At 37.0% G+C, this 72,089-nt stretch overlaps 2 long non-coding RNA genes across 2 annotated transcripts; one reads left to right on the top strand and one right to left on the bottom strand.

The window, feature by feature from the left end:
• The first annotated feature begins 19,838 nt into the window (after positions 1-19,838).
• LOC128312672 (uncharacterized) lies at positions 19,839-44,275 on the top strand. Its single transcript, XR_008292254.1, has 3 exons — positions 19,839-19,997; positions 32,243-32,295; positions 40,319-44,275. It is a non-coding gene; the product is annotated as an uncharacterized LOC128312672 (long non-coding RNA).
• On the bottom strand, positions 21,478-41,075 carry LOC128312674 (uncharacterized). The gene is made up of 3 exons (XR_008292256.1): positions 40,546-41,075; positions 28,284-28,330; positions 21,478-26,935 (listed from the first exon to the last, which is right to left on the bottom strand). It is a non-coding gene; the product is annotated as an uncharacterized LOC128312674 (long non-coding RNA).
• Positions 44,276-72,089: the final 27,814 nt, after the last annotated feature.

Below are 72,089 nucleotides of genomic sequence, written 5' to 3'. Positions count from 1 at the left end.
TGCTCATTGGTCATTTATAAGGTTGTGTGTGGTATCTAAAACCTTAAGAGAACACCTAAGGGACATCCTTAATTAAAATAGATACTCATTGTCGTTTTGATCCCTACTGTTTATTATACTTTACTATAGTTTTCTGTATACTTTTTATTGTTATAATTTATACAATGAAACACAGGTACACTTTGCTTTAAAATTAATTTTATTAACATGATATCATAAAACAAAGTACACCCATTTTAGTAGCACATTTATTGAGTCTTAACAAATATATACATCGTTTAATATGCCTCCCCCCAACACGCAACTACTCAAAGCCAAGAAAGAGAATATTTCCATCACTTCCACCAGTGCCCTGATGATCCTTTGTCTTTGTAGCTGTTTGTGCATTGCCTTTTCCTTTTTCTTGTCCCCAGGCAATGGCTAATCTGCTTCTGCCAGCCTAGATGGGCTCTCTTTTCTAGAATTACATATTAATGGGAACAGAGCAGTATGCACTCTTCTCAGCCCATCAACAAATGTTTTTCTCTCAACAAAATGTTTTTGGGATTCATCCATGTGGCTCATTATCAATTTGTAAATCTTTTATGAGGGGCTTGGTTATACCTTTTGCCCATTTAAATGCAGGTGCTACCTAATGTTGCAGACCTAAATATTGTATATATAATTGTATGATGTAAATTATATATTCTAGACACCAGCCTCTTCTGTCAGATATATGTGTAGGAATATTTATCTAGTCTCTGGCATGCCTTCTCATGAGAAACCAGAAGTTTCTATTTTTTATGAAGTCCAATTTATTATTTCTTTTCATCTTATGACCCAACTAAGATATCTCCACCTATCTTAGAGAGAGAGAGAGAGAGAGAGAGGGAGAGGGAGAGAGAGAGAGAGGAGACAGAGATTTCTCCCTATGTTTCCTTCTAGAAGTTTTATAGGTATAGATTTCAGTTTTAATAATCCATTTTTAGTTTACTTTTCTATATGCTGTGAAGAAAAATATTGTAGCTTTTTTCCCCTTCCAAATGATATCTAGTTGTTCTAGCCCCATTTATTGAAAAGTCTTTAATTTCTCCCATTGAAATACCTTGGCACTTTGTTAAAAATCAATTGCCCATGTAGGAATAATTTGCTTCATGTATCCTTTCTGATCCATTGTTCTCTATGAACCTATATGCCTTCATAACTTTAGTTTGTTAATGAATTCTGACATAAGGTAGTATAAGTCCTGTCTAAATAATGTTGTACTTTTGCAAAATAGTTTTGGCTATGCTAGGTTCTATTTATCCCCATATAATTTCTCTTTTCTCTCTTTTTAAAAAAAATTTTTGAGTTTATTTATTTCTGAGACAGAGACAGAGAGAGTGAGAGGGGGAGGGACAGAGAGAGAGAGGGAGAGAAAGAATCTCAATCAGGCTCCACACCGTCAGCGTGGAGTCCAATGTGGGACTCGAACTCACAAACCAGGAGATCTTGACCTGAACCGAAACAAAGAGTCAGATGCTTAACCGACTGAGCCACCCAGGCGCCCCTACTTTTTCAAATCCACTTATAAATTTTTACAGAAACAGTCCTGCTGGGATTTTGACTGGGTTTGCATTGAAGCCATAGGTCACTGTAGGAACAATTGATATCCTGGTGTTTTCCAAAAAGGAGCACTGTGTTTATCTCTTTATGTAGGTCTTTAATTTCTCTCAGCAATATTTGGTAGTTTTCAGTGTACAGATTTTGCACATATTTTGTTAAACGACCCTTCAACATTTCATGGTTTTGATGAAATTGGAAACTGTTCCTTAGTTGTTGTTGTCAATGTTATTTTGAAATTATTCATGGCTCCTGTGTAGGAATGAAACTAAGCACTGAAAACTAAACTTGTAGCCTGTTAAATTAACTTAGTATTTGTAGTAGTATTTTATAGATTCCTTAGCAGATCTACATACCCAGTCATGTCACTGACAAATAACAACAGTTTTACTTCTTCCTTTCTAATCCATATCCCTATTTATTTTTCTTGCCTTGTACTGATTGAGATCTTGGGTATGATGCTGAAGAGTAAGGACAAGAAGGAACATTCTTGGCTTGTTCATTATCTTTAGAGGGAAGCTTTCAGGCTTTCATCATTAAGAATACTGAGAGTTGGCTTTTTTAAAAATGATCATTATTTTCATTTCATTTTATTTAATTAAAAAAATTTTTTTTTGTCAAGTTAGCTAACATACAGTGTAAACAGTGTGCTCTTGATTTTGGGAGTAAATTCTCATGATCCATTGCTTACATACAACACCCAGTGCTCATCCCAACAGGTGCCCTCCTCAGTGCCCATCACCCATTTCCTCCCTCCCTCGCAGCCTCACCCCCATCAACCCTCAGTTTGTTCTCTGCGTTCAAGAGTCTCTTATGTTTTGCCTCCTTCTCTATTTGAAACTATTTTCATTGGTGGGTGTTGAATTTTGTTAAATTATTTTTCTTCACCTATTAACATAAGCATATGGTTTTACTACTTTTTTTTCTCTTAATAATGTGCATTATGCTAATTCATCTTTCCATGTGAAACTCCACTTGGTTATGCTGCATTATCTCTTTATATATTGTTGCATTCTATTGGATAAACATATTTTAAAGGATTTTTGCATTTATGTTTGGTGGGGTATTAATATACAATTGTTTTCATCTTCACAGATTTATCATGTTTCATTTTGATTTGTTCGGAAATTGTCTATATCCATGTAACAACTACTAAAAAAAGATATAGGACATTTCAGTCACAAGAGAAAGTTCTGTCATGCCTCCTCACCCATGGGGAACCACTATTTTAATTTCAATCACTATCAACGTCATTTTGCTTGTTCTAGAACCTCATATCAGTAGGACCATAGTGAATTCTTTTGTGTGTGTCTGTGTGTGTGTGTGCGTGTGTGTGTCTGTGTGTGTTTTATTTATTTTATTTTATTTATTTAAATTTACATCCAAGTTAGTTAGCATTTAGTGCAGCAACGATTTCAGGAGTGGATTCCTTAATGCCCCTTACCCATTTAGCCCATTGCCCCTCTCACAACCCCTCTAGTAACCCTGTTTGTTCTCCACATTTAAGAGTATCTTATGTTTTGTCCCTCTCCCTGATTTTATATTATTTTTGCTTCCCTTTCCTTGTATTCATCTGTTCTATGTCTTAAAGTCTTCATATGAGTGAAGTCATATGATTTTTGTCTTTCTCTGACTGACTAATTTCGCTTAGCATAATACCCTCTAGTTCCATCCACGTAGTTGCAAATGGCAAGATTTCATTCTTTTTGATTTCCGAGTACTGCTCCATTGTATATATATACCACATCTATATCCATTCATCCATCAATAGACATTTGGGCTCTTTCCATACTTTGGCTGTTGTTGATAGTGCTGCTATAAACATTGGGGTGCATGTGCACCTTCAAAACAGCATACCTGTATCCCTTGGATAAATACCTAGTAGTGCAATTGCTGGGTTGTAGGGGAGTTCTATTTTTAGTTTTTTGAGGAACCTCCATACTGTTTTCCAGAGTGGACACACCAACTTTCATTCCCACCAACAATGCAAAAGAGATCCTCTTTTTTCCGCATCCTTGCCAACATCTGTTGTTGCCTGAGTTGTTAATGTGAGCCATTCTGACAGGTGTGAGGTGGTATCTCAGTGTGGTTTTGATTTGTATTTCCCTGATGATGAGTGATGTTGAGCATTTTTTCATGTGTCAATTGGCCATCCGGATGTCTTCTTTGGAGAATTATCTATTCATGTCTTTTGCCTATTTCTTCACTGGATTATTTGTTTTTTTGGGTGTTGAGTTTGGTAAGTTCTTCATAGATTTTGGATACTAACCCTTTATCTGATATGTCATTTGCAAATATGTTCTCCCATTTTATGAGTTGCCTTTAAGTTTTGCTGATTGTTTCCTTTGCTGAGCAGAAACTGTTTATTTTGATGAGGTCCCAATAGTTGTTTTTTTGCTTTTGTTTCCCTTGCCTCTGGAGACGCATTGAGTAAGAAGTTGCTGCAGCCAAGATCAAAGAGGTTTATGCCTGCTTTCTCCTCAAGGATGTTGATGGCTTCCTGTCTTACATTTAGGTCTTTCATCCATTTTGAGTTTATTTTTTGTGTATGGTGTAAGAAAGTGAGGACCATAGTGAATTCTTACATTTAAGTTTTTTTTTTTTACTCAATTTGATACTCTTATGACTCATTAATGTTTTCCCACATCGTGGATTTTTTTTCTTTGTATTACTTAAGAGTAGTTAATTTACTGAATATATTGCAATTATTTTATTCTTTTAATATTTTTAAAATTTTATTTTAGAGGGAGAGACAGAGAGAGTGAGAGAGAGAGAATTTTAAGCAGGCTCCACGCTTAGCAGAGATCCCAACATGGGGCTCGATCCCACAACCCTGGAACCTTGACCTGAGCCAAAAAAGAGTTTATCGCTTAACTGACCGAGTCACCCAGGCACCCCTGCAATTATTTTAAAACATTGTCTTGTTGAAGGACATTTGGCTTATTTCCAGCATTTGATGTCTACGAATAAGACTCCTAGAAATTTTCTTGCAGGTTTTTCTGTTGGGTAAATACCCAGTAGTAGAAATACTAGATCATAAGATAAGTGTGTATTTAAAATGTAAAAAAAGGCTAACAAAAAGTGTTTCAAAGCGGTTATACAATTTGCATTTCTACCAGCAATGTATGAACATTCCGCTTGCTCCCCATCCTCATCAACATTTTGTATTTTCAGTCCTTTTGATTTAAGTTCCTTTACTGGGTATAGAATGTATTTACATATTGTTTTAATTTACATTTTCATGATAACTAATGATTAGAATATTTCTTTGTGGTTATTAGGTTTTCACTTACTTTCCTTTTTTAAAATAGTTTTTAATGTTTACTTATTTTTGAGAGAGAGAGACAGAGTGCAAGTGGGGGGGGGGAGGGGCAGAGAGAGTGGGAGACACAGAATCCAAAGCAGGCTCCTGGCTCTGAGCTGTCAGTACAGAGCCTGACGTGGGGCTCAAACTTACAGACTGAGATCATGATCTGAGCCGAAGTCAGAAGCTCAACAGACTGAGCCACCCAGGTGCCCCTCACTTACCTTCCTTTTTAATAATCTTTTCATGTTCTTTACCCATTTTTAAGTAGATTCTTTTTCTTTTAATATTTTAGTGTTACTTTACATTTTATAGATATTGGTCTTTTGCCTGACTTTGGCCTACAAAAAAGTAGAAGCAGAAGATCTTAATTCTGATGAAGTTCAGTGATCTTTCTTTTCCTTTGTAATTCATGATCTTTATATCTTATATTAAAAAAAACAAACAAACTTTGCTTATACCCAGTTTGCAAAACTATCATCTTATGCTTTCCTTTAAAAACTATGCCGTTCTAGGGGCGCCTGGGTGGCTTGGTCGGTTAAGTGTCCGACTTCGGCTCAGGTCATGATCTCACGGTCCGTGAGTTCAAGCCCCGCATGGGGCTCTGTGCTGACAGCTCAGAGTCTGGAGCCTGTTTCAGATTCTGTGTCTCCCTCTCTCTCTGCCCCTCCGCTGTTCATGCTCTGTCTCTCTCTGTCTCAAAAATAAATAAACATTAAAAAAAAATTTTTTTTATACTATGCCGTTCTAGCATTCATATTTATGCTCATGATGTACCTTGAATTAATTTTTGTATATGAAACATGATAGTGATAGAGGTTCTTGTTTTCATACAGATACCCAATATTACAAAAGTTCTTAATTAAAATGATTTTCCTTTTTTAAAATGTAATTGAGGGGCACCTGGGTAGCTCGATCAGTTATATGTCCGACTCTTGAGTTTGGCTCAAGTCGTGATTTCACGGTTCATAAGTTTGAGCCCTGCGTTGGGGGTCTGCATAGACAGCATGGAGCCTGATTAAGATTCTCTCTCTCTCCCTCTCTCTCCGCCCCTCCCCTTTCACATGTATGTGTGCAAGTGCAGTTTCTCTCTCAAAATAAATAAACTTAAAAAAAATTCAATGAGCTATATAGGTTTGATTCTATTTCTGGACTATTTATTCTGTTCCAGTGATACATTTGGCTGTCCTTTAACCAATGCTGTACTATCTTGATGACTATAGCTCTGTAGTAAGTTTTGAAAGCAGATAATATTGAGAGTCTTTCAACTAATTTTTTTCTCTTCTCCTTTCTCCTTCCTTTTCTTCTCCTCCTCCTCCTCCTCTTCTCCTCCTCATCCTCCTCCTTCTCCTCTTCCTCCTTCCTGTTATTCTAGATCATTTGCATTTCAATATTAATTTGAGAAGTAATGTGCCAATATATTTTTTAAAAGGCTGTGGGATTTTGAGATTGCATTGAATCTGTAAATCAGTTCCATGAACATTGTATATGTTTCTATTAATTTGTCCCCTCTGATTCCTCTCAACAATTTTTAGTAGTGTGTAGATCTTGCATATCTTTTGTTAAATTTATTCATGTACACTTGATGGGATATTTTTAGTTATTTAGGTAATTTTAAATTTAATTTCAAATTGTTTATGACTATTATAGAAATATAGTTAATTTTATCCTGAATCGTTATTTTAATTTATTAATAATGATAGATTTTTAAATAAATTGCGTAATGTGGCCTACATACACAGTCATGTTAACTGTGAATACTGACAGTTTACTTACTCCTTTTCACACTTTGTCGTTTTTTTTGTTATTATCCTTATGAATCACTTTATTTTTTAAACTTTTGTTTTGATTAAAATGTTTTCTTTATTTTTTTCTTAATGGCTTTAATAAAATATAATTGCCTAAATAAACTGTACATATTTAAATTGTACAATCTGAAAAGTTTTGGCATATCTGTGAAATCATTGCCACAATTAAGATAATTAGCATACCAGTTACCCCCAAAAGTTTCCTCTTGCCTTTTGTAACCCTTCCCAATTGCCTTTCCTCACACCCATCACTATTCCCCATTACTGTTGGGCTGCTTTCTGTCACGATAGATTTTTTTTTAATAGTATCTACACCCAATGTGGGGCTTGAACTCACAACCCTAAGATCAAGAATTATATACTTTACTGGCAGCCCACCAGATGCCCCCATCCCTACAGATTAATTAGCATTTTCTAGAATTGCAGTTTAATTAAATTGTACAGTATACACGTTTTTTTGTCTACTTCCTTTACTCAGCAAAACTGTTTTGAAATTCATCCATATTATAGTCTGTATATGTAGTTCCTTCTCTCTCTCTTTTTTTTTTTTTTTTTTTTTTTTTGCTTAAGAGTATTTTATTGTAAGAATGTACTACAATTTTTTGTCTCTCACTTGTTTATCAATATCTGGACTATTTCCAGTTTTTGGCTATTAGTAATAATGCTTCTATGTACACTTGCATGAAACTCTTTGTAAAGGCATAGTTTTTAATGGCTAGATCACATGGGAATATACATTTCCAAACTATTTTCCAATATTGTGCCTTCTTATATTCCAATAATGTATGAGACATCAAATTTTACCAAATATTTGTCAGTATTTGGTATGGGTAGTCTTTTAAAATTTTAGATATTCTAATATGTGTGTAGTGATAATTCATTATAGTTTGAATTTGTATCTCCATAATGAAATATTTTATAAACTTATATATGACATGAAATCATAATAAATTAGAAAGTTGAAAAATGACACATTTGTAAGGAAAAAGAGTGACAAAAACACAATTATTTATTCTTTAACAGTTTTGAGTGGAATAATTATTATATATACATTACAGTTGCAATATCTTGGCACTAGTAAATTTAATTTTTTTCACTGTCTTAAGCTGAAAGTATATTTGGATATTAAAATATAAGAATTATCATGTATTGTCATGTATTCCAAATACTTCTTTCCCCTAAAAGATTTTTTTTCTGAATATTCCTCTAGTTTCCTAGCACACACATACTTTAAAGAATTAAAGGAAGGTACCATTGTTGGAAAACATGTCAGACTGAAATTTTAAAAATTCTTAAAAGTACTATTCTTCTAATACACCTACCATATGATTTAATATCCTTAGTACATATCCAGGTAGTAGTGAATAATTTATTTCATGATAGGTGTCCAATTAAATTTAGTACTATTGTCAAAAACTATGTTGTATATTGTCTACTAGAATTCCTTATAGGAGTTAGGGACACCTAGGTGGTTCAATTGGTTGAGCATTGGACTCTTCATTTTGGCTCAGGTCATGACCCAGGGTCATGGGATCAAGCCGCACATTGGGGTCCACACTGAGCGTGGTGCCTGCTTAAGGTTCTGTCTCTCTCTCCTTCTGTCCCTCTCCCCCAACATGTGTACTGTCTCCCTCTCTCTCTCTCTCTCTCTCAAATTAAAAAAAATATATATATTATAGAAGTCTTTACAGGAATTAAATCCACAACCTTAACTATGTTAAAGACAATATCTAACCATTTGAGATGACTTATATTGGCCTAGTTTCTGTTGGAAATATGGAATAATGCTGAATATTCCTAAATTTTGGACTCAGCACACCTGGGTTTGATTTTGAGGTCTGATATTTATTAAGTATATAATTTTGATAGGGAATTTAATCTCACTTCACTTGCATAATTTCTAAAGTTGCATTAATTTTTTATATGTCAAAAACAATAAATATAAATTTATAGGCATATAACTGACAGAAAGTATATCAATCAACATACGTTTCTGTCATGTGGTAGTCATAGTATTAAAGCCAGAAATTTGTTTGTTTGTTTGTTTGTTTGTTTATTTATTTATTTAAAATTTTTAGTGTTTATTTATTTTTGAGAGAGAGAGAGAGAGCATGAGCATGGGAGGGTCAGAGAGGGGCATACACACAACCAGAAGCAGGCTCCAGACTCTGAGCTGTCAGTACAGAACCTGACATGGGACTTGAACTCACAGACTGCGAGATCATGACCTAAGCTGAAGTCTGATGCTCGACCAACTGAGCCACCCAGGCGTCCCTAAAGACAGAAGTTTAGATGTGAGATTCTTGCTTTCAAGGGAACTTTGTTATAGCAGAGACGTCTATGCTAAAGACATGAGAATTTAATAAGAATATCTAACTAAAGAGTTGAACAAACAAATGAATAAAAGAGATAATGTACCAGGCAGAAAAATACTCTTTGGGGAAAAGCTAGTAATTGAAAGAAAATAGAGTTAAAATTTTACATTATGGCTAAATTAGGGATGGCTTAAGCTGAGCTGGAGGGTTGAGCTGGAGACAGCTCAGAGACCGTGTACATGTTAAGGATATTGGGTTTTCTAAAATGACTGGACAATTAGGTTAAAATGTACCAAACTGCCATTTTTGCAGATGAAAACATCTATTTGGTTCAACCTCAATAAATAATAATAAATTATAAAATGTAGTTAATAGTAGTATCAAACATATAGGAATAGATGTTTGCATCAGCCAGTATTTTTGAAATGCTTTGAAAGATGTGGTATACAAGTGTTAGCTGTATTTGCACAAAGGTAGTGACAATGATGATGGGAACAAGATGACAGGTAAGAGATTAAGTTTAGAGGGGTGCCTGGGCAGCTCAGTGGGTTAAGCAACTGACTCTTGATTTTGGTTCAGGTCATAATCTCATGGTCGTGGGATGGAGTGCTGCATCAGGCTCTGTGCTGAGTGTGGAGCCTGCTTAAGATTCTCCCCCTTCCTCTGCCCCTCCCCGGCTTGTGTGCAAGCTCTCTCTCTCTCTCTCAAAAAAAAAAAAAGAGAGAGATAATGGAGATAATGTTTAGAAAATGAGATATAATTTGGCAATTTTTTGGTTACAAAAGAGATGGAATGAATGGGAGGTTTAAAGGATGACCTTCAGGTTCTTGGCTTGATGCAAATGACTACCATTTTTCCTCAACGTGAACAGTATTAAGATATATCTAGGGAAGCTCACTTCTGGACATGAGGAGTTAGTAATGGCAATGGGATGTGGCCATAGAGGTGTTTGGTGAACTACTAAACGGGTAAGTGTTGTCAGGAAATATGGATATAGGATTGCTAGCACGTAGATGCTGATTGAAGGCATGTGAAAGTGTGAGCGGTGGGTGTCCTGGGGAGAGTGTGGGCAGTGGAGTGGGATACTGGAGGTGTTTTGCCATTATCTCTGAAATACACCTGCTTTGAAAGGATGGATGGGAGGATGGAAAAACAGAGTAAGCATCTAAATGAGAGTGACCTGAAAACAGGAGAATATATTGTCTTAGAAGTCAGAGGAGGAACATATTTTAAGAAGAGATCATCCAATGTGGGAAGCAACCAGACTTATTGAAAGTCAGTTCACGGGTCACGGGTGAATTCTGCACCGCTGCTTTCCCACCATGCAAGCTGTGTCCTCCTGCTTACTTTCTGCCAAGGAATGCACTTCAGGTCTCACTGAAAGGGAGCACAGTGTGTGAAAATCAAGGCAAGAAGATTGTTATTTATGATACGATCCTTGATAAAAGCCGGGAATGATAGTTTTAATACATTCCAAATGAGACACATGCTTATTTTTTTTTCCTGCACTAAATGACTACAGGTGTGGCTAAGATAAAGGCATAAGAAAAGCATACAGTTTGAAAATAAAAAATTCTCAAGTTGAAAACTTGAACCAAAGTCCTTATCATTCACTGAAAATAGAGAGGGAAAGAATGTCAATCTTTTAATTCACAACTGAGCAAATAAAATGAATATCATAAGTAAAGATTTCTGGAGAAGCGAATACCCCAGAATAATGATGAAATATATGGACCATGCAGTGGAGGCCAAGTGCCTCATTTAACTTATGGTGTCTTTTGAGAAAGAATATTGATCTGAATGCAACATTGGTCTATGCGATGTTTTTGCCACAATTTCATGGCATAATTTTCAGCCTAGTTTGGAAATTGTGTGTATCCCTAATCATTTAAATTAAGGAATAATTTATGGAAAATTTGCAGTTTCAAAAGTTATGACTACCTAATGGAAGATATTTTATAATCTGGTTTCTAGATTATACCTTTTTAGGGTGTGAAACAGCAAATTATATTTTTTTTCCAAAATTTCTACTTTCTAAAATTAAGCATCAAGGTAATAGAAAATTTGCACTTATGGAAATTTATATTGCAAATTAGCTTGCACTAATCTGAACACTAATGATTAAATATTATTTATGTTTATGGTATGAGGGGGTGGTCATTAATGATGCCATATAAAATAACTGATTTTATATAGCTTATATAGCATTTAATTCTGTTGCCTAAAATTGGAGCGCTAACCTTACTATACTCTTATCCAAGAAAATGGTATGAAATAATGTGTTATCATCAATAAATGTAGATGAGCTGGGCAAGGGTTAGCAGGGCAATTCCTTACAGTTTCCTTGCAGAGTCAGCCCGTTTCATTATTGAGTGCTAAAAAATTGATGTCCTGGTTTAACAGGCTGAGCAAGCACTTTGTGTCTCCTGTATTACTTTGAGGGGGGGGAGGGAAAGGAGATGAGCTCCATCAGTAGTTGGCAAAAAGCAGAAGACATAGCAGCAACCTAAATGGAGTGGCTGTAAGGTAGAAACTATTAGAGACTTAGTTTATCAGGAGGTTAATTGGAGGAAGAAAATAAATGCTAGGAGAGCTTAGAAGAGGAAATTAACAAAGTAAGCAAAGTGCAAGTAAATGTGCAGAACAGAAGAAATTGGGAAAGTGTTACTCTACTCACCCAGAGATGGACCATCACGAATTTTGAAATACCCACCAGAATTGATGAAATTAACATTTCTGAATATGAACTCTTATGGTTAGCTCAAATATCTAATGTAAGAACACTCTATAGAAATGGGAGTGAAATAATTTGAGCATTTGAGAGGTCTACAGCTTTAATGAAATGAAAATGATTTGGGGGTGGGGATTTTAAAATATTTTATTAATTTATAATCTGAAATCATGCCAGGCACAGTAAAGTGAATTATCACTAACATTAGTTATCATTTTCCAATTCACAGATCTCCACTATGGCTTCCATTAAACTGACATGGCAGATATATTAGCAACATTTTTCCTCCAAGGTCTGATTGGATATTCTTTAAATAGATGAGCTGGATGTCACCTTAACATTGGGGAATGCTAAGATCAAGTCCACAGATAGGGATAAGATCAAGTTTCATTTAGAAAGGTAATAACAATAGAAGAAAACATGCAAGAAATCACAGCCTTCTTCGATGAGCTTTAGAAGGAAAGCTTCATTCTCTAGTGCCCTTTTGGTCAGAAAGAACAATAATATTTAATTTCTACCTCCTTTGAAGACTATTTTAAAGCAGCCTTTAGTACTTACCTAAATAACCTGACTACCTGTTCAAAACTTCATTTCTCGGAACCTTCTCAGATTCTGTTAAAACTAATGTGAACACTCAAACGAAACAAAACAGAAACAAAAACCTAAGTGAACACTTACACTATGGTATTAAACCTTAAAAAATATTCTTTGGAATATCTAGGGTGATAACTGGTAACTGATGACTTTGATTTCTGTTGATTACTCCACTCCCCAAATAGAACACCAAATATATTATTTCTGATGTTTGTTTTAGGAATTTTTCCATAATATGTATAGGAATTTGAAATAGTAATCCAACATAGAAGGGAAAAAAAAAAGAAAAAACATGGCACACTGGCTCGTTGAGCATTGGAAAGTGATCAAGAGCAGGGGCAAATTTTGGGCATATCGTTTCCTGGCGATGTGACAACCCTCTTCTTCAGTTCCCTTTTCTGGAAGTGGGAATTTCGTAGTACCTACTTCATGTAGTTGTGAGGACTCGATAAGAGTCCTTATTTCTTTGCGTGTAAAGAAATAAAATAACAACCTATTTTCTATAGTGCCAAATATATTTGTATTTTTTTCTACTATTGCCTAAGGTAAACCAGGATTGCTGACTAAATTATAAATGACAAAAAAATCGGAATAATCTATAGTTGTGAGATCTATGTAGGTTATTAACAAAATAACATTGTTTCTTAATTTACATAGACAATCGGCTTCTTCTGTTAAGGTGGCTACAAAAATACCATAGGTGGTTTATAAACAATAGAAATTTCTCAGTCCTGGAGGCTGGAGGTCCAAGAGAGAGACACTAGTGATTTAGTGTCTGGTAAGAGCCCACATCCTCGCTCATAAACACTATCTTCTCTCTGTGTCCTCACGTGGCAGAAGGGGTGGCAGAACTCTCTAGAGTCCCTTTTATAAAAAGGGCACTGGCCACCATCATGCTGTAATCACCTTCCAAAGTCCCCCGCCTTTAGATATCATCACATTGGGGATTAGGTTTCAACATGTGAATTTTCAGAGGATACAAACATTCAGTCTGTAGTAACAATCCAGAAAATATGTCCATATGAATGGGAAGACTGTCTCTTACAATCGTAGTCCAGGGATTTTGTTTGTTGCCCAATAGAATATTCTGTGATGACTAATGTGTTCTATAATCTCTACTGTCCACTATACAGTGTCTAGCCTCATATTACTCTTGAGCCCTTGAAATGTGGCTAGTTTATTTTTTTTTAAGTTTACTTAAAGTTTGTTCATTTTTGAGAGTAGGGGAGTGACAGAGAAATAGAGAGAGAGAGAGAGAGAATCCCAAGCAGGCTCTGTGCTGATATCTCAGAGCGTGACGAAGGGCTTGAAACTATGAACCCCAAGATCGTAGCCTGAGCTGAAATTAAGAGTTGGACATTTAACCGACTGAGCCACCTAGGTTCCCCAAAATATGGCTAGTTTAAATGATGAACTAAATTTTTAATTTTAATTAGTTTAAATTTAAATAGCCATGTGTGTCTTGTGGCTATCATATAGAATATCACAGATATAAAAGATATAATGGGGACATTGGAAATATATTTTTAAAGTTCTATTTTGCTTTGTTTATAAGTTACAAAAAGACTACACAATATATTCAACATATTTGCATGCTATGTAAACAATAATAAAGGAAAAACTGCCTATAGCAGTTTCAGAATATATAAGAAGCAAAATACATAGGAAACAACCTCTCATAAAACCTAAATAGATTTTCTCCCAGGTTTCAGATGAATATGTATAAAAACTCAGTGCACTTTTGTTTTCTGAATATTGAATATTATCATAATGTGTAAAAATCAGGGAGTTTTGAAAAATAGATGCTTATCATGGTCAATGTTTTTTAAGATCATTGTGTCCCTCTGACAATGGAGGAGAACCTGTTTTGTATTTTGACAAAAGATATAACCGATATCAGACAAATTCAAATTAACAGATATTCCACAAAATAGCTGATCACTTCTCTTCAGAATTGTTGAAAATTGCCTAAGTCACTAGGAGCTGGCTCAGATTGGAATGTAATGTGGGAGACTAGATTGGGTTTTGGAACAGAAGAAAAAAGTACATTATGAGAGGAAAATGGTGACATTTGAGTAATATTTTTTAGTTCAGTTAATAGTGCTTTGGATAATAATTGTTCCTTACTTATATAAATTGCTAACATTAGGGGCAGCTCAGGGAAGGGAATATGTGAATTCTGTGATACTTCATACCTCCTTTGTAAATCTAATTTATTTCAAAATTAAGAAGATATTGCCAAAATACATAGCTTTAAACATAAGCTTTCAGTTAATTTTCTTGAACTAAATAAAACTTCAGTTAACATTATGTACCTTTATCCCCACTGTATTCCTCCTGCCCATTTCCATTTAGCTTAAGGATAATAAGAACACATATCATACAAATTGTGTGTCCTCAGGAAGATTGCTTAATCTCTCTGAGGTTTTGTTCCTTCACTTAAAAAATCAAATAAAAATATGTTCCCTGTCTAACTCATAGGATGGTTGCCAGATTCAGATAAGGGTTAAGAAAGTATAATTTAGCCCTAATGCTATTTTTTTTCCTTATGGAGCCTGAAACTCTAAACTTCACTGATTTTTTCTATAAATATTTAATGAGTTTCTAGTACAGCTTACAAAATCATAGCTTTTAAAGTGTGCAAATCTAGTGGAGAAGACAAAAGAGACCAAATCCTACAGGATTTCATGGTAAGGGAATCTTATTCCAGATTTTGGGTATCAAAAAATTTCCCAGAGGTGAATGTGAATCGGAAATATAAAAAGAATTAATAGGTGTTATCAGATGAAAAAAGATGTTCCCCAGTGAAAGGTGCAAAGAGCAAAAGACATAGGGTAGCCTATTTAGGAAAGAAACTTTAACATGACTAGACAGTAGTGAAGTGAACCATGGGAATTTTAATGGCCTTTGTTTAAGACAGAAACTATATCGTGAAGACTCTTATGCACCATGCTAAAGGACTTATTTTATCTTTAAGGTTTTGGGGAGGCAATGCAGATTTTAAACACTTTTTGGGGGGCCTGCCATTACAATTACATTTTGGGAAAATCATTGTATTGAGATGTGGAAGAGACATCAGTGAACTTGTATGATTTATCAAGGATGACTGAAAACAAGCTTCGGTAGGAATTGCAAAGTATATATAGGTGCTACTCCTGTTGGGTTGGTAGTGGGAGCAGGGAAGAGAAGAATTCATAGATTTAAGGAGAAATAACTGGTCAGCTTTATGAACTCGGTGGATATTGGGGATGAGAGTAGGTAACGAGTGGAAAAAGGATAAACTATAAGCCTCTGACTTGAATGAACAATGGGGTAGTCATCAAAGAAAGGAGTTACATTGGTGACATAAAAATTGAACTTGTCAGAATATAGTAGTTATACTCTTAAAAAAAATGAAGATACCTGGTGGTCAGTTAATTATGCAAGGTTATATATATCAGGGATAAAGTTGTGTACGAAAATGTGGAATTAGAAGTTGTCAGTCAGGGTGCCTTGTTGCTCTCCATTGTGGCTCAGATTATGTTCTCATGGTTCATGAGATGGAGCCCTGCATCCAATTCTGTGCTGGTGGCATGGAGCCTGCTTGGGATTCTCTCTCTCTCTCTCTCTCTCTCTCTCTCTGCTCCTCCCCTACTTGTCCTTTTCTCTCTCTCTCTCAAAATAAATAAACTTAAAAAAAGAAGTTGTCCATTAATATATGCAGTTGCAAGTAAAGAACAGTAGAAGATTACTAGTGGAAAGTATACATCCTGAGAAGAAATAAGAGCTGGGGGATGAAATAAAAAAAGAGTCTATGGAGGAGTGTTGAGAAGGAGTAGCAAGGAAGTTGAAGAAACATGAAACATGGAGAAGTTTTACAAGAAAATTCATTAGTAATGACACATACTGAAAGGTGGCCAAGTCATTGACTTGGCGCTTGGTTGTTTACTAGCAACCTGGAAAATGGACTCGGTAGAATAGCAAGATCCAGAACGCATGAAGGGAAGAGTAAATGGGACAATAGTAAAACCGGAAAGACAACTACAGTTAATTTTTTCAAGAAGCTATCCTAAGCTTATTTCCTTAGCTAAACAAAACTGTTTAACTTAATTACCTCGAGGAACTCTTAGCAGCTTTTAAATCTCATGGGAATAATACTGAATGAACCCACTGCATCACTTCTCTGTAAGTTGTGTATTTGGACCAAATGATCTGAATTCTTAGATGGTCTGATCATGTAAAAACCATGTCCTTTTTGAATTCTGCAATCAGCTTACACATTAATGGTGACCATGATCAAGAAGGCTATTAATATCTTATTGTTTTTAGTTTTGTCAGAGAATTTGATAAGAATCTGATTCAGCACTATCTCATTTCTCTACCCAAGTAATAATCACACTCTTTAGCTCTTTTCTATTTATTTTTGTGGGGAAATATAAATCAAATGTAGTCTAATTTCTGTTTGTTTAAATTTATCTTGGGGCACCTGGGTGGCTCAGTCGGTTAAGCATCCGACTTCGGCTCAGGTCATGATCTCATAGTTTGTGGGCTCGAGCCCTGCATTGGGCTCTGTGCTGATGGCTCAGAGCCTGGAGCCTGCTTCAGATTCTGTGTCTCCTGTCTCTGACCTTCTTGGCCCACACTCTGTCTCTCTCAAAAATAAACATTAAAAATTTTTTTAAATAGTAAATTTATCTTTAAAATAAATTATTAGGGATTACTTTATATGCTGTAAGTTTCTGCTAAGTGTTTTACCATAAAACTGTGAAATGTTCAAATCCCGTGGTAGAAAATGTTTCTCCAGACCAACTGGTAATTCTTGCATGTTTCTTGGCATATCAATCAATAACAGATATGAAGACATAGCTGGTGCTGACTAGTGTCACTGAAAAGGAAGTGCTGGTTTCCTGAAGTAGGTGGTCCAAGGTTTTTTTATGTTGATTTCTTTTAACCCTTCCACTGTCCTGTCTTCCCTCTCTTTTTCCTCCTCCTCCACTCACATATGTACATTGCCACAAACACAGGTATTTGATCAACTAATTCATGGTATCATGATTAGGCACTATACAGATCCATATGATTTTTTTAAAAATAGCTTGGAAATCATTGGAGTTTGTTATTTTTGTTTATTATTAAGCATGTGCTCATTTGCCTTGATTCTGATCTTATTTCTTCTTAGAAACTAGATTATCCTATTCAAACATTTCTTAATACAGACCCCATTCTTGCAGCTACTTTAAGAAAATACACACTTTAAGCTCATAGACTTTTACTAGTCTGCACTCTGATTCAAAAGTGATTTTTTATTTCTTTGTATTTACCCAAACATTTTTCTGCAGATGTGTATACCCTAGTTTAAAATAATGATGGTGATGATGGTGATGATGATAATTATGATGACAATGATGGTGATGATGATGATGATGATGGTGTTGATGATGATATGATGGTGATGATGATGATGATGGTGTTGATGATGATATGATGATGATGATGATGATAGTGTTGATGATGATGATGATCATGGTGGTGGTGGTGATGATGGTGATAGTGATAATGATGGTGATGATGATGATGATGATAGTGATGATGATGCTCATGGTGATAATGGTGATGATGATGCTCATGGTGGTGATGGTGATGATGATGACAGTGATGGTGGTAGTGATGGTGGTGATGATGATGATGATTGTGGTGATGATGGTGGTGATGTGATGATAGTGATGATGATGATGATAATAATAACAAAACTATGCATTTTACCACAGGGGAGAAAAAAAAAACTTCTACAAGTGTCCAAAGTAAGTGATAGATAGACTAAGAGAATTAAAAAATAATTTAGAGCCATTTTTGAATTCAGAAGAATTAATAAATATTCATCGATAATCTATCACATGTAAGACACAAAAGTGATACTCATGCCATGCTGCTGGTCCAAGGACCATATATTAAGAGCCATTGCTTTATATTTATTTCTTCTCTTCTCTTAACTTTTACACTCTATGCAGGAGCCACAGTGGACTTCTTGAAAGTCCTCAAATACGCTATTGGGTTTTATCTCCAGGCCTTCTTACAGTCTGCTGTTCTACCTGGAACACAGTTATTAGGCCACTCCCATGCTACTGCCTTTTTTCCTACCCCTCACTTCTTCATTTTTTCCTGTTCCTCAGTAATGAAGGTGTTACCTTTGTCATGTGCTCCAACAAGACAGTCTACCTTTTTAATCTTAGCATTTATATTGCATCAAAATGACCTTTGCATCCCCAACAAGATTGCAAACTTCCTAAGGACTGGAGTCTGTGTTGCACATCACCGAGTGCTTACCCCAATGCTTGGCACATACCTCTGAGATCACTGTATACTTATTAAATCACTTCTAAAAATTTTCTAGTTTATGGGATGCCTGGGTGGCTTAGTCAGTTAAGCATCTGACTCTTGATTTTGGCTCAGGTCATGATCTCATGGTTTGTGGGTTTGAGCCCCACATTGGGCTCCATGCTGACAGCACAGAGCCTGCTTGAGATTCTTTCTCTCTCTCCACCCCTCCCCCACTCGTGCTTTCTCTCTCTCTTTCTCTCTCTCTCTGTCTCTTTAAATAAATAAACGGGGGTACTTGGGTGGCTCAGATGGGTAAGTGTCCAACTTCGGCTCAGGTCAGATTTCACCGTTTGTGAGTTCAAGCCCCTCGTTGGGGCTCAAAAATAAACAAACATTAAAAATTTTTTAATAAATAAATAAAATTTAAAAATAATAAAAATTTGTGTATTGCTGCATTACTCTTATGGGTAGTATCTGAGCCATTCGTTTGAAAGTTTTAATTGTATATTACAGTGCATCTTTTCAGGTGTTGTTTTAGAATGAACTCAAAACTAGATGTTTGTGTTGTTCATAGAAATTATCTAAAACAATATAAAAATCCCGAGAACTGAATAAAATTTCTCTTAAAGAGACAAAACATCAGAATATCACAGTGAATTCAAACTGAGTATGTATCGCCTGGGCAAAACCAGCTTTGTTTCTAAATGGTATGAAACAACATTATTTAAACAGTAGAGGAAAAATGAAATGGTAAATTATATGAAAAGTTCTTTATTATAAGACTCTTACATGCAACAAAAAATTTGTTTAAATGATAAAACCAGATTGTTTTTAGTTTAGACGTTTTGCCAATGAGGAAAATGAAGACAAGGGAGATTAAGTCATTTATTGTAAACCACAAAGGTATTTACTTACTGGCACAAGTTGGAACAGAATATGAGTTTCTTTAATTCAGAATTATAACTACTTTTTCATCAAAATGCATTTCATTTGCATTCCAAACTATGCTTCCAAATTATGATTATATTGATGACAGCCATTCATCTTTTCTAAATAAATACATTTAGCTTAATCTGAATATTTACAGGTGAAAAAAGATTAGGATATTCTCATTAGTAAGAGATTTAAATTATTTGTTCATTTAATGTTTTTATTTATTTTTGACAGAGAGAGAGAGAGAGAGAGAGTAGGGTAGGGGCAGAGAGAGAGAGAGAGAGAGAGAGAGAGAGACAGAATCTGAAGCAGGCTCCAGGCTCTGAGCTGTTAGCTCAGTGCTGAATGTGGGGCTCGAACCCACGAACCGTAAGATCATGACCTGAACCAAAGTCAGCGCTTAACTGACTGAGCCACCCAGGCATCCCTGAATGGTAAGAGATTTAAATGTAATTTGTATCTAATAAGCAAGAAAACTAACAGAAAGCATGTAGGCCTTACTAAAAATAATTAATACAATCATCTCATGAGGACATAAGCTAATTTGAGCTCTACAATGTGTTGTACTGTACAACTCCACAATACACTGAGTAGATGATCCATGAAAATACACCCACATGCACATAGTCTTTTAGAGTCTGAATTTAATTGTTCTTTCTAAAAAATGGAAGCATTGAACTATGTGTTCTTTAAGACCTCACCTGAGTTTTAAAACTTTCAAACAGTTACAACTGATATGAACTGATACTGATTTTATGACAAAGCAGAGAATGTTAAGTGTTAAATGATAGCACAGTAAAGACATACTGTGAGAACTGGAGAACTAATTTCCTTCAGCTCTTTTCTTCTTGCCATTGGTCTTTACATCTGGGTATACCATTCATACTCTTGGAATTATATAATCTGTTAATAAGGCAACAAGAAAACACAATACAAAACCCTCACCCAACTTTCTAAAAAAAAAATACACAGGAACATAAGAATGATACCTGTTAACACCTGAAAAATGCACACTTTGAGGTCCCCAGACATCTCAGAAGGAGCGGTTGCACGCGTGTGTCCCTTTGAAACCTCTTAGAATCAGCTAGATAGTGTCCCTTCTGCCTATACCACTATGGAGTCTGGATTTTTTTCTCTCAAGAAATAAAATCTGAGAAACTACAGATTGTCAGGATTAGCAGGTAAAATGAAAAGTATTGTTGAGGTTCAGGAATATAAGCACTGAGAGTCTAAATAGCCTGAAAGTTTTCCTAGCCCTCTTGTTCTACCTTATCCACAAAAATACAGGTGCCAGGAGAATCTTCTCCAGACAGAACATTCCTGGAGATCTTAACATTTGGGATTCCCGCTGGGAAATTAGCTCCCTGTTTGCCCTACGGGAAGAGCTGCATGTTAGTAAATCTTGCCCATGGGCATAGAACTTGCAGTCAACGCCATTAGTCTGTGAAAAACAACAAAGGATTATATTTCAGGGAATGTGGCCAACTAAGGGGAGTTAGTCCCTCTCCACTGTAAACACATAGACAGTCTTGATTAAGCAATTACATGTTAAATTTACCACATTGTTCTTTCTGATACATGTATATTTTATTAGAAAATCAATCAAAATCTCAAGCTTCCAGTGACAAAGAAAGGAAACAGGTTGAGAGCATTAATGAGAGCGGATGTCAAATAACCCAGATGGATTTGGTCCTACTTTCAACTTCTTGTGATCATTTAGGCCTAAGTGTAACTCTATTAGTAGACAGTATCATGTACACAGAAGTCCACAGTAAAACTTTCTTCGTAATGAAGAATATGTAACAATGAGCCTTGACCCAATATAACACCATGTATTTTTATAATACTATAGTATAAATATATATGTAATAATATATGTACATATACACGAGGTAATACTACGTTTTATAAATATCAGCATTTCTACTCTAATGATGTATTTAGCGAGGTACTTCCAGCAAATAGTCATGCCTCATTTTTTTTCTTCCATGTCAAGAAAAAAATACAAGAAATATCATCTGAGTATAAACTCTTACCCTGACCTCTAGTCACTGTTTTGTTTTTTAACTTTAGCCTATCTGCTAAATTGTTTTGATGATCCTTCTTGTATATAAGGTGAAACCAAAGTAATACCAAATAATTGTAACTATGGTGTAAAAATAATTTTATTTTTGTTTATTACCTAGAAAAAATGGTATCAGTATATTTTTTCAAACCATTCAGAGTGAGTTCCGAAATATTAAAATACCAGTTTCCAAAAGATTATAAGGTTCAGTACTCTGAGTTTTCTATATATTAGTTTTCTTGATATAAAAATATATCTAATAGATATGTTGGATTCAGAGGGGGTTTATAAATGCTTTGGTTTTTCTCCAACTGCAGACATCTGGCAGGATCATTCATGTCTTCCCATCCTGAGTGACATCTCAGGCACACACATTATTTTTCTAGAAATTGAAAGAGGTGAAGGAGTCAAGAGAGAAAAGGGACAGGTTATATGTGTGCTTGTTTTTTTATTCATGTGGTTGTTTGCTCACATTCAGTGGTCCTGCTCTTCCAGTTCTTTCTTCATTGGTCATAAATGCTCAAGGTGTAGCTCACTCCACATCTTATTAGGGGATAAGGGAATGCAAGCTATGTTCTTTGGTGGGTTCTTGGGAGAAACAATACTAAGTTTCATGACATGGATAAGGCACATTTTGGCTAATGTCTTGCCACCTGCTTCCTATTTCAGTTCCTTTGCCAAAAAGCAAACCTATACCTTCAAAATAGTCAGGTCTCCTAATCTTGACATTATGCCTACTTGGGAGGAATACCTCTGGGTGACTCAGTTCAGCTGTCATCCAAGGCATTCATGTGCCAGGGGACTCCCATCTTTGAATGTCAATTCAGGACGGTCCCCATCTCCTTCTCTACTCAGCCCATCATGGAAACTACTCCAGATCATTTCATATTTTGATAATTCTTAAGACAGTAAGGTTGGCTCCAGTTTCTGTTTTCACATGTCTTCAAACCAGTAGACGCATAACCTTCACCAACAACTTTCTAAGTACATTCCATTTTTGTGGTGTTGCTGGGGTATGCCAGAGAGCCTCTAAACACAGTTTCCTCTTCTTTTATATATCCCAATCTCTGTGAAAGATATTCGTGGAGCTCTGCTTACCTTGCATAGCTATAACATTATGTAAAGTTTGATACTGTATGAGATAAATCATCCACCTTCATCAACTTCAAAATTGATTTTGCTATTTTTAATAACTTGTTCTTCAATATGAATTTTATGAGAAATATCCATGTGTCATTGTAAAATACTTCTGAGGTTGTTAGAATTACATTTAACTTACACATTATTGTAGAGAAAATCTGCATAAGATATTGAATTCTTCCATTTATGAACATGGTTTAATTCTACAATAAGATTCTCATTTGTTGATTTCAGTAGAAATTTATAACTTTCTTTGAAAAGCTCTTGCACATTTTTATTTAATTATATGGCATTTTCAGCTATTGTTGCCATAGCATATAAAAACGATTTTGTTTTACTGTGGTGGAATATGCATATAAAATTGACTGTTTAGATAATTTTTAAGGGTACAGTTTAGTGGTACTAAATGCATTCACACTGTTGTACAACCATCACAAGAACTTTTTCATAATATCAAACCAAAGGATACTTTTTTAAAGTTTATTTATTATTTTGAAAGAGAGCAGAGTGGGTGCATGTGCATGAGCGCACAAACATGAGTGAGGGAGGGGCGGAGAGAGAGAGGGAGAGAGAGAATCCCAGCCCAGAGTCTGATATAGGCCAGAACTCATGAACTGTGACATCATGACCTGAACTGAAATCATGGGTTGGACATTTAACCAACTGAGCCTCCCACTCCCCCTCAAAACAAATTACACCTTTTAAAGTTAGATTGCCTAATTCTCTTTTTTTTTTTTTTTTTTTTTTTTTTTTTTACTGTAAAGGACAACTATTAATTTTCTGATTATTTTGTATTTGGAAAACCATTAAGGGTCTATTATTTATTCCAATAATTTATCTCTACATTTTTTTGGATTTGTTATATAGAACGTTGTCTTAAAATACTGACTGCTTTTTTTTCTCCCATATTTTATATTACCTTTATTTCTGTATTCCAAATCTTGGGTATTTTCCTCACTTCTTTCTTAAATTTTTACCAATTTCCTTCTGGGTATATTTAGCCATTTAACTCAGTGACTGAGATTTTAAGTTCTAGATTTTCTTTTTCTCAAATCTACATATTCCTTTGTTCATAGATCTTGTTCTTTCATTATGATTTCTCTTCTTCATATGTTGCCAATTTATTTATTTTTGAGGAAAGAGAGAGGAGTACAAGCAGGGGAAAGGGAGAGACAGAGACAGAGAATCCTAAGCAGGCTCTGTGCTGTCAGCACAGAGCGAGATGCAGGGCTCAGACTCAAGGACTGTGAGATCATGACTTGAGCCAGTCAGATGCTTAACTGACTGAGCCACCCAGGTGCCCCTATATGTTGCTAAGAGTTTTTTATTTTTTTTTTTACACTTATTTATTTTTGATAGAGACAGCCCAAGTGGGGGGGAGGGGCAGAGAGAAGGAGACACAGAATCCGAAGCAGGCTCCAGGCTCCGAGCTGTCAGCACAGAGCCCGACGCGGGGCTCGGACCCACAAATTGCGAGATCGTGACCTGAGCCGAAGTCGGTGGCTCAACAGACTGCCACCCAGGCGCCCCGCTAATACTTCTAAATAGCTTTTACATCACGTTAAAATTGTTCTTCTATTTCACTTTTTCTGGGTGCTAATCTTCTCCTAGGTTGTGCTTGTGTTCTCTTCATCATGGTAAAATGTTTAGCATTGATGGATTGACTTGATTTTGCTGATAGCTCATCTTTAGCTGCTTCTTCCTCTCCTGTGGTTATCTCATAAGACACAATATTAACTGTTCCTAGAGAGTAATTTCACGTTTTTTTTTCATGAATTGCTCAGTGGATTTCACCAAAAAGGTATCTTATATGTCCTTTTATATTAATTATTGGCTTGTAGATGTCTAAACAAAGGGAATGTGACTATTTGGGCTCAGTGCTTGCACCTGGTAGATGCTATAACTTTTTCTACATCCTGGGTTCAAGTTAAAGCCAAACTTTCTATTCTTATCTTGAGCTGCACATGGGTTCCTTTTCATTCCCTGCCCCAGGGGGAGAAGACTGCCAGGCTCCTAGTTGTGCAGACAACTCATTCTAGAGTCTGATTTTGCTTGGGCCTAGGGAAAAGCTCTTATGCCATTTATCACAAGGATAACCCAGACGACCAATCGTTATATCCCATTTCTAACCTACTTCTCTCAGACTGCATATACTCTGGGTTTTGAGCTTTGACAAATTCTTTTCTTTTTAAAAATTTTTATGCTATAATAAAAAATATGTTCCTTTTGTATTGAGTCCAGGATTTCTATTGGGTAGAAGAAAGTCTATTCTGCTTATTGTATTTTATTTTATATTCCTCATTCATAAAATTTAAATAATAAATATTGCATGGCAATTTGGGTTCAAACAGGAAAACATATTTTTATGGCAAACATGAGAATCAAAACCAAGTGGCTTTGGAAAGTTAGAAACATTAATTTGATAATTACTGGTTGCTTCTCTGCCACAAGAGAATTAAAAAAGAAAAACAAACAAACAAAAAAAACCCAAAAAATAACACCAAAGAATCAGAAGTCAGTCAACCTATGGTGAAATGGAGGTTACCTGTACTCAAAATTATTGTCTTCATGTTTATTTATTTTTCAGAGAGAGACAGAGAGATAGACTATGAGCGTGGGAGGAGCAGAGATAGAGGGAGACACAGAATCTGAAGCAGGCGCCAGGCTCTGGGCTGTCTGCACAGAGTCTCATGCAGGGCTTGAACCACAAATTGTGAGATCATGACCTGAGCTGAAGTCGGATGCTTAACCAACTGAGCCACCCAGGGGCCCCTTAAAAATATTGTCTTATTCTGAAGATAGAGACCCTGTATTTCCATTAGCCAAGAAGGTCTCACAAGATTCCTATTTCTGAATTTTCTCTTGAGAATGTTTTCCTGTGTATCCACATGTGGAATTTTAACTATACAACCAAAGTCCAAATACGCCTGAACTGTCAGTAATTAACTTTCTAACTCCACATTTTATCAACTCTCCTGGCAGAACTTGCTTTACAGGATACAGTGTTGTAAACTCTATTGCTTTTCATAATTAGAACCACTTAAAGAGTATCATTTCTCTTAGGAATTCTCATAATTTTACTAGGAGATACTGCATTGAGAATACAAAATGCAAGTTTCAAGTGTTCTTTTAATTCAAGTTCTGAGAATAGTTGTTGAGTCCTGAATCTTCAAGTTTGACCACATTTTAATAAACAGAAAGATGCTGGAAGAGACTGAGAGATAATCAAGTCTAACCACTTCGTTTGAGAGTGAATATCCTTATTTATGCAGGTTTGGCTATAGGCCAAATGGAATACCTCTCATTCCTCTGCTTTTAGAAAAGAAGAAGTCCCAAAGTAATTTGACTAAAGTACAATAAGTTAGTCTATCTCTGTTCTGTTTCAATACTGGACATTGCAGAATACATTTTTCAAATTTTTTTGAATGCTGACACTTTGAGAAATTCCAGAGCAGCATAAAAAAATATAGGACAAGGAAGAGTGAGAAACAAAGGCATAAGGATTAACCAGAAGGCCTTGCTTCATGGAGAGACAAGAATATTCGCCCTGTTACTTGCTACATCAGCAGACAGGGTATAAAACAGACACAATGCTCCAAAATGGACATAAAAGGAGAAATGGAGAGGGGCTTTTCTTTGTGTTTCTTCCATCCTCCACTGGTCAATGTTTGCCGACAAGAGAGTTCCAGTTTGCATCTGACAGCATGCATGGGGAGTGGAACACCCAAGCAGCAGCCAGAGATGAGCAAGGCGTCAGGGGCTCCAAAAATAGGTAAAGCGGGAATCTGAAGCAGCACCTGAGAGGCGTTGATAATATATCCATAGTCCTTATCATCCTTCCTTCATCAGGTTTGCTTGAGTATGATGTGGCACCAAGTTCCCTTTCTTGAATATCTCATGCTCTCATTTTTAGATTTTAAACAGGCATGGGTGACAGAGGGCTTTCAGCATCAGAAATGTCTGTGTAGAGCTGTCGTAACACAATCTGGGGCATACGGCGTAGATGACTTGGAGCATCCAGAGTACATATTCACCTTCCGGTCTTGTCGTCTAGTGTTGAGCCACAGCTCTGGACAGTGGATTCCAGGACTGCATGACAACATAGAATTTGTAGGCTCATCCTGAACTTGAAAAAGAGGTTTATCGAGGCTCTCATGCAGTTATCATCTGAAAACACATAAAACCCGGGGAGGTAAATACAGACAGGTTAAGAAGTGGTTTTAATTAATCAGTAAATTATTAGGCTAGCCATTAAGGAAGGAAGATATAGGATCCATTTGTATCTTCTCTGTGAGTTGTCCTAAATGAAGGATGTTCTCTGAACTGTAACTTAGTTTTGTTGTTGTTGTTTTTTTAATACAGTTCAAATGAGTAAATTTTAGAAATGTTTGAAAACATGAAGTCCTCATAATTGGGTCTTTCCCTGGATTTCTTTTAGTTTTCATCTATGGATTATGAAAATGAATTTGACTAAGTTTTCTCTCTCTCCACTGTGTTCTAGAACAGGAGTCACAAAGACTCCTTTATCCTTTACATTGGTCTGTTGACTTGCACAAATAAAATACTCTAAACCAGATGGAGCTCTTTGGGTAAAAAGTGCCCGGTGTGACTTTGATTTCCATTGGAAAAGGATTGTATCTTTGTGTGGTCACCTACTGTAATTTAAATTTAAGGAGAATCGCCTCAATTCTTTTCCTTTCACCTAAGTCATGGTTTCCCCTTAGTAAAAGTAAAGAGTATAGTGAGTAAAATTATATAGTCTTATGCCTTGAAGAGTCCTCAGGATATTTTCTCTACTTTTACTTCCAGTGCCCCTGAGCTTCTCAGCCTTTTCCCATCTAATGAAACACGCAGAGAATGAAGTCTTCTAAAGTCCATTGAATATGGTTGGTAGAGAAGGCCACTCATGGCCCAATGTTACAGAATCACAGCTCCGACCCACAGATCCAAGCCAGCTCTCCTGACACCTGAGGGAATCAGTGAATGGATACTTGTCATTCGAATTTCACAGCAAAAATAATTCAGAAACTGTGCTAAACAGGACCATGTGAATCATTTCACAAACATAGAATGAAACATTTTAAGACTATATCTAGAGTATTAATTCAATGCTTTATTTAGCATCCACTGTCATGGATGTGCTGCAGGGGACCCTGTGCTCCTCTGCTCTGCTTCCCCTCAGGACCACACACTCATTTGCCCCAGATTCTTGGGAAGTTGGGTGTTGGCAGCTCACAGGGAGTCTGTCTCCAGGGAATTGCCCTCAGCAGAAGGGGGCTGGATGCCTCACTCAAATTTTATCACTCTTTCCCTGGGGACAGCTCCAACCCAAAGTTTGTGCAGTAGAGGAGAAGGCTCAGAAGCCCACGATATGGGCCAACTCGGAAGCTCCGTCCTAGCTCCAGAGCTCGCTGAGGCATCAACCCAGGCCTCTGTGCAACTGCCAGGCAATCCAGCTTCTCTCTGCCCCCTCTTGCTTCCCAAATTCCCTTAGAGAACTATCGCCCCAACAAACCTTCTGCCAGCAGATCTTTGCTTCGATGTGTTTCCTGAGGAATGAACCTAAGATGAAAACAAAGCTAAATAAGGTGTATGGTCTACCCTCAAGGAGCTTACAATCCAGAAGAAGGAAAACATGGGAATAAGTCAACGTTATCATCATGAAGGATGCCGTGATATACGTATAAATGGAATATAGCAAAGTGCAAAAGAGATAACCGGAAGGGGGGTCCTCAGGGGGCATCTGGGCTGCAGATCACATTATCCCATGGGTTGTCATTTTCACAGTGCAGAGATGACATCGCATGCTAAATAAATGTTTATCGAGTTAATAAAGTTGGGATAGTCTTAAAAACTATAATTCTATAATTTATTGTTTAAATCACTTCATTACTTCAAAGGAAAGGTTGACAATATAGTAGATGTTGGTGGTGTGTCTTAAATGGTAAGTTTAGGACTTCAATAGACAAAGAGTGATAAAAGCACATTTCATGCAGAGAGAATAACATCTTCGAAACCTCAGATTGGTGCACAAGTAGTTTGTTAGAGCTGGTGTAGACAGTAAGGACTAGATGGGAAATGTTGACATATGACCTCAAGTTACAAGCCAACAGGTATTTTTCAATTTTTTTCCCCTCACAAATTTCTAAATGTATATATTGTATGAGTTATGGTATTAGTTACAGTAATTGTTTGCTACAGTAATATGGAGATCTCAAAATAAACTGGCTTGCGTGAGACTGAAATATTTCCCATTTTCAGTTCAGAGTCAGCAGTGCAAATTGGCAGAATGTCTAACTTTCAGAGAAAACTTCCTTCGGTTTTGAGCTCTTCCTCCCCCTAATATACTGGAATCTGGGCACAACCACATCTGTGATCTAGCACCAGAGGAAATGGAGGAAGAATGAAAATTTAAAAATTCTTTCAGGTTACACCTAAAGTGGCAGACAGTCAGGTCCATTCATATGCCATTGGCTTGAACCCAGAGCTGTAGGGAGGCCCGGAACTGGATGACCAGAACCTGGAGCTGTAGGGAGGCCAGGAGCTGGATGACCAGAACCTGGAGCTGTAGGGAGGCCAGGAGCTGGATGACCAAGAGCCTATCTTACTTAGCAAAGAGGAGAGAGGGAACACTGATGGGAGAGGTCTGAGACCATTCTGAACATTCAGTGCGTTCTGTCCTAGCTGCCATTGTTTAAAGACTTGGAAATTTCAAACCATAAGCAAGACTTCTGGCCTCTGTTGTGGAATTGGGCCTGCATTTTTATCTGACATAAGTCAGTCAGTTCTGCTAGATGATATCAACATCAGGGTACACAATTCTTGGTTCAACACAGACAGTTACAAAGATAGAAGTCCCTAAGTAAAGAAAACTTTTGTATACTTAAAGGCAATGTATACATCTTTTGAAAGAATAAAATATGAAATCTATTTATAAATCATGCTGTAATTAAAATTGTGATAAATAGGGAAAATGTCTCTAATAAAATTTAACGAATTTTAAAAAGACTAGAATACCAAATAAGCATTTTACAGTGTACTGTGTATTAAGTAAAAATAACAGGAAGTAAAAAATGAGGTGAAAATACATATTTTTGATGGAGTCTTTATAATAATCAAAGAAATAATGTATTCTGGGCTCAGTTTGTTGAGAGACCCACTCCTGTTATTCGCTCAGGTAATGGAGCTCATGTTTTGTAATATCGAGACCTATATTGAGCTCTGTGCCAACAGCACGGATCCTGCTGGGATTCTCTCTCCCTCTCTCTCTGCTCCTCCCCGGCTCACACTATCTCCCTCTCTCTCTCTCTCTCTCTCTTGCTCTCTCTCTCTCAAAATAAATGCATTAACATTTAAAAAACAAAATTATGTAGAACCATAATAAACATTTGCAAATATACATTAAATTAGAAATGTCATTGAAGCTATGGCTAAATTTTTACTGGACACGTTGGTGAAACATTTAAACCATCTATGTCACTTGCTCTCATAAATGATGACAATATAAATTTTTAAAAATGATGGTCACACATACTCCACATAACATAGAAGATATGGATTGGCATTTTTATTCACAGAAGCATGGGCCATAATCTGGCAACAAATTCACTGTAGTTTTTTTTTGTTGTTGTTTTTTGGGTTTTTTTTTTTGTTTTATTTGCAAAAATACAGGACAGGAATCCCAACATAACTGACCGCTTCAGGGGTATTGTTTTCAAGAGGACTCCTTACAATACTTAAAGATACATTGTTCAAGAAACCCAAGCATCAGTCCTTTTATGAAGGATGAGGCCATGTACACTAAAGTAGGAACCACCCTGGATTTGATCAGTCTTACTCAACATTGGACCAGTATCTTGTAACATCCCTTGAGCAAAACTCTCAACTCACCCTGGGAACCTGATGTGCCATGGAGGATCCAAGGTCTGTGCCTCAATAGGTTTTAATAGCTTATTCCCAGCCCTGCAAACCCAAATGCAGTTCACCACCTATGAATCATTTTTGCAATAAACATCATTGCTTAGTAACAGAACTTATATGCCACAGTTAAACCATTAGGTTTCCAGGGAAACGGTGCTAGTGGAGGTAAGTCTGAGGTCATTCTTTGCACAGGAAAAGAATATAGACTTGTTGTTAGCCCTTCTTCTCAAACACTTTATCTATCTATCATCTATCTATTCGTATTAGTTTGATGAGGCTTGTGATGTTAAAAGTACTTTAGACAGGGTACCTAATACAGTCAGGGCAACATGAAGCATCTGACAACTTTGATGAGAAGAATCTTGAAAATATGAGGACACATTGGTCAATATTCAGGGCTTGGATAAATAGTCCTCCTGTGCCTTATTATTTCCTGCTACTTGTGCAGATCATTATTATCATCAGCTTTTTAATGTTATTGTTCTTGGTAGATAGTAATCATTATGCTACTTAAGATTCGGATCAGAGTACATACGATTCTCTCTAGTTGATAGTAAAACCAAACTATTTCATTGTCTACTTATTCTTACTCCTGTAATTTTGTGTCTTTTTTTCTTTTTCTAAAAAAATTTTAATGTTTATTTATTTTTGAGAGAGAGACAGAGAGAGACAGAGAGCAAGTGGGGAAGAGGCAGAGAGAGAGGGAGACACAGAATCTGAAGCAGGCTCCAGGCTCTGAGCTGTCAGCACAGAGCCTGACGCTGGGCTCAAACTCATGAGACATGAGATTATGATCTGAGCTGAAGTTAGTTGCTCAACCGACTGAGCCACCCAAGCACCCCTGTAATTTTGTTTCTTGTGTGTGGGTGCGTGTGTGAGTGTTTATGTATGTGTGTAAATGTATGCATAGTTTTATGTGCTTGGCAAATGAAGATAACATTTAATAAAATAAGATAACTAATAAAATAATAAAATTCAGGAGTTTCTCGACTACAGTTTTAGCTCTTTTTAATGTTTATTTATTTTTGAGAGAGAAAGCATGAGCAGGGGAGGGTTAGAGACAGAGGGGCCAGAAGATCTGAAGTGGGCTCTGTGCTGAGAGCAGAAAGCCCAATGCAGGACTCAAATTTCTGAACCATGAGATCACGACCTGAGCTGATGTCAGATGCTCAACCAACTGAGCCACCCAGGCACCCCCAATTTATTTTCTTTTTTTTTAACTTAGAAGATGACTTCTGGAAAAATGGTATCCTTACTTCAGTTGATTCCTTGGGATCAATTTTCAGGAGAGTTGATTTAGGCTAGAGAAATAGAAATAGAATTAGAAAGAAATAGAAATAGAAATAATAGAAATAGAAATAATAGAAATAGAAATAGAAAAATATCTATATTTAAATGCATAGATGATTGATAGATGGATAGTATCTTAGTCTGTTTGGGGAGCTATAATAAAACAGGACCAATTGGATGGCCTAAACAATGGAAATTTATGAAGTTCTGAAGACTGAGAAATCCAAGATCAAGGTGCTAGCTTCTTTTGTATGTGGTTTACAGATGGAGGCCTTCTTGCTGTGTCCTCACAGGATGGAGAGAGGAAGAATAAACAGGTTTGCTCATGTTTCTTCTTGTAAGGGCACTAATCCCCTCATGAAGACTCCACCCTTATAATCTAATTACCTACCAGAGCCCTATCTCCAAATACCATCATGTTGAGGATTAGGGTTTCAGCTTCTGAATTGTGGGGGAAAGGCACAAACATTCAGTCCATAGCAGATATGGATGATAGATAGATAGATAGATAGATAGATAGATAGATAGATAATAGATAAATAATAGACAGATAGATAGAGAAAAACTCTAAAGAAAAATAATGACAACTCCAAAATTATATGCCTACCCTAAACCATTTTCTGAACTGCAGACTCATATATATAACTCAGCAAACCATAAGAGACTTAAATATAGAGACCAGACTAAGGGTTACTGTAGGGGTGTTGGGTGGGGGGATGAGAATTAAGGAGAGCACTTGTTGGGATGGGCACTGGGTGTTATATGTAAGTGATGAATCAGTAAATTCTACTCCTGAAACCATTATTACACTATATGTTAACAAACTTGGATTTAAATTTAAAAAGTCATTATAAAAAAATAACTCAGCATCTAAACTTAGATGTTTAAAATACATTCTAACATAACAGGTTCAATAGTGAACTCTAGATAATTTTTCTACTTTTAAACTGCACCAATCCTTATCTAGAGTTTTTCCGTACTGTTTAATGGAAACTTCGTCTTACAAATTGCTCAGGTAATAAAGTTTTCTTTAACACCCCCTTTTCTTTCCAATCTTATAGAAAATAGATTAGTTTTCTCTTCAAAACATATTCAAATTTAGGGTGCCTAGGTGGCTCAGTTAGTTAAGCATCTGACTCTTGATTTCGGCTCAGGTCATGATCCTGGGGTCATGGGGTCGAGCCCTGCATACGAGTCTGCACTGAGCATGGAGCCTGTTTAAGATTCTCTCTCTCTCTCTGCCCCTCTCTCCCATGCGTGCGCGCTCTCTCTCTAGTTAATATATTATATATATTAAGTGAATTGATATATTATATACTATATATACTACTGCAATGAATCCCATTTCACACAGAGCAAATGGCCCAGTTGGTAAAGATCTATAAGACTTTACATGATCATTTCCCTATTTGTCTCTCTGGACACATTTTGTATGATATATACAACAATAGAGCAGAATGAGGGATTCAGAAGTAAATCCATACACTTAAGGTTCACTTATTTTCTGCAAATATGCCAAAACCATTGACTGGGGAAAGAGTAGTCTTTTCAGCAAAGAATGCTGGGAAACTCACTGAATATCACATGCAAAAGAAAAGAGTTGGAGCCTTACCTCATACCATATACAAAAGTTAACTAAAACTACATCAAGATATAATGTAAGAGCTAAATGTGTAAAGAGAAAACACAGGCATATGTATTTGTGAGTTTGGATTAGACAATAGTTTCTTAAGTATGCCACTAAGTATAACAAAAAAATTTAAAAAATTGGCATTTATTAAAATTAAACACTTTTGTGCTTTGACACTATCAGGAAAGTGAAATGACAACCCACAGAATGGGAGAAGATATTTTCAAATTATGTATTTGATAGGGTCTATTATTTATTTATTTATTTTTAATTTTTTTAATGTTCATTTATTTTTGAAGGAGAGACAGCATAAGCAGGGAAGGGACAGAGAGAGAGGGAGACACGGGATCTGAAACAGGCTCCAGGCTCTGAGCTGTCTGCCAGCACAGAGCCCGACGTGGGGCTTGAATCACAAGCTGTGAGATCATGACCTGAGCCAAAGTTGGACGCTTAACCAACTGAGCAATGCAGACTCCCTGATAAGGTCTAATATTGATGATACACAAATAACTCATAATTAAAAAAGAAAAAAGAAAATATCCCAATTAAAAATGAGCACTTAACTATGCATATAGATATTTCCTTTTTTTTAATGTTTATTTATTTATTTTGAGAAAGAGAGCAAGTGTGGGAGGGACAGAGAGAAAGGGAAGGAGAGAATCCCAAGCAGACTCTGCGCTGGCAGCATAGAGCCCAACTTGGGTTTGATCTCATGAATCATGAGATCGTGACCCGAGCTGAAATCAAGAGTTGGACACTTAACCAACAGAGCCACCCAAGCGCCCCTGATATTTCTTTAAAGAAGATAAACAAATGGCCAATAAACATATGGAAAGATGCTAGATATCATTAACTATTAGAGGAATGCAAAAATAAAACAACGAGATACAACAACTCACTAAGGTGGTTATAAACAAAAAGTCAGATAATAAATAAATGTTGCAGAGAATGGGAAGACATTGAAACACTCAGACATTGCTGGTGGGAAAATAACAATGATGTAGTCAATTTAGAAAACAATTTGACAGTCCCTGAAAAGTTAAACATAGAATTATCATATGAACCAACATTTTCATTCCCAGGTATATTATCAAGAGAATTAAAGACATATGCCAAAAATGTATCTACACAAAAATTTTACACAGATATTTATATCAGCACTATTTATAGTAGCCAAAATTGCAAACCACCCAACTGTCCATCAAGTGATGACTGAAAAACCTAACAATGGTATATCCATTCAATGGAATGTTATTCAGCCATGAAAGAGAATGAAATACTGATACATACTTCAATATGGATAAACTCCGAAAACATTACACAAGTGAAAGAAAGCAGATACAAAAGGTCACATGTTTCATGATTCCATTTATATGAAATTCCCAAGATAGACAAATCTATAGAGACAGAAAATGGATTACAAATTTCCAGGGGGTGAGGGGTAATGGAGTGTGATTGCTAATAGATATGTCGTTCCTTCCTGGGGTGATAAACTGTTGTAGAATTAGAAAATAAGATGGTTACATGCATTTGTAAGTATATACAACTAATGAATTGCATGCTTTACAGGAGTGAATTTTATGATATATGAATTGTATGTCAATTTTAAAAACACAAGACAATGGTTTGGCTAATAGTCAATAAGTCTTAAGCAAATTAAGAGGAATCAAAATCATTACTAGGAGTAAAAATACAGCCAAACAAAAATATCACAATCAGAAGTTCTGGGCATCGGGTCCTTTTCCACTGTTCTAGTCAGAAGTTGTATGCTTCATGTAACCATCACCTTCCTTAGCTCTTAGGTAACAAATACAACTTCACATAGTCATCTGCTTCTGGAGACATTTATTGAGTCTTATTTTAAGATCCCTAGTGGGAGTAGACTCTCTCTTGTCCTCAGACAACATATCAATGTCTTTGCATTCAATTTTTTGGTGTAAATTTATTTTTTTATTTATTTTTAAAATTTGAATTCCAGTGTAATTAACATATAGTGCTATATTAATTTCAGATGTACAATACAGTGATTCAACAATTCTATATATTGCTCAGTGCTCATCAAGATAAGTGTGCTCTTAATCCCCTTTCACTTATTTTACCCATTTTCCCTCCTACCTCCCTTCTGGTAACCATCTGTTTGTGTTCTCAATAGTTAAGAGTCTGTTTTTTGGCTTGTCTCTTTTTTTTTCCCTTTGCTCCTTTGTTTGGTTTCTTAAATTCCACATATAAGTAAAATCATATGGTATTTGTCTTTCTCTGACTGGCTTATTTCACTTACATTTATACTCTCTAGATCCATCTATGTCATTGCAAATAAGATTTCATTCCTTTTTATGGCTGAATAATATTTTATTTTATATATATGATTATAGAGAGCATAAGCACTACTATTTTATATATACATATATAAAATTTCCATTAATCATTTGATGGACACTTGGGCTGCTTCCTTACTTTGCCTATTGTAAATAATGCTGCATTGAGCATAAGGCTGCATATATCCTTTTGAATTCATGCTTTTGCATTCTTTGGGTAAATATCCAGTAGTGAAATTCAATTACTGGATCATAGGGTAGTTGTATTTAAAAAAAAGTTTTTTAATGTTTATTTATTTTTTGAGAGATAGAGACAGAGTGTGAGCAGACTCCAGGCTCTGAGCTCTCAGCACAGAGCCCTGAGCTGTCAGCACAAAGCCCAGTGTGGGGCTTGAACCCACAAACTGTGAGATCATGACCTGAGCTAAAGTCGGACACTTACTTAACCAGCTGAGCCACCTGGGTGCCCTGGGTAGTTCTATTTTTAATTCTTTGAGGAAACTCCACACTGTCTTCCACAGTGGCTGCACCAATTTGCCTTTCTACCTAAGCACATGAAGTTTCCTTTTTTTCCACATCCTTGTCAATACTTGTTTCTTGTGTTCTTGCCTTTAGTCATTCTGAAAGGTGGAAAGTGATATCTCATTGTGGTTGTGATTTGCACTTCCCCAAAGATGAGTGATGTTGAGCCTCCTTTCATGTATCTGTTGACCATCTTTACGTCTTCTTTGGGGAGATGTCTATTCATGCCTTCTGTCCATTTTTTAATTGATTATTCATATTTGGAGTGTTGAGTTATAGAAGTTCTTTATATATTTTGGGCACTAACCCTTTATCGAATATGTCATTTGCAAATATTTTCTCCCATTCAGTAGGGTACTTTTAAGTTTTATTGGTTATTTCCTTTTCTGTGCAGAATCTTTTTATATTGATGTAGTTTATTTCTGCTTTTATTTCTCTTGCCTCAGGAGACATATCTAGAAAGATGTTGTTACGGCCGATGTCAGAGAAATTACTGTCTGTGCTCTCTTCTAGGATTTTTATGGTTTCAGGCCTCACATTTACATTCTTAATCCATTTCAAGTTTATTTTTTGTGTGTGGTGAAAGAAAGTGGTCCCATTTCACTCTTTTGCATGTAGTTGTCCAGTTTACCCAACACCATTTGTTGAAGAGACTATCTTATTTCCATTGCATATTCTTGCCTTCTTTCTTGAGGATTAATTGGCCATATAATCATGGGTTTATTTCTGGGTCTTTCTGTTCTGTTCTATTGATCTATGTGTCTGTTTGTGCTTTGGCCTTCATTTTGAAATGTAATGAATTGATTCCAGGATTCACTTTGTAATTTTGCTACCCTATATGTTGTCAGAACTTGTCAGTATACTTTCCAGGACATTTTCAATGAAGACTTTCTGTGGTATATTTTTCAGAAGATTAGTTTTCAAGACAAATGGGGACATGGTGAATATAGGTGCTAAAGAAAGGAACTTTATGTCTGTAGATGATAACTGGAATATTGATTTTAAAAAATACATAGCTAGATTTTTAAGAGTCAAGGCAGAATCATTGATGAGTGCTATTGTTAGACCATAAGTCTTCCCATTTTTATTTTATAGCATTTAGTGTATGAAATTTGGAAACAATTAACATATAATGACTGTTAACATTAAGGTCAAAACTCCTGACCAGAGGAAGATTTTCAAGTTTCTCTGAGAGCTTGGTCAATTTAAATTCATAGTATTGTTTGTACGGTGTACTTTTCCTGAAAATGTGGAAGATGGAGGCAATAAAGTTTTTGATCAAGTGCTGATGTTTTTCAAAATTCCTTTATGATGATTCCAGTGAAGTGAGAACTTGTATTAAGTGTTAAGGAAAATATAGTCCAACAGTTTCTTTGCCATGGTGACTGCAATGGCCTTTTAATATTTGAGGTTTTCAAAACATTCAGAGAGTTTTAAGATAATCATAAGCACATATTCATAACATTGTGATTGAGCAACTGGATAATTCTACCTCCAGAAACTCAGATGTCCTTCGGATCTGCCTCAGAACTATGTCCCGTCTTTATGGCTCTGCTTAGACTATTATTGCAGCCGGTGAGACATGAACTAGCCGCATCCCCAGCTACGGAGGTGAAATTCCGTAGGTATGTAATGTCCAGGTTATGCAATGATTATTCAGAACTGCAACAATCTTACCTCTGCCAATAACATCTAGTTGCCGTACCTTTTTCAGGCAGAATCCTGTCTTGGCCAACCACATGGCCAGGAAAGTGGCCAGACTTCCTGATATTAGCCATTGTTTCTTTTCCAAGACTGGGGCCACGTTATTCATGTTTGAATTACCTTGTGTATGTAGATAACACTTTCTAATATTTTCATGATCTCAAATAACCTCTATGCATGAGAGTAAAAATGCTGTTTGTTTTTCGTAACAAACTTCCAGTACATTTTCTATGGATTCTTCAGTGTTGCTTTTGCTGTATACAACATTTAATATAAATAATTCCATTGAGAGCATAAGCACTACTAAATGTATTATATTGAGTCTCCAGTTTTATAGGCTAACAATGGTGTCTTAAAATTACTTAACTGAGTTTTGAAAAATGCTTAGTTGATTATCAGCAATACAGCTGGATTAATATTAGAACTCCTCAATTCATTGATGTGGCTAGGACCATATCTGCAGGAACATTTACCGTTATTTAAGCTATTTTGTGTGCATAAACAAGGAAGTTAAGCCGTATCTCCTGAATCTGGAGAAACATTTATATAGGATATGAGTTGCTAATGGTCACCATGTTGTAGGGTTACAATTCCTAATGCACATTCTGATTTTATGAACAAATAATACATACATATGTAAGTATATATACATGTACGTATGTAATTTCAGTAGACAGATTTTTGAGGACATATATAATTAAGACTGAAGAATAGCTGGCTGAGTTAGCTTCAGCAGTCCACAGTAAGTTTTTGTTTTGTTTTGTTTTTACCCTCTGGTAGTTATGTAAGGGGGTTATATTATGCTGAAAATATCAGGGATTTTATCCCAGAAAATATCAGGGATTTTTATGGCCTGTAATATTCAGTAGATCTCAGAAAACTTCAATTTTCTCATGATGTTGATTTTGGATATTGCTTGAGAACTCATTACTGTTTTGTGGCTAGAAAGTGCCCTTCAGAAAAGAGATCAGGACCTACATAGTACACATGACAAAATTCTAATTTTTTTCTTTTTGACTGAAGACCTTGATCCAGCCAAAGTTTTCTTTTCAAGGTAGATTGAGTCTTTGGGGGATATTCTGCGAACACATATAGACAAGAGATCACCTATAAATTGAGGGAGGGCTGAAAGTCTTGGAAATGTTATGTTCTTCGTATCATTAAGTACTGAAGGAAATACGAATGGATTTGTAGATTCCCTAAGGTAGGGCCATGTCAGTATATTTTTGGTCATTCCAATGAAAGAAGTTAGGTTATAAAGGAGAAAATATGGGACGCCAGGGTGACTCAGTCAGGTAAGCGTCCGACTTCAGCTCAGGACATGATCTCATGTTTTGTGGGTTCAAGTTTTGCCTCGGGCCCTGTGCTGACAGCTCAGAGCCTGGAGCCTGCTTCGGATTCTGTGTCTCCCTCTCTCTCTGCCTCTCCCCTGCTCATTTATTTATTAAATAACATTTATTTATTCAAATGAATGAATAATAAATAAATAATGTTTAAAAAAGGAAAATAAACATAAAAGCACAACCCTAAACACTGTAAAGTCCTAGGTGTGTGTAACCCCACTGGAAGCAGTGTACCTGGACCCCATGAAGGGTATTCTAAATTCCATTGTATTGTTCTTTCATTGGGATGATATTCTTGCTGTCCTCAACAACCAAATGTGGGTAATAATTAGAAAAAACTGAGAATTGGGGCTTATAATGAGAGAAGTAAGGTAAAGTGCATGACAGCCTTATTTATAAGATTAGGGAATTGGACAAATGAGAAACAAAGAGGATTGAAACTAAAACGTCTGGGCCCTGGGTCCATTCCTCAATGTGGGGACCACCATCTCTGTGATGAGTTGAAGGCACTGACTGAGGGAAGAAAAACTGCCTGGAATGTCCCTCTTTATCATGACATAAATCTAATCTCTGTTAACCTCGCTACCTTACGTGCTGGGAGCATGCCCCTTGAGCGTTTGGCAGCCTGCACAAACGTACCCACACAGACCCCATGCCACAGTGCTCTGCTTTCTTTAGTGCATCATGGGATGGCTGTAGGCCAGTGCTTTATGCTGAAGTCGGTCTCTCCCTTGCAAGATTGCTGCAACAACGTTATCACTGATTCTGAGGTCTGATGATGAGAATAGCTGACTCTTTCACTCTTTTTTGCTTTTTCATATTCGAGGAGCCACTCCCCAAAGAGAGGATCTGCTGCTATCAGAAGTATGCTCTTTCAGAACATAGCACATGAAAGCAAGGACTGAGGTACCCTGTGGTGCTTGAATGTCTGTGAACTCTTTCTTAAAGCAAGTCCTGATAAGAGGGAGGATACCCAAGGGAGAAGGAGGACAGATCAACGGTATAACATTTTTTCCTTCCCCCAGTACGCCCAACCAGTAAGACTTGACTCACCCTTTCTCAGGAACTGATATAGAAAGAGGATCTCATTGATCGTTTTACTGGGCTTCTGAATCAGTCAAGTGAGGTTTACTGCTGTAAAAAACAACACAAAACAAAACACGACATTGAATGGATCTATGAAACACAGGTTTCTGTCTTGTTTGCGTCAAGGTCCAACAGTGGCGAGGGAGGAGAAGAGGCCCTCTCTGCTCAGCACAGACATCTGGTGACTCAGACTTACTCCGTGCGTCAGCGCTCAGAGAAAAGGCCTCAGGGAGGAGACAGGGTTGGAGAATTGCATGAAAGGCTTTACTTGGGAGGTGATTCCCAGGCCACACTCGCTGTGTGTCCAGCACAGTCATAGTGAGCTGCAAGCATGCTCGGAAAAGTGCAATGGCCTCACGTAAATAGGCCGTACGTTTTAATTCCAAAAAAACTCTTACCGTCAATGAGCAGTATTTTAAAATACTTTTAAAAGCTGCCTTTGAAATCCGTTTAAAAAAAAAAAAGCCCAAGAACTATATCTTTTGGAGGTCACATATAATTTTTGTAATAGAGTTAACATTTAATAATGTAAATATCATGTGGTAGATATATTGAGGTACCAGAACATAAAGTTATATTCTGAAAAGAATATTTGAACCAGATTTTAAAATAACCTTGATGTTAAGGATGCTGCATAACTAAGTCTGGTTGGAAGTTCTTCATCATAGGGGCTCATGGGTGGCTTGGTCAGTTGAGCGTCCGACTTCGGCTCAGGTCATGATCTCATGGTTCGTGAGTTCGAGCCCCGCGTCGGGCTCTGTGCCGACAGCTCTGAGCCTGGAGCCTGCTTCGGATTCCGGATTCCGTGTCTACCTCTCCCTCTTCCCCACCCCCGCTCTCTCTCTCTCTCTCTCTCTCTCTCTCTCTGTCTCTCAGAAATGAATAAACGTTAAAAATTTTTTTTTAAAAGTTCTTCATGGTATCAAGCAAAATAAAAAGTGCTAAAAATATTGTAGGAAGAAAGACAAGTCAAATTCACGGTGAAAATCGTCCCATGTTTAGGATTTTACCTGAAAATGATGCATACATCTGATTTAAGTGGCTTAGCAGTTCCACATGCATTCTCTCCAAAATTCTAATTAAAATTCTTCTGAAGACGCAGGGAGCAAGAGACAAAAATTCCAAAGTACAGAAAGTAAAGACTGGCAGAACATCTACTGCCAGAATCTTGGAAGACTTGACAGTAAGTATAAGGTAAACGGATCCGGATGGAGAATAATCTTCTCAGACTTGAGCACATAGCACACTTTGAGTCGGCTTCATGAAACCAAACCACCTGAAGCAGGCAGGAGGATGATGAGTGCCTCCTTCCCCATGTGCTATCAAGTTTAAATACACAGGATGAGCCCCCACAGTTCCTCACCTGTGGGAATATCTTTTCAGTCCAGGCAAAGAATAAGGGGCCCATAAAATAACTAAGTGGAGAGTCAGGCTAACTGGTGATTGGTGCTGGGAGTGTAATCTCATGAGGAAAGGCGAGCACGTGCCTTCAGGAAAAACCCTGGGAGCAGTGCATGCTAGGAAATTATGGTTCTTTATTTACTGTATCTACCCAGAGGACTGGGATGTTACGCAGCAGGAAATGTGGCTCAGTGCAGTTAAGAGTGCCAGAAGTTCCATTGGAACAGGATTTTCTTATTCGCTGCTTCAACTGGGTGCCTTGAACAGTGGCTGGTACAGAGTAGTTATTGAATATAATGATACAGAGAATTGACTGGAAATGTGGTCTTCAACTCCATGCCACTGTAAATCTTAGTGTAAACCTAAAGGATACAGACGAAAAAAATATAATCATTATCATTATTACTATTATTATTAGCATCATAATTTATTACAATTACATCTAATATTCAGAGAGCTCTGTACTTAACTGCCAGACACTCTGCTAACATGATTTTATTTGATGTTATTCATATGACAACCCTGGGAAACGGACAATAGTATTATCCTCATTTGAAACAAACCTGCCAGAGGTTACTGAAAGTAGCAAATCTAGGATTTGAACCCAGGCATTGGTTCCAGAATCCAAGCTCTTAACCGAACTCAAAACAAAAAAGTCATATGGTGGCAGATACCACTCTTGGAATATTTTTCTCGTTACGTATAGTGTGATGGAACCCCCAGGTATTGTTTTGGTATATGGCACCTAGAAATAAAGACAAACATTACTGGCTCTGTTAAAAGGGGGTGCAGTCAGAGAAAGATGTTCACTCTGATGTAATGAAATGGAGGTGATATGTACAAGACTAGAGACATTCAGAGAAGAGACTGCAGAGAATATTCTCCTTTGCTCCTTCCTTCTTCCCAGTGGTGATTCTGCAGTTGCTGCCTCGGCTGCAGGCTTGCCCATGGTTAAGAGTTCTCTTCGCATTCTGGGAGCCACCTAGAGGTAAAGGCCAAATGAATGTATCGTCTTTCTACCCCAAACTGTTGTTTTAGAAAGCTGTGATGTAGCTTCTTCAAGGAAAGAAAAGTGGAATAAGAGTTCAGGATCTAGTATGCATGAAATTAGCTTTTAGGCTTAAAGTCTACGTCTAGACAAAAATGTTCGGCTGCAGTTTCTTGGACACGGGGACCAAGCAAACAAATCAAAACCCTTCACAAAGAGTTGAAATGAGTGAAAAGTCATGAGCCTAGCCTACAAAAATTTGTGAAAATTCATTCTTTAAAATCAACTTAGGGGGCTCCCAAACCCGCAGGTCACAAAAACTCTGGATACTCTAGGAAGGGCATCCTGGGATGGTTTATGGAAGATAGGGGACAAAGAACAATCTCCCAGAGACAGAGGCTGGTACTACAGACAAAAAGGAGATTTTTTTTTTTCTCCCTTAGAAAGAAGAATCAGGGACTGAGAGCTCAACAAGCTTGAAAACTTATGGTACCACCCATAAAGGAAACCTTTCTTGGTCTTATCAAGGGAAGCTTGATAATTGCTGTTGACCAGAAGCCTACTACTTATTACTTGGGAATTTTAATTATGATTACTCTTTAACAGTTTTCTACCACTTATAAACAATCAGGCCATCGGAAGCCCTATCTTGGCTCAATGGGAGGAAGTGAACATCCCTAGAGACCTTGCACTTGGAGGGAGCTTTGGAATTGTTTCTCTGGAAGTGACAATCAGTGTGTTTCGAGCGCAAGCATCAGTGCTTATGGATATGTCATATCAGAGGCCGATGGGTCTTTTCCAGTTTCCGTTTATCCTTCTTCACTAGGAGGAACTTAGAATATAAATTAGGCACATGAGTACCTTGTGTAAAGCTGGCATTTTCCAAGTTATCTTGAAGCTAAGTGTTGCAGTGTGACAATGTTCTGGTCATGGTCAGGGTCTTGTAGAGGTGGTTTGTATAGCTTCTGACAAGTCTTAACAAAGGCAATGATGCAGTGAGGGGTCTCAGTGTTACCTTTTTCTGTTGGATTGAATACCAATGTGATAGCTGGAGTTGCACAGCCATCTGGGACTATGACGTAGAAATGCAGTATGGAGAATCCTTGGTTCCTAATGATGTTTAAGCCATAATATTTGTCTTCGAATGCCTATGTTGCATGACAGAGACTAACTTTGTGTATTTTATGCCTGTTAAAAACCACTGTTATTTATTTACTTTTAAAATTTCTATCCAAGCTATATCCCTATTAATTCATGTTGAATGACAATTAAATAAGACTCGTACCATGATAAACCTGGTAAAAATGTAAAGTAAATAATTAGAAAAATATAAGAAGAGAAATATATGAATAATTTTGGGTGCAAAGAACTAAACTGGTTTACTATTTTTGAAATACTGTGGATGAAATGCTTTTCTGGGCACACAGCTAGAGATGCTGGTTGAGGTATAAAAATACATTTTCTTAAATACACGACTGAGATGATACAGAAGAAAGGAAATTCTTCAGAAGTGATAAATTCATTGGGGCAAGAAAGTCTTGGAGCTACTGCTTGCCTGTGACATATTTTGCTAATTTCTGTTGACACAGAAGCTGGGTATCAGTGGACTAAAGAATTAAGGAACAGGAGGGCAAATGGGAAATCTATTCAATAATACTGGAACCACTGAAAGTCAACATTCACAGTGAGCGGACTAGATGAAAAGAAAAAAAAACAACAACTCTACAAAGGACAATCATGGGTCTATAATTATTTTGACCTTGCCTCTGAATACAGAGGGAAACTTTTTTCACTTGAAAACTTGTAAACAATAGCTTATCTTACTTTTATTTAGGGAGTTCATATCACCTATGTGGCCAGAAAAATACAAAGCTGAAATATTTATTCTAATTGTCCCCATGTGGTAAGTGCTTTTAGAAAATTAGCAAAAGAAAACTAAAATCTTCTTTGAAGGATGCATTTTAGACTTTTTAAAAAACATTTATTCATTTTTTGAGAGACAGAGAGAGACACACAGCGTACGAGCAGGGGAGGGGCAGAGAAAGAGGGAGACACAGCATCCAGAATCTGTCAGCACAGAGCCCAATGCAGGGCTCGAAGTCAGGAACCACGAGATCGTGACCTGAGCCGAAGTTGGATGCTCAACTGGCTGAGCTCCCAGGTGCCTCGAGGGATACGTTTTTAAAAACACACCTTAGGGCACCTGGGTAACTCAGTCAGTTAAGCATCCAACTCTTGATTTCAGCTCAGGTCATGATCTCATGGTCCAGAGATTGAGCCCTGCACTGGGCTCTGTGCTGGGAATGGAGCTTGCTTAAGATTCTCTCTCCCCTTCTCCATCCGTCCCTCCCTTACTTGCGCATGCCCATGTACCCACTCTCTTTCTCTCTGTCTCTCTAAAAAAACAAAAATCAAAAATGTTCTAAATAAACTGTTAAGAAACATGAACTTGCAATGAAAAACCTTTAAATATATAAGGGAAAAAATGATGGTCAACAAAATCAACAGTGTACAATTGCAGATAGAACATTTATATGTAATGAATATAATGGTCATTCTTTTTTTTTGTTAAAATAAACTATAAAAAAATCAAAATTATGAAGAAAAAATAAAAATCTATTAATGTGACCAAGCTTATTTGATTAAATAAAAATATACCTTTAAGAAATTAAAAATGTTAGAAATGCTTTTAAAATTCAATCAGTGTGTTGGTAAGCCAAAAATAAGGCACAGTTGGGGAGAGAGTAAACTGGATGACACATCTGAAAAATAGAAAACCCAAGATAAGAGACATAGAGAGAGGAGCTGGGAAGTGTGAAGGAGAGGAAAATTGGAATAGAGAAGAGAGCAAGAAAAATTTTGGAACAAAATGCAAAATAAGATACCTAGGAATAAACCTAACTAAAGAGGTAAAAGATCTATATTCTAAAACTATAGAACAGCTTATGAAAGAAGTAGGAGAGGACACAAAGAAATGGAAAGCATTCCATGCTCGTAGGATGGAAGAACAAACATCGTTAAAATATCTACACTACCCAGAGCACATTTAGTGCAGTCCCTATCAAAACACCTCCAGCATTTTTTGCAGAGCTAGAACAAATAATCCTAAAACTTGTATGGAAAGAAAGAAAACTCCAAATAGCTGAAGCAATCCTGAAAAATGAAAATAAAACTGGAGTCATCATGATTCTGGATTTCAAGCTCTGTTATAAAGCTGTAGTCATTAAGACAGTATGGTACTGACACAAAAACAGACACATAGATCAATGGGACAGAATAGAAAACCCGGAAATGGACGCACAACTATATGGTCAACTTATCTTTGACAAAGCAGGAAAGTATATCCATGTAAAAAAGACAGTCTCTTCAACAAATAGTGTTGGGAAAACTGGGTGGTAACATGCAGAAGAATGAACCTAGACTATTTTCTTACACCGTACACAAAAACAAATTGAAAATGGATAAAAGACTTACATGTGATACAGGAAACTGTCAAATTCCCAGAGAAGAACACAGGCAGCAACCTTTTTGACCTAAGCTGGAGGAGCTTCCTACTAGATATGTCACCAAAGGGAAGGGAAACAAAAGCAAAAATGAACTACTGGACCTCATCAAGATAAAAAGCTTCTGCACAGTGAAGGGAACAATCAATGAAACTAAAAGGCAGCCTATAGAATGGGAGAAGATATTTGCAAATGACATATCTGATAAAGGATTAGTAACCCAGATCTATAAAGAACTTATCAAACTCAAAACCTAAGAAACTGTTAACCCAGTTAAGAAATGGGCAGAACAGATGTATAGGCACTGTTCCAAAGCAGACATCCAGATGTCTAACAGACACGTGAAAAGATGCTCAAATCACTGATCATCAGGGAAATACAAAATCAAAACCACAATGACTTGTCAAAATGGCTAAAATTAGCAACACAGGAAATAACAGGTGTTAGTAAGGATGCAGAAAAAGGGCAACATTCTTGAACTGTTGGCGGGAATGCAAACTGATGTAGTCACGCTGCAGAACAGCATGGAGGTTCCCCAGAAAGCTAAAAATAGAGCTACCCCACGACCCAGCAATTGCACTACTAGGTATTTACCCAAAGGATACAAAAATGCTGATTCGAAGGGGTCCATGCACCCAATGTTTATAGCAGCACTATCAACAGTAGCCAAACTAAATAAAGACAGTACCCAAATGTCTATCGACTGATGAATGAATAAAGAAGAAGTGATATAAGGGTGCCAGGGTGGTTCAGTCAGTTGAGCATCTGACCTCACCTCAAGTCATGATCTCATGGTTTGTGAGTTCGAGCCCTTCATCGGGCTCTGCCATGACAGTGCGGAACCTGCTTGGGATTCTCTCCCTTCTATGTGCCCCTCCTCCACTCTCTCTATCTCAAAATAAATAAATACACTTAAAAACAGGTGTGATATACAATGAAATATTACTCAGCCATCAAAAAGAGTGAAATCTTGCCATTTGCAATGATGTGGATGGAGCTAGAGAGTATTATGCTAAACATAATAAGTCAGTCAGAAAAAGACATATGATTTCACTCATATATGGATTTAAGAAACAAAACAGATAAACATATGAGAAGTGAGTGGGGGGGGGGAGAAGAGAGGGAAACAAATCACGAGACACTCTTAATGATGGAGAACAAACTGAGGGTCGCTGAAGGGAGGTGGGTGGGAGATGGGCTAAATGGGTGATGGGCATCAAGGAGGGCACTTTTTGAGATGAGCACTGAGTGTTGTATGTAAGTGATGAATCACTGAATTCTATTCCTGAAGTCAATATTGTACTGTATGTTACCTAACTAAAATTTAAATTTAAAAAAAGGAAAACAGAAGCAAAATATTTCTCTATGTAAATGATACACAAAAGCCAAAAGAAGAGTATAGAAAGAACAGAAGCGATGCAGTTTTCAAAGTATAAAGCAAGTGATTCTGGCGGTGCCCGGCTGGCTCAGTTGGTGGACTGTGTGACTCTTGATCCGGGGGTTGTGAGTTCAAATCCCACTCTGGGTGTAGAGATTACAGAAAAGTCAAATTTAAAGAAACAAAACAGAAACCCACAAGTGATCTGTTCCAGTATTGATGGAAGCAGGCACAGGTCCTTCATTTCAGAAGTTCAATGATTCCCAAACAGGAATCATTGAACACTGAAATCAGAAGATACTTCAATTAAAGGGATGTATAAGTCTCCAGAAAGAAGGGCTATACCACCTACAAAGGAAGGGCAATGAGCGTGATGATTTCTTGTTTCTTTATAATAATGATGCAGCCAAGAGCCAGTGGAATAAGAACTTTGAATTTGAAGGCAAATTTCCCTCTACATAGAATCCTATACCAGGGATGCTATCTTTTGGGAATAAAGACTTTTACTAAAGAGTTTATTATTAAAATATCCTCTCTAAAGGAACTTTTAAAGATTGTGCAAAAAAAGCGAGAAATGCTATAAGAGAAAGAAGGTGTGGAAGGAAAGTGGTTCACTAATGAAATGTTATACTTTGCACAAACCTAAGAAAAACATGACTTTCACGTTCCTATGAATCAATTTGTTAAAATCAGTGGAGGTACATTAGTGAAGTTTAAAAAAATTAAAATGTTAGAGTTTTAATTGCATTTTTCCGTGTGTAAAAGTTATAGGAAGTTCTAATACACAGCGTGTTGTTTAACCCTGCCAAAAAAGAAGTAAAGATTTATCAAGTACAGCGCCACCTGGGAGGCTCAGTCAGTTAAGCATCTGACTTGGGCTCAGGTCATGATCTCAAGGTTCGTGGGTTCGAGCCCCATGTCAGGCTCTTGTGCTGACAGCACAGAGCCTAGATCCTGCTTCGGATTCTAGGTCTCCCTTTCTCTTTCTGCTTCTCCCCAGCTTATGCTCTCTCTGTCTCTCTCTCTCTCTCGCTCTCTTTGTCTCTTTCTCTCTCAATAATAAATGAACTTAAAAAAATTATTTAAAAAAGGAATGAGAAAGTCAAAGTATAAAAAGGTGGTCTATGTGCATTACATCATTTAGCATAGAAATAAGATGAAATGACTATTGTAAGCACTGCTACAGAAAGAAGGCAAGTGTAAATTTCTTTCTCCATAGAAGTTATACATGATGTAAAACCACATGGACTAATAACATACAAGCAAAACATTTATGGGAGAAGTAACAGGTGGTATGAATACCACACAGTGTAGAGAAAGACTTGATATTTACCTAATTCACCAGGGTTTAAGACTGTTTTACATTGGATTCTAAAGTGTAAATAACTTCAGAAATATGAAATATAATTATTAATAGAAGACAAAACACTGTAAGCACGCTGTAGAAAACAGGAGAAGGTGAACACTAGGAGTTATAGTTGATATTATAGAAAAATTACAAAAAAAATAGAAGGAAAATAATGAAAAGAAGAAAACAATGCAGTAAATAAAGTCAAAGATACCTAATGTATCACTTACAAGTGCTGGCTACTACAAAAATAAAGAATTCTTTATTATTGTTGCTCTTCAATTCAGCCATCCCATGATGATTTGCCAAATTAAGGGTTTATTTTTTATTTAAAAATTTTTTAATGTTTATTTATTTGAGAGAGAAAGAGAGAGAGAGAGAATGAGCAGGAGAGGGGCAGAGAGAGAGGGAGACACAGAATCTGAAACAGACTCCAGGCTCCAAGCTGTCAGCACAGAGCCAAATGCAGGGCTTGAACCCATGAATCATGTGATCGTGACCTGAACCGAAGTCCGATGCTTAACCAACTGAGCCGCCCAGGCACCTTTGCAAAATTAAGGATGTTTTTAAAGAAAATCAAGCAAAATTGCTAAGTACATTTAAAACAGGAACTATGAAAATACTCATCTTTCATATATCAATCATAGAATCTAAATGAGTAAGATTTTTGATATATTTATAAATACATATAAAATTAAAAAGCCTAAATACATAACTATACTTATATTGAAGCCATTCTTCCCTACATACACAAACATTTGTTCCAAAGGTTAAAGAATAACTTTAAGTGTTTTCCAGAAAGAAGCATCAACTGATTCCAACAAAAAAATTGAACAGGCCACCAGATATTATTATAACATTAAGTCTCGGAGTCAGTTACAAAAGTTAGAGAAAAAGATCTCAACAAAATTATGAAATATATACAGATACTAAAATGAGAATTGTTTAGGATCTCTAGAGAAACTGTTACCGATTTTTTGCCGAGAAATATAATCATTCAATACATGGAAAACTGACTCACCTGGGATTTGATGACATGTTGATCAAACTAGCAAGATTTTTGTCCTTTACGAAATAATTCTCCTATCAATGTGGACAAGTAAGACAGGATGGCCAAGACAATTTTTGAAAAATCTTCTAAATGTAAAAACTTGACCACCCAGTTATTAAGTTATATTCATAGAAGTAGGAGAAAGAAGTTGGTGCCAAATAAGTTTCAAGTAGAGAAAGTGTGAGACAGATTTTCAAAATGTACAGTTCTGATCTGTCATAAAGGAGCATCTTGAATCAATATGCCAGATTGCATTATTGCTTTTATGAACTTGGGACGATAGACTAAATAATTCGTTAGTCCAATTCCTCTCATATCGTTTACTCAAATATATACTGGATAGACTAAACATTTAAATACAAAGGGAGAAACTGTAAACATACTTGAGGGATATGTCAGTGTGGTCGGGAAGGATTTTGAAGCAGGAACTCAGAGAAAGCATTAAAAATATGTAGATAAAACTCCACTAAGTGAAAACTCCTAAATTGGGAGAGATTTGTCACATACAAATTCAAATACGTGTTAAAAATTAAGACAAAAATAAAAAATCTGTATCATAAAAAGAAACTGATGTAGTCCTTCAAGAGTTCTTACATACAGAAATAAGCCAACAATAAAAAAATAGGATGTGAATGACTGTTACTTATATGCTGAATTCCAATTCAAAAGTAATCAAAAATATGAATTAAAAATTTTAATGGGGGGGCGCCTGAGTAGCTCAGTTGGTTGAGTGTCCAACTCTTGATTTCAGCTAAGGTCATGATCTCATGGTTTGTGCCCTGGAGCCCTGAGTCGGGCTCTGTGCTGACAGCGTGGAGCCTGCTTGGGATTCTCTCTCTCCTTGTCATTCTGCCCCTCCTTCTCTTGTGCATGTGCTCTCTCTCTTTCTCAAAACTAAATAAATAAAATTTATAAAAATTAAATGTATTTTTAGCAGAAATGAAAAATATAATTATCTGTATTCATGGGGGAATACATAAAATTCCCTCAACTATATATCTATGTATATATACATATATACAACATACATACATATATATTATTGAGGGAATTACAATGGTATAAGTTTGGGCAATTTCTTAATAAAAGCCAAAATACTTGGGTAACACCTGTTGTTTGACATATGATTAGCTCTCTTACTGACTGTAACTAGCCATAGTTTTATTGCCCATAACATGAGAATAACAGTAATAATTTTTGCTTATTTGTGTTGTATTTATTGACATAGAAAGAAATTAACTTGTTAGAAAGTAAGAAGAAATTACCTAATTGTATATATTCAGGTACCCAGTTATGTACCTTAATAAAGAAAGAAAGTGGGAGGCATATAAACAAAAGTTATCCCCTAGTGATTGGATTACATGACTTTTTTTTTTTACTTTAATGAACTCCTATTAATTGTGTAATTAAGTATAAAATATAAATCAAGCCATAAATTGAGTAGGAGTATAAAAGCAGAAATTGTATTTCCTTGCCCTTGAGTGTAATCAAATTGTAGTGCCTTTTACCAACTAACTTTATTAACACTTTCTTTATGGTGTTATAAATTGTACTTACCAAGAGATTACTCCAAGTCTTTTTTTTTTAATGGATCTAGCCTCTGTGAGAAGTCAGGTACGATGACGTCCCAACTTATTTCTTTGCACCTGTTTTATTGCAGCTTCAATGTTTCCCATTGTTTATTGGCCTTAACTGTAATACAAACCCCACTCTGTCATCTTCCAGGTTGGTGTGGCTTTCTCTATTCATTCATTCCCCATTTGCTACCCTCTTACCATGTTTTCACATTCCCCTAAACTCTTGAGTATTCTCTATATTTACACTAATAGATTTTGTGCTAGCCTTCTTTTTCAACTAGTCCATCAATGAACCAAACAACAAGCTCACATTAAACGATTTAGACGTTTTACACCAGCTGAGTTATCAAATGATAAAGACGTTCAGATAGATAAAAATATTTTTGATGATCAAGACTTTAGTTTTTTTACCTGTGCCATTTAAAATACCCCATCTCAAAACAGTGTGGAGGTTCCTCAAAAAATTAAAAATAGATCTACCCTATGACCCAGCAATAGCACTGCTAGGAATTTACCCAAGGGATACAGGAGTACTGATACATAGGGGCACTTGTACCCCAATGTGTATAGCAGCACTCTCAACAATAGCCAAATGATGGAAAGAGCCCAAATGTCCATCAACTGATGAATGGATAAAGAAATTGTGGTTTATATACACAATGGAGTACTACGTGGCAATGAGAAAGAATGAAATATGGCCTTTTGTAGCAACGTGGATGGAACTGGAGAGTGTGATGCTAAGTGAAATAAGCCATACAGAGAAAGACAGATACCATATGTTTTCACTCTTATGTGGATCCTGAGAAACTTAACAGAAACCCATGGGGGAGGGGAAGGAAAAAAAAAGAGGTTAGAGTGGGAGAGAGCCAAAGCATAAGAGACTGTTAAAAACTGAGAACAAACTGAGGGTTGATGGGGAGGGTGGGTGATGGGCATTGAGGAGGGCACCTTTTGGGATGAGCACTGGGTGTTGTATGGAAACCAATTTGACAATAAATTTCATATATTGAAGAAAAAAAATAAAAAAATAAAACTTTCAAAAAAATAAATAAAAAATAAAATACCCCATCTCCTCAGTATAAAAATAGCATGTTGCATGTTCAAAGTAGTTGTAATGTGTGTCTAACAATGCAGTTTGCAATTATCTATGTTATGTGCAAAAGAAAAAGAAAAACAGGGTTCTAAATGGAGAGTTGGGTTCAGTGGCTTCAACAGCTGTTACTTGCCATTTATAAAATTTATTTAAGTAATAAAGCACAAGACTATGCAACTGTGGTGAAACTTCTCAATTGGTTTCAATACAACATAGAGTTAATTAAGGTTTTTATTATATCTATCTATCTCTTACCATTTGACTTTCAACTATTTAAAATATATTTGTCAGTTGTCTACTAAAACTCAGAATACCAATGCTTAAATTTTTATGAAGTTCCTTGTGGTTGGATGGTGACATATTTCATCAACTATTTTTATAATATTTTATAATATCATATTCTATAATGGCCCGCTATATGGGGTTGTTTTTATAAAAATATGTGAATAACATTTAAAATACAAAATGTTGTTGCTTGAAAATTGGAATGGCAAGATCAGATCTAGGATTTTTTTCAACTGGAGAAGAAAAATGTGATAATGAGATCAGAGGATAGTGACAAAAGGAACCCCATTTTTTAACTATGTTGGGCACATTCTTTTTTGTTTCCCAATAGTAAAATAAACGTTGTAGCACGAAATATTACCAGAATTCTTGCTGAGATTTTTCTTTTGTAATGAACTCTGGATTCATATGGCATCAAAGTGTGAGGAAAAAAGTTGGATTAAGCCCATTTCCAGCTTGCTGTTCTTACTTCTTTATAGATGCCTGCCTACTTTCCTGGGTCTGAGTCTCCAAGGATGATGTTAGATTTACTTCTAAAAGAAAATATTATCAGCAATCCCACACTTCTGAGCAACACTAGCATAACACATAGACCCCTGACACTATTTCTTCAGTGTATTAGGCAATGATCTTAAGAAACCACGAAGTCCTTAGTTATCTGACTGAGTTGCAGGTGGTAAACATTTGATTAGAAGCAACCATCACATTTAAACTCCTAGACCATTGCTTATTAGAGTTTTATTTTGTTTTTCTTTTCCAGTTAATTTTATTGGAAATATTCTGGGGGGGGGGTGCAAGTAATTTCATGAAAAAAAAATCTGGGGAATAATTTAATATTGAACACAAAATTGTATCTGTCCATGGGATTTCATGTTGAGTTGATTTAATTCAGAAACAATATATGAATTATCCAGTAGTTTTACTTAAAAATTTTTCCTAGTTTTTACTTCCTTTAAAATTCTTATACACTTACATTTTATCTTACTAATGGACAGTTAAAATGTAATTGACACATAAAAATATAAGTTTGCTTTTCATCTTAAACTAGAGCTTTTCTAAATTAAATAAATGCTAAAAAGGTCTTCAAACTGAGGCCATAGTAGATACTCTCATAGAAATGACAGCAATAATGGGGCGCCTGGGTGGCTCAGTCGGTCCGACTTCGGCTCAGGGCATGATCTCACAGCTCGGGAGTTCTAGCCCCGCGCCGGGCTCTGTGCTGACAGCTCAGAGCCTGGAGCCTGCTTTGGATTCTGTGTCTCCCTCTCTCTCTGCCCCTAACCCACTCACATTCTGTCTCTGTCTCTCTCAAAAATAAATAAACATTAAAAAAATTAAAAAAAAAAGAAATGACAGCAATAATAATTAGATGTCAACCATATGTTATTTGTGCCTATTACCAGATATCAATAATCTGCACACAGTACAAACAGCTCTTCCTATTTTCTATACACTAAAACAATCTCTAGCTAGTTAGTTCTCAAACTAAGAAAAGAGAAAAATCTGTTTCAGGCTCAATATCGTGTATCATATTTTAATTCAGAAAATGTATCATCGGCTCCTTTTTGCACTAACCTGTATCCTAACAGGTAAACCATAGAGAAGAGATTCTAGTTTTAAAAAATTGTGTTTATTATATAATCTCATTATCTGAAAAAACAGATCATTCTTTCTTCCTACCAATATTGGCCAAATTTTCCATCATTAGTGTGCATGTAAAATAACACACATATCATTTTTTTTACTTTGTAGTTTCTTTTTTTTTTTATGCTCAGCAAATTATGCCTAGTCGGCTTAGCTTGTTTAGACAGATTTTCATAGCTTTTAATTTAAATATTGCACATCATTACTCTGATTTTATGACTTTGGAGTGATACATCAAGGAGACAATCCCACCCTTTCAAAGGCAAACACTGTCACTACACTGGAATAATAAAAATGACCAGAACACCAATAGTGATGACGGTATCTAACTGTGAAAAAGTCCGCAAGGTGTTTAGTGAGCTAAAATGAACTGTATCCGTTGTGAGCTTGTTTATTGCGAGTTTATTATGTTCCAGGAAATAGGCTAGGAACTTGCACTTTCATGAACGTTTTCATCCTCATAACAATGGCATGAGGAAGATACTGTTATTACCATTCTTCAATCTTTTCTACTCTGGATGCTGGAGGATCACTCCACTGAGTAACCCTTGATAAGGTCAGGAGACCAGCAGGTCGATAAATCAGATAAGTATTTCCTGCCCTTGTGCACCTGGGCGGACTCACACTGCATTCTCTGTCCCGCTCCATTCTTCTCTCCCCTCTCTTCTCTTCCCTCCTTGCCTGTTTTATTGTTTCTCATTCTTTGCCCCCTACTCTTTATCTTCACTGCAGTACAGTGAGTCTGAGCTAGTATGCCCTTCAGAAACACAAAATAACAAAATTAATACCAAAATCAATTTGGCTTCTCTAGTGTGTCATTCATCTGCCTTTTATTTTCTCCAAAGTAACTTTTCTAACCATTTAATGTCAGGGAATATCAAGTTTTGTTTTGCACTGTGCAAGAGTCTTACACACTTCTATCTTCTCTCAGCATTTTGCCTTTGTTTTTTATGACGAGCAAATTTAAATTGTAAGCCAGATTGTACCATTACCTGTGCCTTGTTTGTTCATTTGAATACTGTTTCAACTTGCACTTATGACCACCTAAGATTTTCTAACACAGTCCTGGGCTCTGGGCTCTGGAGATACAACAGTGTAAAGACCAAAACATTGGGAGGAAGGAGCATCCAACAAAGCAGAGTAACTCAGACTTGGGGACTCAGGGGGCTTGCAGAAAGTGGCTCTGAGGAAATTGTTTTTGAGCTGAGATCTGGTGAAAGGACTGAGGAGGTTTCCGGGCAGTGGGGAAAAATATCTTGGCATTTTCTATACCTGTGGTCTCTCTTCTAAGTATATGTATCAAACCTTTCTGCTCTCCTAGGTTGAGAGTTCTTGAAAGTTAGCATGAGTATATGTGAAGCACGCCATCAACTGTGTTCATTCTCCCCTCTCAAACTACAGCTCCAAAATTCTAATTACTCAACTGGTAGGTTAGACACAAACGCGTGCGTGCGCACGTACACAAAAGAATGAAGTAATGGAGATGCTTCTAAGGAAGGAGGAAAGGGTTCACTGAATTGTCAGGTGCTGGTGCAAAACAAGCTATGGCTTCCTAACTTGTGTTCTGAATTTTATCGTTTTAAATTAAGGAGAGTGGTTCTGAGTTTCAGGGAAAGATGCCAGAATATTTTATTGAGAGTATGAATTCCCCCCAACTGAGAGAAATAGATATGATAGGTTTCTTAATAGCTATCCATTGTTAAGTTACAAGATCTATTTGTCATTTAGCTCTCATGCTCAATCTTGGTATCTTTGCTGATTTCATTAATTGTAGATTTCAATAGATTTCAGCATTTTCTCCTTCACATTCTCTCTCTCATATTCTACACTTTTATATTAGAAACATCAAAGTTACTGTCAGTTCCTGTCATGACAAAATCATTTTGGGGAAATAGGTTCATGAGCGTGACAGGACCAAAGAGGAGTTATACATTCCAACTCTTAATCTACATTTCATACTTTGGAAATGCAAAACGGAAATAGCAAAAAGACATGGTCTTCCCCAACTCCACATATCACAACCTCTCAGTAAACAAAGCTCGTCAATGTCGGCAGCTGAGTGGAGGGGCTGACAGCATTTATACAAGTGCTTTTAGGAATGAGTGGGCAAACTCATTTAAAAACTGGGACTAGAGCCAATGCACATACCTCTTGGTTTTTTTTTTTTTTTTTTTTTTTGCTCTTAAAATGTTTGACAAGTGAAATACTGTAATGTCATGAAAGAGATGATTCTTGTCATATTTCCAAGTTGGCTGAGTTGAGGAAGCATTGCTGGAAGGTTTTTATTCTTTCAGGATCCCACTCTAAACGGAAGACCCAACTTCCAACATTTTCTCTGTGCTTTCCTCTTTTGCTGTCTTTGGCTTTTGTTTTTATGACGGCCAAAACAGCCCTGTCAGACTTAATAATTTTGGAAAAAGTATTTCAAAGTACCACCCAAAACAATTCATGTATCACTTTGACATGGATAACATGCAGAGAGACAAAAAGATAAAAGAAAAATACGTTATATTTTGTTATTTTTTCATATTTATACTTGTTATATGTTGTATTTTCTTTCATAAGAAAGATGAGTTTTGAAATAAAGAAAACAAGTAAGTCAGGAAGAGAAGCAGAGAAATTTGGTGTGAAAAATATAGTCTTTGACAATGGGAAGATTTGGATTTAAACATTTTCTTGGCCACTTAGGAGCTATGTGACTTACAAACAATTTTCAAAATGTTCTTAAGATCTCAATGCCTCATGTTTAAACTAAGAGTAATAATGTCAACTTTTAAATGTTCAAAGGTGGAGAAGATGAAGTGAGTTTACATATAAAAGCTACATGCTGTGGTATGTGGTATTTGTTTTAAATGGTATATTTTTGGCTGCTGTTATTATTATTATTATTAATTATTATTATTATTCTGCCATCCTCAGGAAGCCACATCAAATATAAGGTATGGGTGTTACCTCCTGTGTTTGAATAGTGATCAGTCTGTGATTTCAGGCATCTTTCTGTCAGAATGAATTTCAGATTATGTGAAGGTTCATACATTAAAAGGAATGAAGGGGTGCCTGGGTGGCTCAGTTGGCTGGGTTTCCAACTTTGGCTCAGGTCATGATCTCACGGTTGGTGGGTTCCAGCCCCGCGTCGGGCTCTGTGCTGACGACTTAGAGCCTGGATCCTGCTTTGGATTCTGTGTCTCCGTCTCTCTCTGCCCCTCCCCCACTTGCGCTCGCTCTCTCTCTCTCTCTCTCTCTCAAAAATAAATAAAAACGTTTAAAAAAATTTAAAAAAAGGAATGAAGCACAATAGAGGAGATAAACCACAGAACAAATAACAGATCAAAACCACCAGCACAATATAGTTAAGTAATGTGGCAAATCATCACGGCCAGATTGTTATTGAGCAGGCTTGGCCCTTATCAGAAGAAAATGTATTACATTGATCCTGTGGTCCCTGGAACAAGAAAGGAAATACAACTTGTATTATTTTAACTAGCATCTTCTCAATATAAAGTCTACCATTATGGAGGAAAATATTCTAAAATGGTATTTAAATGAACACTGAATTCATTTTAGAACCAGTTTGAGTAATAGAAAAGTAGAAATTAAACTCTTGGCTCAATTGGAAAAATAAAACTTCTTCATCTCATGCCCTTAACTCGTGAGGTTGTGGTACGTGATATAAACTATTTATTATGGGGTTGAGATCTCCTACGGTTATGGGAGAAGTTGAGGAAATGAACTCTCAATGGGAGTAGTGGTGGATCAGAGAAATGTCACCAACCAGAGATCACAGAGTGAACTGGGGACAAAGTCTCTGCAGGGCTATGGACTCTTGCTTTTGCTGAGTGGATAGCCCTGATGGAAATTCAGCAAGGCAGGCAACTTCCAGGCAGCATAAAGGAAGAAATCAACAACAAAGTGGGACGTGCAAGACAACTCTACAAGGAAAATCAGGAAACCATGAAGACAAATTGGAACCCCTGTCTCCCACCGACCACATAGGTACCCATAGAAGAACTTTCTGCCCTTCATGCCATGGTTGCACACACACCTGGCCCAGAACTCTGAAAACATAGGGAGGAGATGCGATGGGAAGTGGAAGGGTGAGGACATGGTTGTCCCACGTCACTGAAGTGAAGCAGCCAGTCTATGACAATGTGCGGGAGTTTGGCTTGCAGAATAGAAGTTGTCTTGTTTCTCTCCTGCCTTCCACGTCTGCTAATTTCTCCTGTGGTAACCCTAACCCAGAACTGTATCAGGAGGAGAATATGGGAAGCATAGCCTCCATCTTGGCAAAATTGACACAGCAACAAAACAAAACAAAACAAAAACAAAACAAAACAAAAACACACCAATGCCTTAAAGATAAAGCAAGTAAATTCTGTTGATTTAATGATAACAAATTGGACAAATCAATTAAGAAAAGATACATTAATCGTAAGAGGTGTGCTTCAGTAAATTTGGGACACATTTTAGGTTCCCATAAGAAAACAAATGCTAGGTACAGATATTCTTGCTGGTCATTGGTGTTTCTCCTGCATTGTACTGAAGTCAGAACTTTCTTAAGATTTTCAGGTGGCTCAGTTCTATCAAATACAATCTCTTCTACTCAGGCTCAGAGTGAGACTCAGAGGTACATGAAATTAGAAGCACATGGGGCTGGAATCTCTAAGCTCCTCTTGTGTGCATTATATTAGGTGAGCATCAGTTTCCTACTGTATACAACAGAGCAAACGTTTCACTTGAATCTCGGAATGCTAAAATCTTGAATTTCACTGTAATTCACCACAGCTGAGCAGATGTAGTCATGGCTCCTCGGTCCCACTGTTACTGTTTCCTCCTTCTTCCCTCTGCTGGGAGCTGTCTGTCCATTCTCATCATCTTACACACATCAGGTCAGGTCTCTATGCTAACCAAACTAAATTACTCCTGCAAAGAAGCATGCTTGTATTATTTTCACATCTGACCTTCTTTCACATTATGATGTCAGGTGGAATGTTTTCTCTCTCTCTCTCTAAGTCATCTGTACACCCAACATGGGGCTGGAAATCACAACTCCAAGATCAAGAGGTGTAAGTTCTAACTGAGCCAGGAAGGTGCCGCCAGAATATGCTCTTAACAGAGATTTGTGAAAAGGCGAATGCATCAAACCGAAGCCTTTGTGCACATCTTTCGCTTGTCCTTGGTTAGTAAATACACACGTAGTTGGCTTCTGCTCTGATTTGTGTTTGGTGGCTGCTCTGTAAGTATTTCAAAAACTTGGCCATGGTTTGTCTGAATCATTAGCTTCTTCCAATAGTAGCATTAAATTCTTGAGCTTTTGCATGGCGTCTTCTAAATATATTTCAAATTTACAGTTTGATATGCTGTGACCCCATGTTGATACAGAATGAATGGCGGTTGACACACTTCCGTCTGTCTCTTTTTACTTCAAATAGTACTTGCATGCAACTAAAGGATTGATTTTCTAGGAGAGTTTTATCATGTTTTTAACAGTTACCTGCACTTACTCTATTTTACAAGTGTTCCTTTGTGCTTACTGTTGTTATTCTATTACATTTCTTTCCTAGAAATAAATATATAGAACATTTTTCTTCAAGTTTTGCTCACCATTCATTAGTTAAGCTCACCACTGAGAAAGATGATTAAGAGTATCTTTCAGTTAGGGTTACCTGGTGGCTCCGTCAGTTAAGCATCTGATTTGAGCTCAAGACATGATCTCATGGTTCCTGAGTTTGAACCCCACATTGGGGTCTGTGCTGACAGCTCAGAGTCGGGAGCCTGTTTTGGATTCTGTGTCTTCCTCTGTCTCTGCTCCTCCCCTGCTCTATGCTTGCTCTCTCTCTCTCTCTCTCAAAAATAAACATTAAAAAATAAAAAAAAAGTATCTTTCAGTTATAAAAACAATCAAATTTTAAAATATTCTATTATTTTAAATGATCCTTAAATTTGAAGTTAATAGAATTATCTCCTTGGTGATGAAAATCCTTTAAATGTTAATTTCAGAGGCACCTGGGTGGCTCAGTGGGTTAAGCGTCCGACTTTGGCTCACGTCATGATCTCACGGTTTGTGAGTTCCAGCCCGTGTCGGGCTCCATGCTGACAGCTCGGAGCCTGGGGATTCGGATTGTGTCTTTCTCTCTGCCCCTGCCCTGCTCATACTCTGTCCCTGTCTCTCAAAAAGTGAATAAACATTAAAAAAATATTTAAAGGTTAATTCCATTCTTTTGTTTACTTATGTAACATATTTGACCTTTCAGTGTGAGCTCTAGACTAATGTAAATTGGGAGAAGAGTTGAAATGTAAACCTATATCATAAACCTGATGAAGTCTAGAAAGTCTTAACCCATATCAATTTTGTCTGTTCACTTTTATATCCCCTAGTTCAGTAGTAGCTACTACTCTTATTAATTAATGTTACAGAAATGACTCCTTGATTGAATTTCTTTTTTTAACACAATTTTAAAGAAAAGAGCTATCTTGTCCTTATCAATAGTAATCTGGCAATATAAAAAAGGAAATATTTGAAACTACAGTGTAAATGACTTGATTCATCTAGTATATGATCTAGCAAATGATTTATGTTTTAAAAAATTATCCTCTGTTGACGATCATATGGCAAAGAAAAGAAGTTTGCTTACAGTGGGATTTCAAAGGGTACAAAATCATGTATTTCATAAATTTTTAAAGCAACCAATTTTATAGTTGAGAAGATGTTTCTCCAAAAACAGACTAAAGAATTTCTCTAAAGCAGTTGTGATCAGGGACACTGAAGTGAAATATAGAATCTTAAGCATGAGTGATTTTTTTCCAGTTTTAATTAAATTGACCTTAATAGCGCTGATATGTCCCTGTCTTTAAATTGAGCAGAATTTAATGTGTACATCTTTACAGTAATGGCCTCTTACGAATAACACTTAAAAGTTCTTACCCGTGTACTATGATTAAATGCCTTTATCTTGAGGGACCACATTCTACTTTATTTGATTCATTTTTCCCCCTCTGTCAACTCTTATTCACCAAAATCAAAAGTTTGGAGTCTGAGTGGTTACAGGAAAATGTTAACGTGAATTAAATAGCAGAATAAATGAGGATGTGTCTTAAGATCTTTTCCGTGAAAGAAACTGTCACGCTCTTCGCTGATAATCACGTCTACACCCATAACTTGAACCACCCACCCAAATGTGGCTGATTCTGCTTCCACAAAACCAACCTCAAACGTTCGCCCGTGATTACTTATTTCTCACCTTGTCTTGGGCCTTCCTACTCCGTGCGAGCAGTCAACGCTAATGTTCGAATTACAGTGCCTTTTACTCTCCTCAAATGTGTCTGCCAGTTAATTTTGGGGGTCCCTGTATGCATTGCACATGGCAGTAGACGTGTCTCCTCCTGGTCAATTGCCCCCTCTGCATCCCCATGAAAGTACCTCACCGCTTCTGTGGGAATGCCAGCTTCTCATTGAGAAACTCGGCTGACCCAGACAGGTGCCCCTGTTCTGCCTTCAGGATGCCCCTGAAGGCAAGTTTCTGGAGCCTGTGGCAGAGCAGCGGGGAGAGCAGGGCTCTAGTTAATCTATGTGCTTCTTAGGCCCAAAGAAGCTGGTATAAGAAGGACACTCGGACCCTCCATTGTTCCTCTGAAGGTAGGAAAGAAATCTCCCACGTGAAGCTACCCTCCGGGTATAGGGATGACATCCTTTTTGCCAGAGATAGGGAATCTGGGGACTAAGAAGGCCGTATACACAAACCTCATTACTTCACTAATTTGCTTCTGCAATATTTTTATTTTGAATATTTTAGGGGCGCCTGGGTAGCTCAGTTGGTTGAGCGTCTGACTTCGGCTCAGGTCATGATCTCGCGGTCCGTGAGTTTGAGCCCCGCCTCGGGCTCTGCACTGACAGCTCAGAGCCTGGCGCCTGTTTCCGATTCTGTGTCTCCCTCTCTCTCTGACCCTCCCCCATCCATGCTCTCTCTGTCTCAAAAATAAATAAACATTAAAAAAATTTTTTTTTAAATATTTTAAATACCTGGCTATTTGCAATGGCTTTCTACTTTTATTAGCTTACATCTGAAAGGCAAAGTGTTTATCAGTAAGAGTAATGGTTGCAAATCAAAGCTTCACATATTTTGGAAAATGTGCTCATGTTTTGTGCTAAACTATTATCACACCCCATTAGATGCCCCCTGTGTTTCCTCTTGCTAGCATTGACGTGTCAGATGGGCCTCTAAGTTCTGACTGGGTCTCTGCTCGTGGTTAGAATGTGCAGCCTGTGATACAGTTAAAAGTGTATGTAAGACCATTCCTTGAGGCACAGTTTAGTTGATGTATGAGAATGTAATCTGTAAAGTTCCTAAATCTCAGTCTTTAAATCTTTGACGCTTCATAGCAACTTCTAGATAAAATAAACGAGTCAAATTAAAAGTAATAATATTCTACCAAATTCATAAAGAAAGTCTTCAATCCACATTCAAACATTCTCCACCTCTAGCCTTGCTATGACACTCTCATGTAGCCACTCATTATGATCCTTCACTCCGGCGCTGTACCCAAGTGGATCTCTTTATCATTCCTTGGTTACATTTCTGCTTTCAGGCTTTAGTTCAAAGCGTTCTTTATCCTTGTGAGGCCATATCCACCCTCACACCTCTGAGTGTTGAAGTCCTGTTATCTTTCTAGACTCCCTCCAATGTGACCTTTCTTATGAGGTCTTCTTTGATGACACCAACAAGGAGTCACCTATCCCTTCTTTTATCCCAACAGCACTTAACCATATCTTGGGTAACAGTTACTTTGTTACTGCTCTGCAGCAAAGTGGTGTATGAATACTTTTCTCCCACTAAAATACACAACGGACCAAACCACGTTGTTTGCATACCCCCCTCCGTTCTGCAGAAGACCGTCTTGGTAAATAAATGTTAGCACGAGGAATAAATAAAACAAGTATCTGTATTACCTTTTAAAAATGATGGCTTAGGGGCACTGGGGTGGCACAGTCAGTTCAGCCTCTGACTCTTGATCTCAGCTCAGGTCATGATCTCCCAGTTTGTGAGTTTGAGCCCCGCATCGGCTCTGTGCTGATGGTGTGGAGGCTGCTTGGGATTCTGTCTCTCCTTCTCTCTGCCCCTCCCCAACTTGTGTGCTCTCTCTCTCTCTCTCTCTCTCTCTCTCTGTCTCTCTCTGTCTCTCTTTGTCTTTCTGTCTCAAAATAAATAAACTTAAAAAAATGACAGTTTAGAAGCAAGATTTCTTTGCTCCTTTTGTGCTACACCAGAAATATTAATGGCAATGTTTTGAACCTATGCCTCATATATTATTTTGGACAATGTTAAAATTGTCATGTGTGCTTTCCATGCATGAGACTTTCTTGGTGTAATTTTTACCTTTTCAAAGTTAGATTTTTAAAAATTCCTACACGTTTGTTTATCTCCTCTCTCACCAGCTTCCTACAGTATTGGTTTCCTTGGTACACAACTTTCCATTTCACTTTCTTTTACTGAAAGGATTTAACCCCTGTGTACAAGTTTATATTATATCAAATTAATACAAGAGTTCCAAGTCAGGCTTCATTTTAAAAAGAGTGGAAGATGGGCACCTGGGTGGCTAAGTCAGTTAAGCGTCTAACTTCAGCTCAGGTCATGATCTCATGATCTGTGAGTTCAAGCCCTGCGTCAGTCTCTGTGCTGACAGCTCAGAGCCTGGAGGCTGCTTTGAATTCTGTGTCTCCCTCTCTCTCGGCCCCTCCCCTGCTTGCACTGTCTTTCTCAATAAGTAACTAAATACACATTTTTAAAAATTTAAATGAATAAATAAATAAAATGGAAGATTTCACAAGTTTTCAAGTTACCCTTCAGCAGAATTATGCTAATCTTTGTTCCAGATTTAGTGCAATTTTCATCAAAACAAGCATGTCCTGTATCATTGTTGGAAACTATAAATCCTATAGAAATATAACACAGTGAATTTAACTACAGACATTCAGAAAACTATCTGTAGTGCACAATCTCAGAACTAGGAAGAGTGAACAGCTAAAAAAAAGAAGTTTTACAGCTAAATAGAACATTAATGAAACTTGTAGAAAAACCAATAAGAAACTGTAATTATCTTTTTTTCAAGTTGTTCAAATTATTCTATCATGTTAAAGGGAATATAGTCAGTATACTGTACTGGAGAGAACTTGAGGTCAGAATACCTGATTTTAAACTCTTTCTTCCATTATGTATTCACTATGTATTAGTCTACTAAGGCAGGAGACCTCTTCTATGCCTCCTCACCGTGTTTGACAGTAAAGATGGCAATATTTGGGAACCTAACATTTTGGTGAATATATGTGTTTATAAGTCAGTTTTAACATTTATTTATTTTTGAGACAGAGAGAGACAGAGCATGAACGGGGAGAGTCAGAGAGAGAGGGAGACACAGAATCTGAAACAGGCTCCAGGCTCTGAGCTGTCAGCACAGAGCCCAACGCAGGGCTTGAACTCACGGACCGTGAGATCATGACCTGAGCCGAAGTCAGATGCTTAACCGACCGAGCCACCCAGGCGCCCCTATAAGTCAGTTTTAATCACATTAGTATTTAAGTCAAGTTAAAGATATTAGCTAAAATTTTACTATTGCTTGAATCCCTCAATTTGCTCACAGAAATTTTGTGTTTTTTAATAAATGTATTTCAAACGTATTCATTGTCATGTGGGAGCTAAGCCTATAACATGCATGTGGGACAGTTCAGGGAAGTTAAGAGGGCAAAAAAGTGTTTCTTGTTTGGAGAGAAGGGAAACGTTCTGTACGAAATTGTGAGGGAAAAATATTTTGACCAGAAATTTCATGCCTTGCCAAACTATGATTCACAAACAATGAAACATAAAGAAATGTTTGGAGATGAAGGTATCCTTGCTGGGAAAGGAATTACACACCTAAGTATTTCATCTGACTGTCAGATTATTCAAAGTAAAAATACAAGGGCAGGGACAATATGATAATAAAATAATGATGTCAAGCAATGATAGTTGGAAAATATGTACTGTCTATGTACTTTGATTACACTATACAAGTGCAAGATACAAGTCCATTATGAGGTACACAGTTTACACATATTTCATCCTGTTTTGTGGGGTGCCCTTCACTTCTTCCATGGTGCCTTTTTTTGGCACACAATGTTTTGATTCTCAACTTAAACAAAATTGGCCAGAAGGCTGAGCTTAGGTGGGAATGTGGACAAGGAGCCAGCATGTGATTTCTTCCCAGTATCAAGGTAATCTCCTTACATGATATACCCCAGGCCTCCCCAGATAGAGTGTTTTAAGAGACTTGGTTAAAATCCACAAGACTCGGGGCATCTGGGTGGCTCAGTCAAACATCTGACTTTTGGTTTTGGCTCAGGTCATGATCCCACGGGATTCTCTGTCTCTATCTCTGCCCCTTCCCCACTCGCTCTCTCTCAAAAGTAAATAAACAATTTAAAAAAAATCTGTAAGACATCATGTGATCCAGTCTTAGAAGTTCCAGCTCAATTTCAGGGGCAGAAGAGTTAGGTCTGATATGAGTCTCTTGTAGGCAGCATATAGGTGGGATGTAGGCAGCATTTAGATGTTCTTTTTATTTGTCCTGTCACTCTGTGTCTTTTGATTGAAGCCTTTGGTCCATTTACATTTAAAGTAATTATTGATAGGTATGTATCTATTGCCATTTCATTACTTGATTTATAGTTGTTTCTCAGAATTTTATGTGACCCTTTATTGTCTTCCTTTCACAGTTTTCTGGAATTTATTTAATGATATATTTGGACTTCTTTTTTCTTTATTTTTTGCATATTTATTAGTGGCTTTTGATTTGTGGTTACTGTTAGGTTTGTATATAACATCTTATGCATCTAGCAGCCTATATTAAGTGGATGGTCATTTAGGATTGAATCCATTTTTTAGTCCTTTCCTCCCAACGTTTTAGGTATATGGTGTCCCATTTTACATTATGTGAGTTCTTTGACTGATTTTTTACAGAAAATTTCACTTTTTTTAAAAAAAAATTAATGCTTATTTTTGAGAGAGAGAGAGAGACAGAGCATGAGTAGGGAGAGAGAGAAAGGGAGACACAGAATCTGAAGCAGTCTCCAGGCTCTGAGCTGTCAGCCCAGAGCCCGACGCAGGGCTCGAACTCACAAACTGTAAGATCATGACCAGAGCTGAAGTTGGATGCTTATCCCACTGAGCCACCCAGGCACCCCCAGAAAAGTTCACGTTTACCTCTTGTGTGTTTACTATCTTCATACTGTCATTTTTGGTCTTTCCTTCTTACTCAGAGTCCCCTTTACTATTTTTGGCAGGGCTGGTTTAGTAGTCATGAACTCCTTTACCTTTTATCTGGAAAACTATCTCTGCTTCCGCTCCAAATGATAGTATTCTTGGTTGCAGGTTCTTCCCATTCAGCATGTTGAATATGTCATGCCACACCTTTCTGGCTTAGAATGTTTCTGCTGAAATATCCACTGTTAGGCTTATGGGGTTTCCTTTGTATGTAACTGTCTTCCTTTGTCTTTTTGCTTTGAAGATTTTTTTCTTTATCGTTATATTTTGCCATTTCAATTACAATATGTCTTGGTGTGGATCTGCTTTCATTGATTTTGTTGGAGGTTCTCTGTGCTTTCTGGATCTGGATATCTATTTCCTTCCCCAGATTAGGGAGATTTTCAGTTATCATTTCTTCAAATAAATTCTCTGCTGCCTTTTCTCTTCTGCTTCTGGGACTCCTTTAATACAAATGTTTTTTTTTGTTTTTTTTTTTTTTTGATGGAGTCACAGAGTTCCCTAAATCTATCCTCGTTCTGCATAATTCTTTTTCTGTCTTTTGTTCAACTTGATTACTTTCCATTACTCTGCCTTCTAGAACATTAATTTGTTCTCCTTCTTTTTCCAGCCTGCTGTTTATATCATTAAGTGTGTTTCTCATGTTATTTATTGATCCCTTTGCTCTGCTATGTTATTCCTTATCTCTGTGTTAATGGTTTCTCTGTGTCCTCCAGTCTTTTCTCAAGTCCAGTGAGTATCCTTAAGATCATTGCTTTAAATGGTCCAACAGGCATGTTACTTATATCTGTTTTGCTTAGATCTCTGGGCTTAGCCTTGTCCTATTCTTTCACTTGGGACAAATAACTCTGTCTTCTGATTTTGTCTAAGTCTCTGTTCCTGTCTCTGTGTGATAGAAGAGTCAGCTATGTCTCCTGTTCTTGAGGGTAATGGCTACATGAAGAAGAGTTCCTGTGGTGCCTTGCAGTATAGTTGCCCCTGTTCCCCAGGCCTCGCACTTCCGGAGTGGCTCCAATGTGTGCTGCATGTCCTCTCCTATTATGTCCTGGCCACTTTATTTTTCGGGCCGCTCATCTGCAGAGGCTCCTTTTACCTGACATGGGTAGTGTGTGGTCCCTGGCCTGAATGTGGTGAGTTTTACTTACGTGTATCCTGCTCTGCTTGTGAGATGAGACCTGTTACTGCCAAGCCCTCCCACAGCGTCTGGGCTGGGATATGTGGTGCTGGCACTGGTTTGGGCTTATCTTCTGAGGGAGGGAGCCCACTGCACCGGGACTGAAACAAGTGTGACTGGGAAACGTCGTTCTTCCTGAATGTGTGTGTGGAGTGGGGGAGGCAGGCCTTGGTGTGAGTTAGGTGACCAGTTTCAGCATTGTGCTAGTTCCTGCAGGTGACTCTGTTTATGCTGAGGGGTCAGGGAGAGAAATGGCACCTTCCAGTTCCTTTGTTCCTGGAGGGGACTTTCTGTGAACACTGCTTCTTTGGGACACGTTCCAAGATGAACGAGTAACCTCCCCACTGTGGGCCCCATGTGCTCCTCAGATTGTTGTTTCCATACGGTATGTCCATGGGCTATTTGCCCTGCCTTTTCTCTAATAGCAGCCCCATGTCCTCAGAGGTCTTCCAGAACCAAGCATGCTGACCTTGAAAATTCCAGGCTTTAAGCCCAGCTGGTTGCAAGAACTCGTGAAATTCAGGCCCTCTTGTTTTCCAAGCCAGTTGCTCTGGGGAATCATCTTCCTCATGTGCTGCCCTGTGAGCTAGTCTGTCTCTTGCCCCTTCACCACTGCAACTCCCTCCCCACCATAACAGCCATGATCTACTTGTCTCCTAAGTCACGCCGCCACACTTCCTACCTTCTTTGATGTGGCCTGTTCTCTACCTGTAGTTGTGGAGTTTGTTCTGCCAGTCTTCAGACTGATTTCCGGAGTATTGAGGGTGATTTGGTGGCTATCTAGTTGTATTCATGGGCGAAGCAAGCTTGGGGTCCTCCTACTCTGCCACCATCTTCCCCTCCCTCTCGAAATCATTTTTGATGATTTTTAAGTATAGGCCATGCATATAATAACTCATATAATAAAACCATGTTAAATGGGGTAGTAAATACCACAAAGCAATCTAGTAAATTTAGACAAACTTCATAAGCATTTACCATAGTAAACCAAAATGTTATGACTAAGAATTAGGAGTTATATATTTCTTTCAACAAAATTATTATGCGTTATTCTTTTAATAAGTATCTAACATATACAAAGCACAGAGAATATAACAATGAAGAGGAAATTAGTCCTGTTCTTTGTAGCTTAATCTAATGGGAGAGACAACTGATTCCCCTGAAATATCCCCCCAATGTAGAAATTATTTAAAGTGAAAAGGGGGTTCACAAAAAAGGAAACAATGAATTCTATTTGGGGGCTTAAACAAAGGTTTGACAAGGTTCATGGCAGTTGAGGTCAGTGTTTTGATAACTTACTTATGTAAAATACATTGTACATAATATATTTTGTGACTTAATAAAGTCAGATATTGAAAGACATATACCTTTTTAATTAATATAACCAGTAAGTTAAACTAACATTACTCATGGATGAAATCACAAAGCATCTTAGTTTTGTCTTCCATGTCTTTTTAAAATATACTCTGTAGAATTTTTTTTCCTCCATTGCCCAAGATGTAACTATGATGGTGTCAGGATTTTGTAACCACATGTCATGTCTTCCCACTATAAATTAAAACATTTCGTTTCACAAATTAAATTGTATGACACCATTATATAATGGAAGCTTTGAAATTAATTTTAAGTCTATCTACTATCCCCAGGTAGGTAGGCAGGAAGGGATAATTTGATCAGTAAATATCTGCTCTTTGACTTCTAGCTTCTCTCTTTACTTGTTTTTCTTCTCTATCTTGTTAACTGTAGTTTCTGAGATATGGGAGGGATGGGCAAAATACAAGAGGGAGCAAAAGTGTTTTCACTTGTACCGTTGGTGTGTGTTTAATTGCTGTTGTGAGCTTTATTTTAATTAACTTGCTTTTTAAGGCATGCTAAAGCTACTGATTTTCTTGTATTTATTTTATAGCAGACCACTTTATTGAAAGTTCTAACAAATTTACCAATGTGACAGACACTTCTCTTGGTTATTCCAAACCAACAATAATAACATTAGCATAAATATATGTTATGTCTCTTTCATTCTAATATTTATATATCTGTTATTTTTATGTCTTAGACTATTATATAGAAACTGCTGGCAAATATTGAATATTAAAAATGATATTCAGCATCCATGTTTTTTTCCCTTGACATTTATATAAATGTTTCTAACATTTTATTATTTGGTATAATGTCTGCTATAGATTTTGAAGATATGCCTCCCAAATTATATAAAATATATAAAAATAGTATATATGTATATATAATTTTTGAAACGAGTTCTGATTTGCCTTCTCTTATTAGTATGAGAGCTTATCATGGAAAATGGAATCGATAACACAAGGGGGAGTCTAGGGTGGTCCCCGTAAAACTGAAAGGGGAGTAATATTTGTCCTTCTGGACTCAAGAGATGGTGAGTGTATAAGGCAGACAATAGTAGTGTACTAGTGATTAGTGTGAAAGGGAGTGATTAGTATACTAGTTTTCTTTTTAAGTTGTATTTATTTATTTTGAGAGACAGAGCAAGTAGAGGAGGGGCAGAGAGAGAGAAGGAGAGAGAGAGAGAATCCCAAACAGGCTCTGCACTGTCAGCATGAAGCCCAATGGGGGGCTCGAACCCATGAACCATGAGATCATGACCTGAGCTGAAACCAAGAGTTGGACACTTAACCAACTGAGCTGGGCGCCCCAGTATGCTAGGTTTTGATTTCCTCTACCAACTCCTTGGAAGTGATCAATAAGAAAGTGCTGCTTTAGAAACACCTAAATAAATGTTGAAGAATATTGTTTCCAGTGTTCTGCTTCTCAAGACATTGACCCAGTATAGTTTCCAGCATGGAGTGGGCATGGTGGTGCAGAGGTGAGGGTGGCATGGGGTCTCATCTCAGAGTCTGAGAGGAATTCCTGGATATACATGGCTTACCCACAGTGTGAAAGGATCCACACGTTTCTGCTTACTCTGGTGATAAAATGCACAAGGTCCGAGAATGGCCTGTGGACACGCAGAAACCTAATCAGAGAGAAAACTCAGAAAGCATGAGAAAATGGCTAGGACATGGACTTGGTCGCTGTATCACAATATAACCTTTCAAAATTTCCAGTAGAATTTGCCACATTTGGGAGTTGCCAACCCGGATAACAGGCCAGATGAAATTGCAGCAGAAAGAGAATTTGTAAGACACCATATGGACCCATAGAGATAGAGTGGACATCTTCATAACCAGACACTCTTTGGAGAGAAGGGAGAGTGGCATTTTGAAAGCATTTATCTCAGGAGAGACAATCGCCAAAAAGACTTTCGAATTCAGCAACCAGTAGGAAGCTGAACCCTGGATACTATATCCATTGCATAGTAGATACAATGGAAAGATGGCAATTACACTTGAAAAGACCAAATTATTCTAGATTTGGAAGTATAAATGTTAAGACTATTCAATCTGATGGAAACTTTTCTTTGCATATCTGAGTATATCTTCAAGGAATCTGTGATAATTAATATTAAGAATACCCCCTGCTTATTTCTTTATTAGAAAAATGTTGAATTTCTTTACAAGATGTATTTTAGGTATCATTTGAGAAGATTATATATTTCTATTTTAATGTGTTAAGGTAGGACAATGATTCTCAAAATTTTTGACTTACGAACTCGTTATATTTTTTAAAGTTACTGAACACCTCAAAGACCTTTTGTTCACTTGGGTTATTCTATTAATATTTACCATTAGAAGTTAAAACTAAGAAAAATTTTAAGCATTTATTAATTCATTTAAAATAGTAGTAATAAACATTCCATGTTAACT

The sequence above is a fragment of the Acinonyx jubatus genome, chromosome D2 (genome assembly GCF_027475565.1).
Source record: "Acinonyx jubatus isolate Ajub_Pintada_27869175 chromosome D2, VMU_Ajub_asm_v1.0, whole genome shotgun sequence".
NCBI lineage: Eukaryota > Metazoa > Chordata > Mammalia > Carnivora > Felidae > Acinonyx > Acinonyx jubatus.
Note: the sequence above shows the minus strand (reverse complement) of the source record. Positions and strands in the feature narration are given on the sequence as shown.